A 72,089-nucleotide genomic window follows, 5' to 3' on the forward strand; every position below is an offset into this window, starting at 1 on the left:
TGGGTGCCCAGCAGAGAGATGCTTAAGCTAGGAAGCATATGAAGGACATAGGAATTAGATTTGTTCATGGGTGTATATATAAAAATGGGTGGGAGTTGACAGTAGAGTATAAAGATCAGCATGGATCTATAAAACTGAATTGCTTGAATCTATTGTATAGGCTTCATAACTTTACAAAACATATTTCAAAAAGATAAATACATATCTGAAAATTCTTCATTAAAACTAAGGTAACAATAAATTATTTCTAATCAATGAAGTTCTGATTATGTTAATAGTTATCTGATTGTGTTGATAATTACCTGATTAGTAAAAGGATTACAGGGAAGTTGAGGGAAAATGGTAAAAGTGGGTTCAGGTCTTAAAATCATTGCGTGGAAACATTTTCAAGGCAGATGCTCTTATGATCCTTAAAAACATATTTGTGCTGTTAACATTCCCTGACCTAATCTGCAAGGCAAGAGATTAAAGAAAAGCAGCCTAGCTGGATTAGTCTGGATAGCTCTTATTGGGCAAAGACAGACATGATGAACATAACGCAGGAGCTGGAATAGGCCAGTCGGCCCTTTGAGCCTATTCCAGGCTTCAAAAAGATTATGGCTAATCTTGCACCTCATCGTGCCACACCATCTCCATAAATAGATAGGTAGGAAAGTAAGTTGTGCACAAGGAAACTACACAGGAATATAGATAAGTGAGTGCGCAAAGATCTGACAAATAAAACATAATGGGTGAGAATGCAAAATTGTCCATTTTGGGCTGGAAGAAAGAGAACATTTTATCTAAAATAGTGAGAAATTGCAAAATTCTGAGATTCAAAGGGATCTGAATATTCTGAATATGTGTAGAGTCATAGAAAGTCATTGACTTATTACAGCGTAGAGAAAGGCCCTTTGGCCCATCATGTCCACGCTGGTCACCAAGTATCTATCTATCTATATATCTATCTGATCTCATTTTCCAGCACTTGGCCCGTAGCCTTGAATGCCATTGCATTTCAAGTGTTCATCTAAATACTTCTTAAATGTCTTGATGGTCTGACCTTTATTGGTCAGTGCATTGAGTATAGGAGATGGGAAGTCATGTTGCAGCTGTACAGGACATTGGTTAGGCCACTTTTGGAATACTACTTGCAATTCTGGTCTCCATGGAATGCTGCTTGCAAATCTGGTCTCCATGCTTTAGGAAAAATGTTGTGGAACTTGAAAGTGTTCAGAAAAGATTTACTAGGATGTTGCCAGGGTTGGAGGGTTTGAGCTAATTGGAGAGGCTGAATAAGCTGGGCTATTTTCCTTGGAGGCGAAGAGGTGACCTTATAGAGGTTTATAAAATCATGAGGGGCATGGATAGGGTGAACAGCCAGGGTCTTTTCCCTGGGATGGGGAAGTCCAAAACTACAGGGCATAGGTTTAAGGTGAGAGGAGAAAGATTTAAAAGGGACCTAAGGGGCAACGTTTTCACAGAGAGGGTAGTATATGTATGGAATGAGCTGCCAGAAGAAGTGGTGGAGGCTAGTACAATAACAAAATTTAAAAGGTATCTTGATGGGTGTATGAATAGGAAGGATTTAGAGGGATATGGGCCAAATACTAACAAATGGGACTAGATTAATTCAGGATATTTGGTTGGTAAGGGCGAGTTGGACTGAAGGATCTGTTTCTGTGCTGTACAGCCCAATGACTCTATGAATCTATTTAAGATCCTGAGGGCATTTTATACAATGGATGTAGAAAGGATGTTTCCACTTGTGAGAGAATCTTGAGCCAGTGGTTTCTACTTCAAAATAAGGGGTTGCTCATTTAAGACAGTGACAAAGATTTTTTTTTTCTTACAGATTGTTGTGAGTCTTTGGAACTCTCTTCCTGAAAAGGTGGCAGAAGCAGAATTTAGAACATCTTTAATCAGAGGGAGTTAGATTCTTGTTAAGCAAGGGAGTATAAAGTTTATCAGGGTAGATGGGAATGTGGAGTGATCAGATCAGACATAAATTTATTAAATGGCAGAGCAACTTTGAAGAGCTGAATGGCTTGGTTCTGCTCCTAATTGGTGTGTTTATGTCAACCTTGACCTTGTATATACTCAACACCTGGGTATCCACAACTCCCTGGAATTGCAACACCTTGGGCAAACACAACATTCCTCATTTCAGGAATGGATTCATTACAGCACAGAAGATGGCCATGGGATCCACTGAGTCCGTGCTGACTCTTTATAGGGCAACCCAATAAGAAGTTCTGGCAGCTGGCCATGGGATGGATGTTTGTAGTACCCTGCCATAACACTTAACATTCAAGGCTATGAGCTTAGTGTAGGAAAATGGGACTGGTGTAGGTAGTAGAATGTTTTTGTTCTTACTGACTTGATGGGCCAAATGGTCTCTTCTGTACTGTATGCTTCTATGATACCTGACAGTAATCCCCTCTTCTTTGGCTACATCTGCACTCAGGTGCCCTCTAAGGGGGAGCAGCGTTGTCCAGGGGCATTTAGAGACCTGTGGGCACCACAGGGGTTGGCGTGCATCATTATTCCAGAGAATGTTGTTTTGATTTGATCATTTTTTTTCAGTACTGTCGATTTCTGATGACAGTTTGATTTGTTTCTATTACACCTGATGAGTCTCTTATTTAAAAGAACAGAGCACCCAATTGGTCCTAGTCCCCTGTTCCATTCCCTGAGAGTACATTTCCCTCAAGAGCAGATGTCCTTTAGAAACCATTCATTGCCTCTGCTCCCACTGCCCCAGTAGGCAGTCAATTCCAAATCATTACCACTCTCTTTGTCTCTCCATTCCTCAGACCCTTAGCATGTAAAATCTATAGCTGTCTCTGGGTGTGACGCCGAGTTTTAGGCTGCCCAGCCAGAGTCCTTTAGGAATTACCTCGACTCTTTGAGATGTTGCCCTCTGTGCTGTCAATTCTCTCTGATTCCAATGATAGTGACGCCAGTCACATGGGCTGAGCTCTGCTCAGGAAGCCCCTGAGTTTACGTGGCGGCGTTCCCTGCTGCCTGGCAACAGGGAGCGATACATTGGAGAAGGATCGAGCCGAGGCGTAACAAAACACATAGAGACACTGGAGCAAGGAGCGAGCCTTACTGGAAGACTTAGTGAGCAGCCCTGAATGAGAAGAATGCATGATCTGGACGCGGTGGGCGAAAAGGCTGAGTTCAACCTTCTCTCCTCGGCCACGTTGACCTGCCTGACCGACTGTTCGGCCCCTCGATGCGGTTCCTGCTACACCTGCACCCTGCAGCTCAGGCTGGCCTCCACCAAGCAGTGGTTCCTGCGAGCTGGGGACATGACCAAGCAGCAGTTTTTAATCGGCCTGGTCCACAGGGTTGACAGCCTGGATCTCCTGCTGCAGCTCGACAGGCTTCTGCAGCCGACTCTCGGCAAAGACTTCACCCACTCCCGCTCGTCTGCTAACCCCAGCCTGCCTGAGGACTTCAGCACCCTGAGCTCAGACCGGTCCCTGAACAAGCTGGACCTGCACGGCTATGTGGCCAGCACCTGGGAATGGTTCACTGGCAGCAAGCATTGGACCAAAACAAACTACCTCCTGGGCTTGTTTCAGTTGTGCGATATCAAGCAGCTCCATAACATTGGGAATCTGATCCGAACACGTATAATCGCCAGGGGCACTCCTGAAATCCATGAGTGGAAAGGTATGAGAAGTATCCAGCTATGCATCCTGCCAAACACATTGAAATGTACCCTAGCACAATTTTCACATCACATCCTAAAGCCAGCCAAACGCAGGGCACCAGCTAAGTCATTGTCTCAGTGACAATACACTGTTTATTCTGAGAGCTGGAGCACCACACAATCCAAAATAGACTATATTAAAAACACAAAAATGCTGCAAAAAGCTCAGGAGATCTGGCTGGCATCTGTGGAGAGAGAAACAAAGATTAATGTTTCAAATCGATGATCTTCCAGGTCACAGATGCTCCTGATGTTTCATTCTTTCCTGAGTTGTGTATAACACTGGCAAGGCCAGCATTTGTCACACACCCCTAATTGCTCTGCAGAAGGTGGTGCTGAGCAATCTCCTTGAACTCTGTGCAGTAGATAGATGTACAGTGCTAGCAGAGAGAGTGTGGCAACCCTCCTGTGGCTCAGTAGTGTTCCTACCCCTGGACCAAGCAACCCAGGTTCAAATCCCACCTGCTCCAGAAGTATGTATTAACATCTCTGAACAGGTTGATTAGAAAACTAGAATAGAATCCCTACATACAGTGCAGAAGCAGGCCATTTGGTCCATTGAATCTTCACTGATCCTCTGATGAGCATCCCATCCCTGTAACCCTGCATTTCTCATGGCTAATCCCACCTAGTCTGCACAGTTTTGGATTGTGGGAGGAAACCTATGCAGAGAAGGAGCATGTGCAAATGCCACACAGATAGTCACCCAAGAGTGGAATTGAACCCGGGACCTTAGTGCTGTTAGGTAGCAGTAGTAGCCACAGTGCCACCCTAGGGTTAAAATAGGTTAAATTAATAAAAAAGAAATCGGGGAGCGAATCCAGGATCTTATGAGTATTTCCAGCATTTTCTGTTTTCATTTTTCAGATTTCCAGCATCTACAGTATGCAACTTAAAAGGACAGAATAGCCTGTGGTTTTGAAAGAAAATACATTTGCTCTGGCTTTTTATCAGGGGTCACCTGTAGAACTGGAAAGTCTGCAGATTTTGGGTTTCTTATAACCTTGGTTCCGTGCTTTTTGTTTCTGTACTTCCTCCTTATGCTGCTGACTGTGGTTATTAGGAGTTCCCATTTTATCCCTGTTTATCCCAGGGTCACATAAGAGAATCAGATTTGGTTCACACTTGTGGGACTGTTTGCAGTATCGCTATTATTGAGCAAGAAATTGGAACTACAAGAATGCTGGAGCAAAGTTCACCTGAAGTGGAACACAGAAGATTAAGGAGGAGAGGGAGATATTTGAATTCACAGGTTTTCAAAACAATGAAATATTTTGAGAAAATAATTAATGAATGATAGTTTCCATTGGTTGGCAAATTAATAGCAAAGGAGCCTAATGTTCAGGATTCTCAAAAATAATGAAATAATAAATTTGAAGATCAGAGGTTTATTAAAACATCAACTGCTTTACTACACATGCCTAGTGGAGCTAAAGCAATAACATAATTCAAAAGGACACTGGATAAATATTTGAGAGGGGCAAAAATATTTTTTACAAACTCAGGAAATACGAAGAGAAATGGGATTTGAGTAGAAGGTTCCAGCCAAAGATCATTGGACGCAATGATCTTCTATTGTGTCATTATTTCTATGCAAAATGAAATACAAAACAAACCTCCACATAAACCCATTAATGTGTTTTGTTTCATATGTTTACTTGTTAATTCCTGGTTGGATTTTTATTTGTGTATCAATGCATGTTTCTTTAAGAGGTCCAAACTTTCTTAGTACATTCTGTCATTCCAATATTAATTACATTTTGATACTGGAAATTTAAATACACATATCTACAGAGGTTTGGTGCAATGATTACATTCACAACAATAAAAGTATTAACGCCTTAAAACTAGCAAGTTAGTTGATAATTCAGGGATTTTTGTACATCCCAATATCATATTTTATTAATGTACCTTGACACATAATAGTAGACCTGTGATTATAATTTTATTCATTATATTTGGTGAATAGATTGTTTGTAAACATTCAGACTGGTTTGATTAGGTCAATTTGTTCAATATTTTTCTGTATTATGCTGAATACCACAAATGGCAAGATGTTCTACAGTTGTGACAAAGTGTTAAATTAATAAAGATACATTTATAGATGCTCAGTCCTTTACAAAAGCAAAATACTGCAATTGTTAGAACTCTGAAAAAAATAACAAAAATGCTTGAAAAATTCAGCAGTCAGTTAACTTCTGTGGAGAGAAACAGAGCAACATTTCAGGTAACAAGGTGTAGAGCTGGATGAACACAGCAGGCCAAGCAGCATCAGAGGAGCAGGAACGCTGACGTTTCGGGCCTAGACCCTTCTTCAGAAATGGGGGAGGGGAAGGGTGTTCTGAAATAAATAGGGAGAGAGGGGGAGGCGGATAGAAGATGGATAGAGGGGAAGATAGGTGGAGAGGAGACAGACAGGTCAAAGAGGCGGGGATGGAGCCAGTAAAGGTGAGTGTAGGTGGGGAGTTAGGGAGGGGATAGGTCAGTCCAGGGAGGACGGACAGGTCAAGGGGGCGGGATGAGGTTAGTAGGTAGGAGATGGGGGTGGGGGTGGGGCTTGAGGTGGGAGGAGGGGATAGGTGGGAGGAAGGACAGGTTAGGGAGGCGGGGACGAGCTGGGCTGGTTTTGGGATGCGGTAGGGAGAGGGGAGATTTTGAAGCTTGTGAAGTCCACATTGATACCATTGGGCTGCAGGATTCCCAAGCGGAATATGAGTTGCTGTTCCTGCAACCTTCAGGTGGCATCGTTGTGGCACTGCAGGAGGCCCAGGATGGACATGTTGTCTGAGGAATGGGAGGGGGAGTTGAAATGGTTCGCGACTGGGAGGTGCAGTTGTTTAGTGCGAACCGAGCGTAGGTGTTCTGCAAAGTGGTCCCCAAGCCTCTGCTTGGTTTCCCTGACGTAGAGGAGGGAAATCATCAAAATGGTTGGAACTTAAAACCATCTTCAGCATAATTCCTTTCAGAACCAATTCTTTTTACAATAATCAAGTGAAAGTATTGTACAGGAATTTGCATAATTATTGTATGATCAGTTACAGAACACCAAATGAATGGGCATGTGGTCTAGAGTGACTATTTTTGTATAATTAATAGAATTTTATTTGTAATGTTACTCATTAATTATAAATATGCAGATACAACTATATTGAAACACTGTCTCCTGAGTTAATATAACTTGTGTTATTCTTAACCCTCACCGAGTCTCAGTTGAGATTTCATTTATAGATAACCTTGAATGCTAACCTAGCAATTTTACTAAAAGGAGATATAGTCAGTTATGGTATAGGTTTTCAAATGTGGTTACACGGAACCTGAGAATTTATGCAATCATCACATTTCTGTCCTTTACCTGTCAGATTTTTGCATGCTACATCAGATACTTTATCCATAATAAAACATGTTTTGCAAGGATAGCACTGTTTTTCTTTGGCTAGCTGGCACTGTATTTTGGAAAATAAAAACAAAAGAACTGCGGATGCTGTAAATCAGGAACAAAAACAGAAGTTGCTGGAAAAGCTCAACAGGTCTGGCAGCATCTGTGAGCACCAGAGTTAATGTTTTGGTTCCAGTGACCCAATTTGTTGTATTTTAGAAATTAGGCTCTTTAGAGTATATTATATTACTGTCTTCCATGCTGACAAGTTTGAAAGTCAGTGCATTATTTTAGTACGTATTACAGTGTCAATGTAGTCTCCACAGGAGATAAACTTCTTTGGCAATGCCCATTTAACATCATTTAATGGATCATTAGATTAGATTTGCCCCTCAGAGTAGTTCAATCAAATCGATTCTTTGTGAACTTTATGAAATGCTTTCAAAATGGGGGAGAAATGGTATTCGTCATTTGAAATGCATTTGCCTTTGTTAATTATAAACAGAATATTTCTGAAAAAAGTCACATTTGTGGAAGCTTTTCATTTTGAACTCATCAGGACAATTTGAAAGAAATACTAATGTAAAAGGAAAATAACATTTGTACTGTGGCAGGTGGACTCTGATTGTTTGAGGTGTTGCCATAGAGAATACATCATTTAGATACTGACTGCCGATTAACTGGCAGATTGACTCTGATTTGTCAAGGTATTGGCCTGAGCAATGAACCAGAGAATATCAATGTAATGATTGGAACCAGGTGGATCTTGCTGACCGTGAGATCCTTGATTGGAAATTGTTAACCTGGGCCAATCAGGAAGCACTGGCTGACCAATATAAACTGGGGATTCAGCATCTCATCAGTTCAGGAACTGGCTGGTTACAGACAGTGTACTATGTACATGTAAAGACTTGGTTGACTGCAGTTATTTCAATTGCCTACCTACCTACCTACCTACCTACCTAGTTAAGTTGAACCAAGCATAGTGACTATGTTCTTTCTGTCTGCAAGGATCAGGGCCTGTGTATTAATGTAGATTCCAGTCTGTACAAGGGCACCCTACTACAAGCTAAACTGACAATGCCAAGCTTGCTGTCAGTGCAATTCTTCACACACTCAATGTTATTGAACAAATATTATCTAATTGCAGAATCACATGTAATGTTTTGAGTCTGTTTGGAGTTTTGCAAGTTTATCTTTCTATAGCATAATGAAAATGTGGTGAAGTCTCAATGTATATATAAATCTTTTACATTCCATTTTCAAATCTATTCATGAATACAATGATAAGTATGAATACTTCAAACACAGGTGAGAAGCAAAGTAGCAAAAGGGAATAAAGCATTTTATATATATATCCAACATCTTGGATGTGCTGTAAAATGGAATTCAGCAGTAAGATTAACACTGTTAGGGAAAATGGGAGAAGATTGCCATTTTGCCCAACATGATGAGATATTCTGATCCTCTCAGTGAGGTGATGATATGTGTTTTGGGGCTATAATTACTTGGCAATTAATTTCCAGGCATGTTTGAGATAATACTGTATCAGATATATTCTCTGTATGTTTTCAGATTTTTGTCTTTAGAAAACTACAAATAATTAAATTTAAATTTATAATCAGCTGCTGAAGGGAACGAGAAGATTAATCTAGACTTTGAGCAATTCATGCTTAAATTGCTGAAAAAAGATTGATTAGTGAAATAATCATTTTGAACATGTGCAACATTCTAAGGAATGACTAAATTTCAGAGGAACTGTGACCTCAATGCCTTATTAGTATGAAAAAAAATTGTAAAAATGTTGAACCCTTTCATCTATGTATATTTAATCATTCTTTCTTGAATTTAGAGCTACTTTCTATAGGTGACCATAATTTCCAGTAAACATAGTCTTCTTTTATATTGTTATAAACCAGCTGGACAAGTCAGGTCCTGGCTTGGTAGATAATAAGGTTTTTTTTTTAATCACTGTGAGGTGCATCATAAAATATTTTCACAAGTAGCCGTCAATGCACTTTAACAAAATTACAGAAAGATTTGTTACACAACAGAAAACATAATTCATATGGCAGTAAACTAGAACTATTGGAAGAATTACATTACAAATATCAGAAAGAAAGATTCATCCCTATTATCCCTATGCCCTTATAGGTGCTCAAACCTCACTGAAAAGATATCCTCATCTTCACTTTAAATCTTCTTATTCAGCTGGCCTGGCTGTAATCAATCTCTTTTCAACCAATTCCTGTGCATTCACTAGATGCTATTTTCCTCAGTCAATGTTTTTTCCAAGATCTTTAAAAAAACTCTAACTGCAGCTTACTAGTAATTTAACATTGGTTCCTTAAGCTCATGTCTTCATCAGCCTTGTAATATGTCTTCATGTCTAAACTGAATGGTTTTCTGCTTCTGGAAATTTGTTCTTACTGTCTTTTAAATATCTCAGGAGTTCTCCCCAGCCTGACTGCCTGGACATTGGTGTACTGTGTGCAGTTCTGGCCGCCCTGTTATAGGAAAGATATTATTGAGCTAGAGGGAGTTCAAAAAAGATTTACTAGAATGTTGACAGGAATGGAGGGTTTGACTTATAAGGAGAGGCTGGATAGGCAGGGTCTTTTTTCACTAGAATGTAGAACGTTGAGGGGTGACCTTATAGGGGTTTATAAAATCAGGAAGGGCTTAGATAAGGTGAATGCCAGGCATCTTTTCCCTAGGGTTGGGGATTTCAAGTCTAGGGGACATATTTTTAAGGTGAGAGAAGAAAGATTTTAGAAAAGACATGAGGGGCAACTGTTTTACACAGAGGGTGGTTCATATGTGGAATGAACTTCCAGAGGAAGTGATGGATGTGGGTAGTTTCAATGTGAAAAAGAAATTTAGATAAATACATGAATAAGAAATGTTTGGAGGGATATGGGCCAAGTGCAGGCAGGTGGGACTAGTTTAGTTTGGGATTTTGGTCAGCATGGACTGGTTGGACCAAAGGGTCTGTTTCTGTGTTGTATGATTCTTCTGCTGTTGTGGGTCTCTTTCCCCTTCATGAAGCTGCTCTGGCTCCTGCATCCCCACACCTCCTCTCTTTCCATCCTCATGGGTGAATTCCTTGTGCTCCCTCACCTGTTCCCATTCATGGACACATCTCCCAGTTCCCCCACCTCCTCTATCATGGCTGCACCAACCCCCCCAAGTCATAGCTGAATCCCCTGGTCCACCCCTCTCTCTCCCCATTCATCGCCACATCCCTGAACCCTCTCCTCACAGCTACAGGCCCTGACCACTCTCTCTCTGTTCCCCCTTAGTCATGGCCACTTCCCCAGATCCCTGTTCATGACTAAAAACCTTGTCCCCATCCCACCCACCTTATTCTTGGTCACAGTACCCAGACCCCACCACTGTATATGGCCCCACTCTTTAACTGTACATGCACGATTTACACACAGCACAGCTCGTATGTGCTAATGTCAGCATACTCTGCCTTGAAAGAAACTAAAATCTATTTATCCTCCATTTTAGAACCCACATTTTCAAATAATACCAATGTATTACAGACCTTCATAACCTATGCATTTTGTTAGTCTCAACTTTGTTTCAAGTTTTAAAAAACATTTTTCTTTGTCAGGGAGTAGTACAGAAGCAGTTCTAATCTCTGCGTGAACTGAGACTTTTGTATCCAAGTCTTGGTAGTATAAATTGAACACACGATTTTTTAACCTCGAGGCAAGAGTGCTAACACTGAGTTAGAAATATAATACTGGAAATTATTGGGAAGCTATTTCATGCATATACAAGCATGCAATAATACCACTTTACCAAATGCTTGTATCACTTCACTCTTTAATATTTGGTGTGAATTTCTGGCGACACTCATGCCAATATGACCTAAAGCCTGCTTTACAGCATAGTTGCTGACAGGCCTTCAGAAATAATAATGGTTTGATGCTGTATACTTCTGTCTTTCCCAAAGGTACCATTAATCTGAACACTCACTGTTCCTTTGGTATTTCTATGTATGTCACCTTGAAGAACTCAGGTAGCGTGGATGTGCAAACAACACTAGCTGCAAGTTCCTCTCCAGGTCACAGTTTTGTCATAACTATAAGAAATATATCATATGTCCTACACTGCTGCTGTGCCAAAACCCTGGACATCTCTCCCTAACAGCACTGTGCAAATACCTATGTCACAGTAAGTACAATAGTTCAAGAAGGCAGCTAACCACCTTCATAAGGGCAATTAAGGATGGGCAACAAATGCTGGCTTATCCAGTGAGACTCATACCTAGTGCACCAATCTACCATCCCCTAAAGATAGACGGAGTTAGTACTCAAATGCCCATCCATTTCCTTTTCTGAGTTCAATAAAGCAATTTTCTCATTTCATTCCTACAACGGGCATGTGACTTCTTTCTGAAGTCTGTATGGTTCAGACTGTATGGTTCCACTCAAGCTTTGTGTTCCTTAAGGGTGTTGTTGCTGTTGTACCCAGTACATTTTCCTTAGCAAAGTGTCCTTTGCTTAAAAAGTTCAAGATATGTTTATATTGTTCCATATAATCTTTTAGAAAATACTATTTAGAGCACATCTTTTCATAAAACCAATTAAGTCAGCTCAAATTAAATTCTGTGTGTAGCAGCACATTTTCAAACAAGCCTTACAAGGAGATAAGTTAAAACATGTTTAAAAACCTGTCTGCACATTTGCAACATTGTAGGCTTTGGATCATTTTAGCACAAGTATATTCAGATTTAAATGAGGTGAAGAAAGAGGGAGGTGATATAATGGGATATTGTACACATGACCTGGGTATAATTTCCCATTAGCTTCCGATATTATGTTCCCACAACACTTCAAAAGATGCTACATGTGCTTCAAATGTTTAAAACCCACAACAATGCCTTGAGCACCAAATCTACTTTGATACTGTAGTGTAGTACTGAAATGGTGCCACACTATCAGAGATAACTTTGTTCAGAAGAAATAATGAACATATTTTGCATCTTTTTGTTCTCAACAGGATGTAACAGGCTCCATGGCATTTTTGAAAAAGAGCAGGGCATTAGTATTTAAATATGTCCAATATTTATACCCCAACTACCACCACTAAATTAAAGAAACAATTTATCTAGTTCATTATCACATTGCTGTTCGTGTGATCTTTCTGGACACAAATTGGCAGCTGTGTTTCCTCTATTATAACAATGACTACTTCATGTTTCAGATGGAGAAAAAGACAAAAGTGTTACCTTGCTGCATGAATCGAATAGTACCTTTCAGACGGATGAACATCCTGAATTGGAGCCGCTGACTAAGATCTGGCCTGAATATTCAAATGTTTCATCTGAAATGCTTCCATTGAGCCTGCTTCAACCGGAAGACAATACTGGTAAGAACGGTTGGAGGCTGAAATCTGAAAAATACGGCGGATCCCAATGTGGACAATGTCACCTACATTGCTGTTAGTGAAGTTGGGTTTCAGAAGTCCACCAGTGGGTTTGCCTTGGTTAGGATAGAATTTTGCATCGAACAGCATTTAGAGTTTGAGAATAAGAGCTGTCTTTAAAGGAGAAAGTACTGGTTGTTCCTGGTAGAACAGCAGGAGCCTTTTCTGTGTCAGAAACCTAACTCCTGATTCATGTACTAAATGATTGCTCTTTAACAGAACAAAATAATGAGTACTCACCTGTGGGTTTCCTGACCAGTCAGGGAAGGCAGGTGGGATGACGTAGTCAATGCAGCAATGAAGGATCTCTATTGAAAAGGAATCTCAGCCAATCTCCCAGTGGGATTCCTGTTTGGAGGAAAACATCCAGCTGAAGGAGGAAACAGTGAGGTGTGGAAAGGCTGCTTCCCTGATCATAGGATTTAAGCAGTGAGGGCCTGGGGAGAAATTCTCTTCCTGGACAATGTGTCAGCCACATTGAGCATGTGTAGCTTTGGGTTGCTGAGGCCATGAGCAGTGGGAGACGCGTGGTGTTGAGGACCTTGATCTGGTTCTGGAAGGGTTCATCGACATCATGAAGTCTGGCAAGGTGAGTATCTCAGCTGGCGGTTCTCAGCCATTCACCTCCCGAGCTGCCATCTGAACTACATTCCTCTGACCAATACACTTCCTATCCAGCTTCCTCCTCAAATCTCAGCCCTATCATACAGCGCTTACATTTGCTGACAGTCTCATGTCCTATTACTACCACTACTCCCTCCTCAAAGGTTGACACTCTCTCAGCACTCAGTTCACTTATCAACTGCTTACCTTTTCACATTGCAGGAGAAGAGAGCCCATAACTCTGGGAAGAATGTTGGCAATTAATAATCAGCACTTAACGCTGAATTGATGTCAGCCGTCCATTAACGCAGTCATGATCTGCATATTGCTAACTTGGTATGGAATTTCAGCCATGTTCAGCACTAATCATAGAGTCATAGAGCTGTACAGCACAGAAACAGACCCTTTGGACAACTCGTCCCAATAAATAAATAAATCTCGTCCCATTTGCCAGCATTTGGCCCATATCCTTCTAAACTCTTCCCATTCATATATCCATCCAAATGCCTTTTAAATGTTGTAATCGTACCAGTCTCCACCACTTCCTCTGGCAGCTCATTCCATACACGCACCACCCTCTGTGTGAAAAAGTTGCCCCTTAGGTCCTTTTAAATCTTTTTCCTCTCACCTTAAATCTACACCGTTTAGTTTTGGACGCACCCACCCCAGGCGGAAGACCTTGTCCAGTTACCCTATCCTTGCCCGTCATGATTTTATAACCCTCGATAAGGTCACCCCTCAGCCTCCAATACTCCAGGGAAAATAGCACCAGCCTATTCAGCCTCTCCCCATAGCTCAAACCCTCTAACTGTGGCAACATCCTTGTAAATCTTTTCTGAACCCTTTCAAGTTTCACAACATTCTTCCTATAACAGGGAGACCAGAATTGCATGTAGTATTCCAAAAGTGGCCGAACCAATGTCCTATACAGCTGCAACATGACATCCCAATTCCTATACTCAATGCACTAACCAGTAAAGGCAAGCATACCAAATGCCTCCTTCACTATCCTACCTACCTGTGACTCTACTTTCAAGGAACTGCGAACCTGCAATCCATAGTCTCTTTCTTCAGCAACACTCCCCAGGACCTTACCATTAAGTGTATAAGACCTGCCCTGAATTGCCTTTCCAAAACTCACCCTCGGGTGACTATTTGGGTGGATTTCATGCATTCTCCCCGTGTCTGCATGGGTTTCCTCCGGGTGCTCTGGATTCCTGCCATAGTCCAAAGATGTGCAGGTTAGGTGGATTCGCCATACTTAAACTGCCATTAATGCCCAGGGATGGGTTAGCCATTGGAAATGCAGGGTTACAGGAACAGGGTCTAGGTGAGATACTCTTTGGAGGGTTGGTGTGGACTCGATAGGCTGAATGGCCTACTTCCACACTGTAGGGATTCTATGATCTCCCACAGGGACATTACTGGAGATGGAGCAGGGAGGAGACAGTGAGTATTTGCAGGTGTATTGTAGGTGGTGTGGCTAATGCCTCAAGTGTGTAACTCTCAAACTGAGAATGAACACGCTGCAGCGCTGCCCATGCCTCAGCAGGCGGAGCCCAGTACTCACCCACAGGGTCTCTAAAATTGTTCACTGTGATAGCCTGCAATAGGGTTAGCCCAGCTCAACAACAGGCAGAGCGTTTAGAAGAAGGGCAGTCTGCCAGAGATGCAGAGGGAGCCAATCCTAAAGGTGAGTGTGCTGAACAAGCCAGGGCCATACTGCAATGAAGCAGACAGGTCTGCAAGAACCAGATAGCAACTAGATCTGAATCAGAACTATGAGCCAATAATGATGTAGAGATATTCTGGTTCTCAAAGGAATGCTTACTTCATAAATGAACAATTAAGGTAATTTGTTTACCATTAATTGCGAGTGGATTTATTCCCCTTGTACCAATTACCTCCTGTTCAGTATTCTAACCAGAACATCAGGATGGAGATGTGCAACATTGTGTGGGGGCTGCCCTTAGATGATTAAAAATTCAGTTTTCAAGGGGCATTCATCTTTTACAGAGAGGTAAAACGTTGATTCCCAAAGCTTAAGTTCCCACTTTTCAGAAGTTGTGGTCCTTGCAGAGGGCAGGAGAGAATAACAGCTTTACATAATTCCCGTTGATGCGTATGGGAGTGAGTGCAGTGATCAGAACCCCTCCAGATAGTCTACAAAGAAAACACAAATAGTCAAAAATAAAAAAAAAAGTTTTGGAGAAACTCAGCAGGTCTGACAACATCTTCGGAGAGAATAAAACAGTTAATGTTTTGAGGCCTTTGGAACTGCTATCACCAGCAACCTTGACAAATTGAATGAAACACAGAACTGTCATATAAACTACAATTTGTGTCAAATATTGGGTTGTATAGAAGGTTCATCTAAAATGACTTCAGTGTTGTTTAATCTTACTTTTCAGACAGCTGCATCTTGGTGTGATCTTGCCAGCTACAGATGAGCCTGAGGAAACCTGCTGGGTTTCCCTCAGAAGGTGCTCTCAGCTGCTTTGAAGCCTGGATGGCTCCTGCACTGAGGTGCGACCTCCTCTCGCTGACGTTTTTGGGTCTCTGGCAGCAGGGAGGTAACGTGGCAGGGCATCTCAAGAGATGACACACCTAAGGTGTATGTCTATTGGATCTCCTCCTTGTCTGTGCAGAGTGACATCGTCCTCACTCCTTGAGGAGATGGGGCATTTGAAGGGCAGACAATGTCCCTTGGCCCTCTTTCACGCAGCCAGTGAATGAATACATCCCTGGGATTCAAGTGATAGTTTGAAGGTTCCTGCCTGTACCTGACAGGCACTGATTGTTCCACTGTACAGTATCAACAACCTGCTGGAGCCACAACATCAGACCGAACCTGGAGAGTCATGGTTTGCACATGATCTTTGACGCTTCTACCAGACCTTCCCCGGCTTGACTATGCATCTCTGTCTGCTCATTAATTTCTGAGTCCAGAGGCTCATCATCTATATTGTGCTCTACAAGGGGCTTATTCCCTGGCAGTCTCCAAGTGTCAGAGCCCTTGGCCAATTCTTCCTCCTCTAGATTTTGGTCAGTATCAGAGCTACTCTCAGCAGAATGTCATCCTGGACATACTCTAGATACTTTGTTCACTGAGGTGAATTCTCTGCACTGCTGAAGGGCAAGAAGCTCTTGATGTACATTCTCAGAGATTCATGACTGTTCCTTTTAAGAAGAGTGTTAGAAGAGGCTGGCAGAGATGGACCTGTCTTGACAGGGGAAAGCAGAGCCTGTATAGAAAAAAAACACAAAGCTTTGATCTGGTTTGTAGTGATTGGAACGAGGTGGATCTCGTTGATTTCAAAAGATCCTTGATTGGGGTTGTTACTCTAGGCCGATCAGGAAATCCTGGCTGACCAATACAAACAGGGGATTTAGAATCTCCTTAGTTCAGGGGGCTGACTCCGAGCTGGCTGGCCAAAGCCAGTGTATTGTGCACAAGTAAATAAAGGGTGACTTGGTGACAGGATACTGGCCTCTGTGCAGTTATTTCAGTGTTCAAGCTACCACCCTTCTCCAATGTGTTATTATTAGTGCTTGATGTGCAACTGGAAGTAGCAGATTGGAGCTTTCTCACTTGACGGCTAGAGATATCCAATCTCCACCTCAGCACAGGCACATTGCCCTTGCTGTCCTACAGCTCAACTGCCTGATCCTTGAAGGTATGTCAGGCATCTCTCTCCACCCCTGTCTCCGCAGAGCTAGCAGGACATGCCTTAAAACTAGTTTAAAGCCAAAAACGAGAAAGGAGCACTAAATAAAGGGCTGAAAGCACAGAGGAGTACTAAAGTCAGACAGTGATAATATCACTCTGATCTTGACCGAGATATGACAAAGTGATAACGGTAATATTTGGGACTTGGCTTACTTTCACATTGAACTCTTAAAGGGTTATCATTCCAAAGGCTCTGACACAAATATATTCATTCTGTTCTGGAATTGTTTGTTTAGATTTAACAGATGGCATTAATTACTGACTAGGGCTAAAAACTTTGAATACATTTGTGTTTGTACTGGAATGTAATAGAAGCTTATTGTAATGTGTAATATCAGACCTTACTGTTAATATAAGCTGGTTTTGCAGAAATGACTTCAAAGATATATTTCGGTTGCAGCTTCAAGTGTTAGTCTTTCCTTGAAGAGTGGGAAGACGAAGAAGAAGCGATCAGTGTCCTCGAGAACAGTTAATGAGTTACCTGTTGTGGTTGAACCTCCAATACCAATAATTATAACTTCACCTTTTGAGGCGACATCAGGAGTCACTCACCATAAGGACTTCATCCGCTGTCTTCCTATTCATTTGGCAAAATTTATTCTTGGTGAGGACTGAATTATTTTTCAGTTAAGAACCCAAATAGGTTATTTACTTCATAAAGCTTAGGAAGTGCGCATACTGTAAGAAAGCAAATAATTCAAAGAAGTTAATCTAAAACTGTGGAACTGCCACATTTTTAAGATGAACTCACCATAACATTGGCTTTCATTTATAAAAGACACACATTGGCACTGGGAAATGTGGTTTACACTTAACCAGTCTCTGATATATCCTTGAAAGCCACTCCATTTCTGGGAAAATTGGAACGGGGAACAAATAATGGCCCATCTCATTAAACAAAAATGAAAAAGCTGTTTAAGCTGCTGGATGGATCACTCTATATGTCTACAATGATCCTTAACAATATCAACAAATCACAGTCAGTTTGCTAACATTAAATCTTGACTGTAGACTTTTCAATAACCTAGCTTGCTGTTTCCAAGTATGTAAAAGATTAATTGCAATATATGTTGACATTTCCATTGAGGTTTCAAAATGTATGTTATGGACAAATATTTCACCATCTCTATCAGGTCGATTATATCTTTAGGACATAATGCTAACTGTAAAATCATGACTGTGCGAACAATAAATTACAGAATATTCCTGTTGCATGAATACAATTTTCCTCATGGAAAGCTGTACCCTTAACCGTAGCTCAAGCAAAACACAGCAAATTACCTTAAAACAAGAGAGTGAGATTCCCTGAAAACTCTTCAAAGTCTATAACACCTTTCAAACTCAGATTTTCCATAGACCTCTTATTAATTACTGGCATGTTGTAAAATTAGGAAGCCTATTTTGCCATCACACATTGGCCAAATTCAGACTTGTTTTGTGTAGTTGAGGTAAATAGAATGCCTGCTTGAAGGGGAATCTAGATTCTTTTAAAATTTTAATTCATGGGATGTGGGTGTCACTTGCTAGGCCAGCATTTATAGCCCATCTCACAGGGCAATTAAAAGTCAACCACATAGATGTCAATCTTTTCCTGACAATTGGAAATTGTTTCATGGTCATAATGTGACTCTTATTTCCAGATTATTATTGAATGCAAACTCCACCATCTGCCATGGTGGGATTTGAACCAAGCTCCCTAGATTAATAGTCTAGTGATAATACCACTAGGCCAATGCCACCCCATAAATATGTGAAGGTTGAAGGAATAGAAAGTTAAGTCTTTGAGGAGGTAATGAGCAAGTTAAACAAAGAAGAGCCAGTAGACATAATCTATTTGGATTTCCAGAAGGCCTTTGACAGGGTGCCGCATAGGAGGCTGCTAGATAGGGTAAGAGCTTGTGGTGTTGGAGATAAGGCAATGGATAGAGGATTGGCTGAGTGGCAGAAGGCGGAGAGTGGGGATAATGGGGTCTTTTTCAGGATGGCAGATGTTGACTAGTGGAGTTCTGCAGGGGTCCATGCTGGGCAATTCACTTTATACATTAACTATTCACATTATATGCTTACTATTCACGTTATACATTAATGATCTGGATGCAGGAACTGAGGGCCTTGTTGCTAAGTTTCCAGTTGACACAAAGATAGGTGGAGGGACAGGTAATTTTTGAGGAAGCATGGAGGCTGCAGAAATACTTGGACAAGTTAGGAGAGTTGGCAAAGAAGTGGGAGGTGGAACCCAATGTAGGAAAGTATAAGGTTGTGCACTTTGGTAGGAAGAGTAGAGGCATAGACTATTTTCTAAATGGAGAAAGGCTTCAGAAATCTGAAGCATGAAAGGACTTGGGAGTTCTATTTCAGGACTCTCTTAAGGTTTACTGCAGGTTCAGTTGGGATTAGAAAGGCAAGGGTGAGAATACAAGAGCAGAGATATATAGCTGAGGTTGTATGAAACTCTGGTCAGACTGTATTTGGAATATTCTGAGCACTTTTGGGCCCTCTATCTAAGGAAGGATGTGCTAACCTTCGAGGGGATCCAGAGGAAGTTTACAAGAATGACCCAGGGGATGAAGGGCTTATGACATGAGGAGCGGTTAAGGATTCTAGGTCTGTAATCAATGGAGCTTAGAAGGATGAGGGGGGATCTGATTGAAACTTACAAAATATTGAGAGGCCTGGATAGATGGACATGGAGAAGTAGGAGAGACTAGGACCTGAGGGCACAGCCTCAGAGTGAAGAGAACTGAGATGAGGAGGAATTTCTTCAGCCAGAGGGTGCTAATTTGAGGAACTCATTGCTGCAGTGGGCTGTGGAGGCCAAGTTATTCAGTGTGTTTAAGACAGAAATAGATAAGTTCTTGATTGGTAAAGGGATCAAGAGTTATGGGAAGAAAGCAGGAGAATGGGGTTGAGAAACGTATCAGCCATGATTGAATGGTGGACCAGATTCAATGGGCTGAATGACCTAATTCTATTCCTTTATCTTATGGTCTTACTGGGTGGAAGGAGGCTTGTCTAGTCCCTGGTAAAAACTACATTTTCTTAAAAAGAATATACTTCCTACTGGCCAATGTTTTAACAGCACTTGATACTCCTTTTGCTTTCAGGCTCCTACCACGTTTCTGATGATTTTTGGATATGATTTTGCAGTTAGCTATTATTTTGCTTGCTGTCTGAATTGAATACCATTGAGCTTTGACTGTCTTGTCAGAAAAATAAAGACAACTCAACATATGAGAGCAAGTAGTTTGAATATTGATGAGGCTGGATTGGAATATTATATCTCCAGAGCACTTTAATGCAACCATAGCTGCAGCAGTCAAATATCTGGTATTATTATTTACTTATTAATCATGGTGGAGGATAAATCTTCATCACAGGTGATCTTCAGAGTACTGACATACTGAGAATAAGTTGGTGACTGTTGCTGTGAGATGGATCCTCCCCACAGCTCATCCTGTTGTAAAATCAATCTTGCAGTTTACCTGCCACCATCCTCATTCTTGGTAGGGATTTATAGATCCCTCTTGGTTTAGTGCGGTGGAGGAAAACCACCCAGCAGACTAATAAGAAGAAGCTCATGTCTTAAACATGAAGTCATTTGTTACAAGGTAGCAACTAGCTCCAAATTACATTGAAATGATGGATATAGTTGTTGAGACTGTGAGGGAAACCTCAATGTTAGGTCTTACTCCTTCAAGATCCAAAGCCGTCCCCCTGCTTGAGTCCACTTGACTTTGTCATCTTTGGACAGTGCTTAATGCACTATTTGGCTTTAAGCATTTCTGACCCTTACATGATAACTGTGATGTACGTCAGTCTGAAGATAACTGCCATTTACAGATGTCAAATTAATTTTCATGAAAACTCATAATCAGTTTCTTACTATGGGAATTTTCCATGAATTTCAGGTTTACCAATCCAATTTCACAGTTTAAAATCTACAGAAAGTTTAGATCCACTTAATCTATGTAATCTTAATAACAGTACTTCCTTTACATATAAAAATGAGGATTTTTTTTTCCATTAGGCTTTCTGGATCACAGCTCTCTCCAAAACTGTACGCTTGTGTCACGCCACTGGGCCTACCTGGGAAGGGAGATTATGAGGGATAAACTAGCCATCCAATGCATTTTTGATGAAATCAAAAAATTGCAGGTATCATTAACTGTCCTTATGCATGTTCAGATTTGTTTACTATTAACATTTCTGGCAGTTGTCCCTTATCTGTGTTTCTTAGCAATTTGACTTGCGTTGTATATTTTGTAAGTAAGATGAGGGTCTACTTCATAATGAGATACTCTGTCTAAGAAGGATGAGATATTAATTGTGAAAAAATAATTGTTTTAATTATCATTTATAAGATATCTTGAGATCATTGACATATTTGAGGATCTCTCTGTGTTGCCTTCCCTGCAGGATCAAGTGGATATTTGGCAGAAAATGTCTGAAAAGCTGTAATTAAGTTTTGTATTTGATTATTTTATGCAATCAGTAACAAAGAACGGAGCTCAGCATTACTTGGGTAGACTACCTCCGAATCTGGTGGAAGAAATTTTCATCCAATTTTAATTTGGTTCTGATAAAAGGTTTAAAAAGATTTGAGAAAAAACGTTTTGAGTGTTTTGAATTTGAAAATGTGACAGCTAGAATACTCAGACTGATACTGCAATTGTCAAATTAATGTAATTGTGTAAAATTTTATTGAAAGCAAGTCGACAGATTAAAAACCAGGGTAATGTTTAATAAGCGTACAATTTAATCTGGTGTGCAAGCTGTGGAGACTTGGGAAACTAAAATCCTCCCTGTGGAAGTTACAAAATTTACATACAGAGAAAATTTTAGGTTTGCATGTTCTCTGCATCTGCTGGAGTGCATCTCCTTTGCAATGCACTGTGGAGATTTAGGGCAAGTCTGGAGCTTTTGTAGAGCCCAGCCATTTTATTTCCACAAAGGTTCATATTCTTTGCAGAATTACTGCCACATGAATATTGGCAATACATAATAGAATATAAACATTACACTTTAAAATCAGATATTATTGTTTAAATGAAAAATTCTTTGGTTTATTTTAGTCTGAGGGGTAAGCAATGATTATAGTATTTATGCCAAGTTATTGAAGATCATTTCATTTCAGGCCTTATTTACAAAATACATTCGCCCTGATAGAGAGCATGTAAAAATGACAAATCAGGAACAACTGAGTTGAAGCCCATCTCAAATCCATAGTGGGAAATCCTGAAACTCACAATGGGAGACCCTGACCCCGACCATGGAGGACCTTGAAACCCACCATGAGACATGCTGAAGCCTTAAATAGGAGAACTTGAAACTCATCATGAGTGCCCTGAACCCCACCATGGGAGGGCAGATGTGACAGGTATGCCTTCAATGGGGAGGATGTAAAGGTGAATGCCAGTTCTCGCATCAGGTCAATTTTGATTTGGGTTGCACCTCTTCAGAAAAGCATTGATTTAGCATCGAAGACGTGTGTAGAACATATGTTGACACCGAGGAGAACTTCCAAAGATAGTAGGAACTGCAGATGCTGGAGAATCTGAGACAACAAGGTGTAGAGCTGGATGAACACAGCAGGCCAAGCAGCATCAGAGGAGCAGGAAAGCTGATGTTTCGGGTCTAGACCCTTCTTCAGAAATGGGGGAGGGGAAGGGGATTCTGAAATAAATAGGGAGAAAGGGGGAGGCGGATAGAAGATAGATAAAGGAGAAGATAGGTGGAGAGGAGACAGACAGGTGAAGGAGGTGGGATTGGAGCCAGTAAAGGTGAGTGTAGGTGGGCAGTTAGGAAGGGGATAGGTCAGTCCAGGGAGGACAGACAGGTCAAGGGGGCGGGATGAGGTTAGTAGGTCGGAGATGGGGGTGGGGCTTGAGGTGGGAGGAGGGGATAGGTGGGAGGAAGGACAGGTTAGGGAGGCGGGGATGAGTTGGGCTGGTTTTGGGATGCGGTAGGGAGAGAGGAGATTTTGAAGCTTGTGAAGTCCACATTGATACCATTGGGCTGCAGGGTTCCCAAGCGAAATATAAGATGCTGTTCCTGCAACCTTCGGGTGGCATCGTTGTGGCGCTGCAGGAGGCCCAGGATGGACATGTCGTCCAAGGAGTGGGAGGGGGAGTTGAAATGGTTCGCGACTTGGAGGTGCAGTTGTTTGTTGCGAACCGACCGCATCCCAAAACCAGCTCAGAGAATACCCGCCTCCCTAATCTGTCCTCCCACCTATCCAATCCTCCCACCTCAAGCCCCACCCCCATCTCCTACCTACTAGCCTCATCCCGCCTCCTTGACCTGTCCGTCCTCCATGGACCGACCTATCCCCTCCCTAACTCCCCACCTACACTCACCTTTACTGGCTCCAACCCCGTCTCCTTGACCTGTCTGTCTCCTCTCCACCTATCTTCTCCTTTATCCATCTTCTATCCGCCTCCCCCTCTCTCCCCATGTATTTCAGAATCCCCTTCCCCTCCCCCATTTCTAAAGAAGGGTCTAGACCCAAAACGTCAGCCTTCCTGCTCCTCTGATGCTGCTTGGCCTGCTGTGTTCATTCAGCTCTATACCTTGTTATCTCAGAACTTCCAAAGAACTTTTTTGATTCAAACACAGGATATGGGCGTCGCTGGTTGGGCCTGCATTTATTGCGCTTCCCTAGATGCCTTTGAGTTGGTGGTGGTGAGCTTCCTTCTTGAGTCGCTGCAGTCCAAGTGTTGCAGGTAGTAGACCCACAATGTCATTTGGGAGGGAATTCCAAGAATTCGACTCAACAGCACTGAAGGAACAGCAATAAATTTCCAAGTCAGCACAGTGAGTGGCTTGGTGGGGAAGTTGCAGGTGGTGGTGTTCCCATGTATCTGCTCCCCTTGTGCTTCTAGATAGTAACGTTAACTGATATATATTGAAATATGTGCACTCAGTTCTTTAGGAGCTGCGTTTATTCATCGTACCAGTTGCACCTTGCTTTAAATAGCAGCTGTTTTGCTATTTCTATGAATCTATAAGCTACCTCCATCTGTAGTACAAAATTGAATTCAGGACAATTTCATTTGTTCTTGTTTTTTCCTGGGGTGTGGATATCATTGGCAAGGTCAGAATTTGTTGCCCATTCCTAATTGCCCCTTGAACCAAGTGACTGCTCCAGAGGACAGTTAAGGGTTAACCACCTCACTGTGGTAGAAGACATATAGAAACCATACCCAATCAGGAGGGCAGTTTTCCTTTCCAAAAAGGATATTAGTGAACTGCTTGGGTTTTTACAACAATGGTTTCATGGTTATCGTTAATGAGATTTGTTTACAATTCCAGATTTACTAACTGAAATTGAATTATCACAGTGGGATTTAGCTCAGGCCTGTGGCTTATTAGTCAAGTGATCTTACCACTATGCCAACATCTCCCCTGAGATCAGTTGCACTTGTTCACCCAACAAGCCAATTCATTATTAAATGCATCTCTTCATAAGTGGAGTTGCCAAAAATAAAGTAAAATATGGGTTCTAGAATTGTTCATTCATCTGTTTGAATGGACTTGAATCTAACTGTGTTAGGATAGTTGTCCTCTCCATGTTGAGTGTAAGTGTAGAGTGTAAGTTAAGCTTTGATACTTTTGATGTGCACAAAACTGCACCCAAATTATTCATTTCAATCAGATTGTAGGATGGTGAGTGATATGAGAAAGTAAAAATTCACTTTAGTGTACATATAAAGGCATATGTAATAGGACCAGGAGTAAGCCATATGGCCCATCAGACCTGCTTTGCCATTCAGTTGGAGCTTGTGTGAACATTATCGTCAACTCCACTTTCCTGCTTTATTCGCATCATCCTTTGATTCATTTATTTTCCAAAAATTTATCTCAGTCTTGGGTATAATCAAAGAAGAAACTTGGATAGACAGTTCAAAAGATTGACAAAACTTTGAGTGAAGAATCATCTAGCGTCATCTCATTCTTAAATGACTGTCCCCTTATTCTGAGATGATGACCCCTAGTTCTCAGCTCTTCAAATGGGGGAAAACAGCCTTTCAGCATCTACCCTGCTAAATTACTAAGAATTACATACGTTTCAATGAGAACACCTCTCAATCTTCTAAACTCTGGAGAATATATGCCCAAGCCAACATAATAATCTCTGATTGAAATGACTGATTTGTGTGCTGTAGGTCTGAAGTTTTGGTAGCTCAGAAGGTTTGCTCTGAACTGGCTCTACCAAACTTGATCTGGGAATATTTAAGGCTAACACTATGTTCAAGAAGAGGAAATCTATTCCATTTATTTGAATGGACATTCTCCAGGTTAAAAAGTTGCTATTTTCTAGTTATGTGTTGGGGCCTATTTTCAAGCCAAAACTGCAACCAATTCTAGCCCCATTTATCCACATCAACTCACAAGACTTGTGTCTTGTTAAAAAGCTACTTCCAAAAACACAAAAATCGCAATGGGATGGCAAATGTTTTTTTAGCAAAATTAGAGTACTGGAAGAAGAACATTGATGGGTGAAGTGGCCTATTCTATTCCTTTTTACTCACATTTTACTGATTCTGTTATAGCAAAGGAACCCCATTGTAACAGCTAAATCACGTCTTTGCCAGTTTCTTTTTATCTAGTTGGTGAAAATTAGGGATATTGATCTGGAGCTTTTCCTGAGGTTACCAGACACATCCAGTAGCTAATTATATAGTTACATTTATGATTGTAAAAGGATCAAGTAAGAAACTTAAACATTCTTTGGACAAATTGGGAATGGCCTGAAAACATTTTTTTTTGAGGTAACTTTCAAACTCGGTTCTGATTGGCAGTAAGGTGTATTTTTTGATACAATTATCTTTACCGTAAAAAATGAAAGAAAATAGGTGACACGATAAAGCTGGAAACAGTGGAAAATATAAAGAAAGAAATGAAAAAAAAATCACACAAAGGAAAACATAAAGGTATAGGACGAGATAAAAAAGGCAGAATGCACAAAGAAAAGGCAAAGGAAACATCCTTAGAAGCATGCGTCAGACAACTAGAAAATAAAGAAGTACACATTTCTAAGAATTTCTTCAAGAAGAAGACTGACTCAAAAGTAGTACAGGTATTTATGAGAACTTGTCTCTTAGAATGTTATCTATCCAATTATATGTAAATAAGTTGGCTGTATTTTCCACTCAATGGACTTATTTCCATAGTTAACGTCATCAACTGGTTGATTGGTTCTTGCAAATTGCGCTCATCCTTTTGAACTGTTCAATTTTACAAATGATTTGTATATGAGCTTCTCGACTGTTTTAGTCTTACTGATGATTCTACACAGATTTGTCCAGTTGATCTGCTTCAGTAGACAATGATCACTACCCAATATACAGACAATGGTCACTCTCTAGTATACAGACAATGATTACCCTCCAGTATACAGACAATGATTACCCTCCAGTATACAGACAATGGTCACTCTCCAGTATACTGACAATGATCACTCTCCAATATACAGACAATGGTCACTCTCCAGTACACAGACAATGATCACTCTCCAATATACAGACAATGGTCACTCTCCAGTATACAGAAAATGATCACTCTCCGATATACAGACAATGGTCACTCTCCAGTATACAGACAATGATCACTCTCCAGTATACAGACAATCATCACTACCCAATATACAGACAATGGTCACTCTCCAGTTTACAGGCAATGATCACTCTCCAGTATACAGACAATGATCACTACCCAATATACAGACAATAATCACTACCCAATATACAGACAATGATCACTCTCCAGTATACAGACAATGATCGCTCTCTAGTATACAGATATTGGTCACTCTTATAGTCACTCCAATATAGTGTACAGTTCTGGTCACCACACTGCCAGAAGGATGTGGATGCTTTGGAGAAGGTACAGAAAAGGTTTACCAGGAAATTACCTAATATGGGGGATTTTAGCTATGAAGAAAGGTTGGATAGACTGGGTTTGTTTTCACTGGAACGCAGGAGGTTGAGGCTCAACCTGATAGAAGTTTATAAGATTGTGAATGGCAAGGATAGAGTAGAAAGTATGAGGCTTTTTCCCGGAGGGAGGAGTCAATTACTAGGGGACACAGGTTCAAAGTGTGAGGGGAAAGTTTACAAGAGATGTGCGAGGCAGGTTTTTCACACTAAGGATGTGAGTGCCTGGAATGTGTTGCCAGAGGAGGTGGTGAAAGCAGACACAGTAGCAGCATTCAAGAAGCACTTGGATGAATACATGAAAAGGAAAGGAATAGAAAGATGTGGATCCTGTAAGTGAAGACAATTTTAGTGTGGAAGGGCAAAATGTGTCGGCAAAGGCTTGGAGGGCCGAAGGACCTGTTTCCTGGGCGGTATTGTTCTTCTTTGTTCTTTGTACTCTCCAATATACTCTCCAGTATACAGATAATGATCACTTTCCAGTGTACAGATAATGATCACTCTCCAATATACAGACAATGATCATTCTCCAATATATAGATAATGATTATTCTCCAGTATACAGGTAATGATCACTCTCCAGTATACAGACACTGATTACTCTCCAATATACAGACAACGATCACTCTTCAACATACAGACAATGATCACTCTTCACCATGGAGACAATAATCGGTCTCCACTATATAGATGAACATCACTCTCCAATATACAGACAATTATCATTCTTCATTCTTCTCCTATAGCGATATGTATTTCTCACATTGATACATAACTGCCAAAACTCTCTTTCTATGTTGCCGTATCTGGCCTCAGCTGAGGTTAGAGTTTTGGATTAGAATGCATGTGGTTTTCCATCTCATACCAGGGATATTGCCAGTCCTTCTGAAGAAACATAGTCTCACAGAGAGACAGGTCTCTTTCTGTTGTAGTATGACAGACTTGCCTCATTGCATGCTGCTTCTTTAAATTTGCTAAAACTTCTCTCATCTCTGACCACTGACAGCTGTATCTATCTTACTGAGATAGCGTGATGTTTTCAGGAGTTGGGGTGACTCCACCAGGTGTGTTCAGTATTCCAAAGAATGACACTCTATCACCATCACATTGCATTTGTCTGCATTTAGCATGATCTCAACTCTCCTGGTTCCCTTAATACCTTCCTGTGGATGGTGTTTTCATCAGTTTTCATCTACACCATAGACCTGAATATCACTATTTTCCTTGGAGTGGATAAAGTTGAGGGGGAACCTGACTGAGGTCTGAAAAATGATGACTATTAAAATTATTATTCAAATTATTAAAATGATGAGGGGCATAGATAGGGTCATAGGAAGAATCTTTTTTCCTAAGTACAGGGATCAGTAATGAGGGGGTAAAGATTAATGCAAGGGCCAGCAGGTTTAGAGGGGTTTTAATGTGAATTTTCTTTGCCCACGGTGGTGGTTATTTGGAACTCCCTGCCAGAAAGGACAGTAGAGGCAGGAACCATGAAGATGTTTAAGAAATGTCACAACATACAAGACAATGAACCAAATCTTTAGAAACAGAATTAAAGTATTGAGCTGAAGGGCCTCTTTCCATGCTGTAATACTCTGAGTCTACCATGGTTATACTGACTGCTGTTTTTCATCCTTGGTATGTATTGTACTCTTTCTCCTGGAACTTATCTTGGCTCACTTTAAAGCCAATATTTAAATTTTTACAAGCCAAAGGGCATGTTAAATATTGTCAGTGATGATGGTTCCTCATCAAATTTCATGTCCTGAATCTGTTTCTAGCAGCATATTTGCTGAGAATTTCACTACTGTTCAATTCCAGGAATGCAGGGCCATCAGTTTCAGAGATGTAGAATATGCAGTTAATGGTTTGTCCTTTCTATATCCTTCTGGATCATTCTGAACTGTTCAATCCCAGTTCCACCATAAGCCACCAGCGTAATTTTGCTCTGTTTCGGAACACCTATCTTTGGGTACCCATTTTCTTCCTCATTTTCAGGAAAGGTCTGATTAAAATCTGAGTGGGATGTTGTTGCTGTATGGTCTGTGATAAGAAGCTTCAGCTTCAGATTTATGGATGTTGGTTAATTTTGTCCCCTTTGTCTGATTGGGATGGCTGTGTGTACCTTTTCTTTCTCTGGTATCTGTTAAGTCCAGACATTTCATGGAGTTATGTACATCCCATGTATATTATATCATCAGATGCATCATTATCACTTACCAGCTTATGCACCTTTAGATTTCTTCACTTTCCGATTTGCACTGTTGTTCTGCCTCTGGTGATCTTTTTTTCCCCGCTATTTCCATTTTTGTTCAGCACATTCTTCCCCAGTCATTGGACTTCTCAAAGCTCTGTAGCTTTGCTTTATGTGTGGGACATGTCCTTCTGTCCACAAACTCACGTGGTTATCCAAAGCTCTCACACAGCTTCCTTATCCTGTTGCACCTTCCCTCATTGCTGTTTGGCTGCAACAACTGTTCTTCCTTTCACTTGACTTGACTGAAGACCTGCTGTTTAGGCAGTCAGCAAGTTCATTCATCTGCTTATGGCTTTGTGTGTTCTGATAGTGTCAACTCCCTGTGATATTGTTAGCCTGTCCTGTCCTGCCAGTGCTCTGTTGACATCAGAATGTGTGGAGACCCAAATGAGCTGATGGACCAGCCTTTCATCCATTTGAATTGACACATGTTGGCTTATTTTCACAAACCTGTTGAGAAATTGTCAGTAGGCTCACCTAATTCCAAGTTTTGAAGTTCATATCAGTGGATCTGGTGATTTAAGTTAGACTGGAGATGGGTGCTGAACTTCTCAAAGCTCTTGTCTGAGTTTTTGCTTTCATTCTCATTGATCTCCCAGCTATTAAACAATCTAAATGCTTTTCTCCTGCCAACAGTAGGATGTAGCTGACCCCTTTTCCTTCACTCATGCCTCTTCAAAAACTGCTGAATATAAATTTGCACTTTTGTTTAAACTTCTCAAATGCCTCTAGAGATCATTGACCTCTCAATTTGTCATGAGTTGGACTGTGCAGATATTGCTGTGGCAGTGATTTACTCAGTTATTTTCTCACTCCCTGGCACTAAGTTGGCTTGATCTCTCTCCATCGAATTAGCATCTATTTTGCTTATAATGCTTGGGATTTATTTGAAGAAACCTGCAGCCACTATGTTAGGTCTCGTGACTTCCAGAAGTTCAAAATGCTCACAATTTTAGATTCAAATGTCATATCGAATGTGTCTCAGACCACATCATGTGCTAGGAGCAACATACATCAGTGCTTGGAATGCTGACTGTTATGCAATAGTGAGTAGTGTGGCACTCTGGCGCTTTAAGTATATATAGACATGAATGTTTAATTCCTAAATTATGTTGGAATTAGATAACAATATATCAGTCAAATTACTGAATCTGTATTGCAGGTTGAGCAGAGATGGAAGTCATGATAGAATACATCTGAATTATGGGGAAGGGGCTGAATAGAGCAAAAACTGACAAGTCCAGCGTCTTGTTTGAGATTGTCATGTATGACTACCATCTTTAATTGCATAAACCTCCCTTGTGTCCTTTTGTTACAGTGAAAATGCCATTAGTCAATTGGAATTAATGACTGTACGTTGGAAACTGCAAACTCTGATACAATTAACACCCAGATTAGAAGCAAAAGTGTAATTTCAAATCCAGCACTGGGACATATAAAACTGCTAAAGGGAAAATCCAACCAAAATATCATTCAAAGACAAAATACTATTACTAGAGGCACCAAATTCTTCTTCTCCGATATTTAACCTTTATATTTAAAGCAGATAAATTAATCTAGGAGAAATAGCTAGCTGGAAAAGAATGCAGACTTTTGAGAGTAAGGCTTTGTGGACTCAGTAACTTTCTAAATTCAGCAGCCACTGCTGTTTTCACTCTCACTAGATATTGTTTTGTATGAAACTATGACAAGTAACTGCAAGTAATTTGTTTTTGTAACCGTAACTGTTTGTACTTTCTTAATACATTTAACACAGTTTATGATATTTTGAGATTGGAGAAGAAATTCAGGAAGTAGGTAATCACTACCTTTGTAAAGGTAAGCTTTCAGTGGAATAAATAAAGATAAATAAAAGAAAAATAACTGGCCTTGATTGAAAAAAATTAAATAAATTACTGAGTTAGTAAAAATACAATTTTTTGAAATTACACTGAGCATTGTTGTTAAAAAAGTAATGACTTTTTTTGGAAGAATAGTAATATAGGACAGTTTGGAATCATTCCATTATACCTACTATGCAGCATATGCGTAGGTAACAATGGAGTTATTTTCCATTACAAAACTGACATTCAAGAAAGCATTTGATGATTATTTAAATAGAAATGATGTGCATAGATATGGGAGAGGGCCAGAGAATGGCAGTAAGTCTCAAAGCTCATTCAGAGAGCTAGTGCAGACAAGATGGGCCAAATGGCCCCCTTTTGCACTGTAACAATTTGTGAAACATTCCCTTGTTGTTATTTGAATTCTATGTGGTTTTGATATCAATTCTGTCACCTCTTGTATTTTTGATTTCCTTATATCGCTAAGTAAAGCCAATTTGAATTTATTTAAATCATAGTAATCCCTTTCAAATGATCTCTATTGAATAGGTTAAATTCTTATTTCAAAATCAGTGAATTGCCGATCTGAAAATGATTTCTAAGATGAGCCATCATTAAGCAGGCTGTGCAAAATGATGATAGTCTTCAAAAATTAAAGCTAGGGTCATTAATTGATATGCTACAACTAGTTACGTATTGTTATAGATTTTAATGGAAATCTATAGTTGGTATATATAAGATACAAATTAGGCCGATGATGCAATGGCACAATGAGTTGAGATGTGGGCAGTGCTCACCTCAATTGCAAGCTTCTTCTCTTGGCTGAGCTGACAGGAGAAGATACTGATTAATGACGGTGTGGGTTCTCATACAGTGAGAGGAAAGACCATGATCTGAATGCCCTGAGCTTGTCCCATCAACCCTCCCAGTGTTTGGCTACAAAATGCCAATGATGATAATATGGCTACAGCTCATTTTTCCTTTCTGATGAAGGGCTAAAGAAAAAACTAAAATAAAATTAGGTAGAGATAAAACAAAAGAAAGAATAATGTGTAAGGTAAAAGTGGAAAATACTTATGTACACAGTAAGACCACTATTATCTGAATATATAAAACATAAATAAATGGCTCAGGGACAGATCCCTCTTAATAAATTTTTAAAATCTAAGGCAATGTCCTGTCAGGTGCTGGCTATTTCCAGAATTGTCTGTTAATACGGCATGTTTTGTTTTAGTAAGGAATAACTTAAGAAATTAATAAATTGTAAAACAATTGCTGTTTTCTTCATTGTATGTTTGTTTTTAACAGGCTACAGCTCCTCACAATATTAACACAGTATATGCAAAGATCTGTCAAATTCCAATACCAAGAGTAGATGAGAAGGGATTCACCTTACCAACAGAAAATTTGAACAAAAAGGTATAGACTTTTGCATAAAACTATGGGGATCATGAAATGTATTTACCTAAACAATAGACTGTGACAAGTGGGTATTCTTGTTGTGCAGTGGTTGTGTCCCTACCTTTGAGCAAAAAGGCCTGGGTTTAAGTCCCATGGATTCAAGTAATGTGTCATTTCTGTTTCTGAACAGGCTGATTAAAAATATCTGTATTGTAAGGAATTAAATTTATGTGTACCTTGTGGAGTGCTTTGAGCATTAATTAAGGTGGGTAGCAAGAATTAAGCGAGGGAAAAAGTTGTTTAATAACATTTCTCTTCAATAAAATAAATAAAAATGGTGGGATAAGAGAAGGCAGAGCAAATAAATTTCTTTTGAAGGTCATTTGTAATTTGCTTGAAAAACACACAATGGATTTTATTCAGAAAATGATGCTAGCATGAATCCTTAGCTAATCTTTAAATACATTTATGTTTTACTAATAGATAGGCTAATATATAAGTGGGATGTTAAAGTTGTTACATCAAGCAGATATTCAGTAACACCATATCCAAAATGTACTACTGCCTCCTGCAGCTATCCTTTATAACCAAAATTGTGGGGTGTTTGTCGATAGATCACTCACTTGAAAGCACCTTCTGTACAAACATTATTGTTAAAGAACATTTCCTAATCTATCTACTACAGTTGTTAATTCACAGAAATATTCTGTCAGATTGTAGCAATATCAGGTAACATTTGTTTGAAATTATTTGCTCGGTAGATGCACTCATTTCTCACTGCTATTTGTATGAAACATGTGTAGGTGAATGATTCACTGTGCCATTAGTCACTTAGAGTCATAGAGTAATACAATGTAGAAACAGACTGTTCGCTCCAACTAATCCACACTGACCATGTTCCCAAACAAACTTTGCTGAAGGGACTTTTCTTTTGCAACCCCAATTTATCCAAACATTGTCAATTTGAATGCAGTGAAAGAATACTTTTAATCTCTTGAAACTGCTCATTAGCCATGTAACAAACCCAAATTTTGAAATGGCAAAAAAAGAACAAAATTATAGTTGAGTTTATTTTAAAATTAGGGCATAGTCTTATTTGCCTTTTCATCATCCATATTTCATTTCGAGACTCCAAGTAATACTACCAGATTTTAAATTGAAACTGAAACACTGGCGGGCTTATTACAGTGCTGTTCCCATAATATCTGTCATTCCAAACAATGTAGTTAGTTCACCATCTAGCGGTAAGTTTTGCAATAGCTTACTGCTGGATTCAGAGAGTGATATAGAGAGTGATTCTTTTAGTATTTGTTCCCACCCTCTATTGAGTCAACGGCCTTAAAAGTACTACAGAGAAACAGGGAGAACAACTAAAGAAAATAAAAATAAAAAAAGCCAAGCTGAAGCGGTGGGCTAAAGGGAGTGAATCAACCTTTTGGTGTCAGACTGACGAGGTGCCAGTACTCCATGCAAGCCTAAAGGCCTTGCGTAGCTGCCTGGAGGCAGCAGCAGTTGAAGCCATGGATTACGCTGTGGAATGCCTCCAGCCATCACCTGCCAACCTCTTCAACCTCAAACTCAGACAGGAACGACCAGGCTGCAGACACCATTTTGCAAGATTACATTTAGAAAGTCTTGGAGATGTCCTCTATCTCTGTCACTTTATCCATCATGGCCTCTTGCCCTTGCTTCCAAACGATATGGTCTCCTATTGAGAATGCACTGGTCATCCTTAAGTGAACAATGAGCTACTCTCTGGCCATTAACGGACTGAACCCGAGCAAAATAACTATTTCCCACACAGTGAGCTGGGAACAACTGTCCATGTTGGCTGTAAGTGAGCAAATTAATAGCAGGTAATATTTAGTCCTGATAAATGTAAAGTCCTGAACAAGGAGTTTAAATAAAGGCATTGTAATTACTCCATAAATGTTGAAATATGAAGTTGAAAGAAATTAGATCCCATGCTCACACACTCCTTATGGAGCAGCTCAATCCAAATAGACCTTAGGTCCAAGCCACACTTTGTGTATTATGTTCAGTACTGCAGGCTGCTCAGTGAAAAGGACTCAGCCAGTTCCTACTTTTGGAGAACTGAGTGATCATGAAAAACACAAATGAGGCTGTTCTGTTTTCCAAACAGGTGATAGGTGACTTATACCAATGTGAGATATACAGCACAGCAGTAGTCTAGAGAAGGTGAAATTTGCTTTTGTATACAGCACACAGCAATTTCATTTTGGCACTTCATACAACATACAAATTGCATTTGTACTGATATGCCGGCTGTAAGCATTAGAGATTGCACACTATTACATGAGTCATTCTGGCTCACCCCAATACCGTTTCCAACAGTGGCTAGATAAAGAAGTCAGCACCCAACACCCTTAACTGATGCATGAGTGTGCGGTTGGGAGGTGGTTTGCAAGGAGGGTGGGCAGATCTCCTCTCTGGTCTTGCCCCTCCCTATCTCTGTAATCCTCCGCCAGCCGCACAACTCAGCAAGATGTTTGCACTCCCCTCATTCTGGCCTTTTATGCATTTGCTCCATCATTGATGATTTGATGAAGGTTGGTGGCTGTGCCTTCAGTTATCTTAATCCCAAACTCTGGAATTCCCTCTCTATCCCTCTCCACATCTCTTCCCATACTTTCATCCTTTAAAATATTCTTCAAACTTACCTGTTTGACTGACCTTTTGGTCATTTTTGGCCTTATGTCTTCATTTGTGTCTTGGTGTCGTATTTTGTTTTATGATATTCCTGTGAAGGATTTTGAGATTTATCATCATGTTGGAGGTGCTATATAAATGCACCTGATTTTTTTTGTTATTGGTATTGTTTCATTGTTTGCTTGATAATGCTTCACTGGGGCATCTACACTACAGGTGCCACATAAATACAAGTTGTTGCTGTCATTAATCAATAACTGTTTCCAGTGGAATATTACTCCTTATACTATGTAAGCTGATAATTATCAAAGACGATCAATGTGATGCATCAGTATGACACTTCTCATCAATGTTAGATGTTTCAAGTTTACAACATCTTCTATTTAGAGAAACTGAGTGTAACTGGATACTTTGATATATTGGTAACTGTGCTGATGTGTTTAATTTTAGATTGGATTAGCAGCATCGTACATTGGCATCCATACTGACATGGTGCAAATAGAGGAGAGAAATGTCTACTGTGGTCCTTACAATATAATAGTCATCAAACAATTGTATGTAATTGAGCAAGATCTACATTTATCATCAATGCTTTTTATTGTTTATTATTATTTTACTAACTTTACATAGTTGCAATTAAAAATTAAGTTCACATTTAAATACAGTGGCATTGAAAATGCTGGAAGCATTTGGTTGTTTGTTCTGGGGGAAAGATGGTTTCAATTGGTGCTGTGTGTTACCAGGATGTAGAAACGTAGAAGACAGGAGCAGGAGTAGGCCATTCTACCCCTTGAGCCTGCTCTGCCATTCAATATGATCATGGCTCAACATAAACCTCAACACCCTAATCCTGCCCTCCCCCCATATCCTTGATCCCTTGAACGATATCTACCTCCTTCTTGAAAACATGATATTTTGGCCTCAACCACTTTCTATGGTAGTGAATAATGCAGATTCACCACCCTCTGGGTGAAGACATTTCTCCTTATCTCAGTTCTAAAGGTTTATCGCTTTAAGCTGTGACCCATGGTTTTGGACTCCCCCACCATCAGGAACAATCAGCGTCTAGCCTCTCTAGTCCTGATAGGTTTCTATGAAATCCCCCCCTCATTCTTCTAAACTCCAGTGAATACAAACCAAACCAACTCAATCACTCCTCATATGTCAGCCCCACCGTCCCAGGAATCAATTTGGTAAACCTTCATTGCACTCCCTCTATAGCAAGAGCATCCTTTCTCGGATAAGGAGACCAAAACTGCACATGATATTCCAGGTGTGGCCTCACCAATGCCCTGTATAATTGCAGTAAGACATTCTTGTCCCTCCACTTGAATCCTCCAATTATGAAGGCCAATGTACAGTTTGCTGCCTTTACTGCCTGCTGCACCTGCATGCCTCCTTTCAGCAGTTGGTGCACAAGGATACCCAGGTCTCATTGAACATTCCCCTCTCTCAATTTACAGTGATTCAAATAATAATCTGTCTTCCTATTTTTACCAAAGTGGATGACCTCCACATTATACTGCATCTGCTGTGCATTTTCCCACTCACTCAGCCTTTCCACATTACGCTGCGACATCTCTGCATCCTCCTCACTGCTCACCTTCTCACCTAGCTTTATATCATCTGCCAATTTTGAGATGTTACATTTAGCTCCCATCTAAATTATTAACATATATTGTGAGTAGCTGGTGTCCTTGTATCAATTCCTGCTGTATCCCACAACTCATAGCTTGTCATTCAGCAGAAGATTCATTCATATTTTTTGTTTCTGCTAACCAATTTTCCCTGACAGACATCCTGTTGCTGGGTTTGAATGTTGGAGGCAATCCTCACATCAGCCAGCAACAGGAACTGTGACACCATCTTCCTGCCCTGGTCCCATTGATTGGACAGTAGTCAGCCTCCCCCATTCTCCCCAAGAGCTGCTGGGACAGTGACAGGCCTGGCAACTCTGCAGTGCCACCAATAGGAGGCACCCATTGCTGAAGATGTCACTGCATGAAGAGGCGTTTCAAAAAGGAGCACAGGGGTTGGGGATGCCAGGGCTAGACAGGTAGGCCCTGACGACGGGGGTAGAGGTTGGGAAGGAGATTTGCAGTGTCCTGGCAGTGCCATCGATATAGGAGTGGCTGTTACTGTTGGGAGTGTACACAAAGGAGATCAGCTCAAACCCCACCCCGCCCCACCCTTCACTCTCCCTTGGAGGGTTCCAGTTTCACTGGATTTCTGGATAGTCTCATCACTCCATGGCAGATGTTGGAAGTAGCCCTTAATTGGCCACTTTGGTGGCTCAATCAGGCAGGCTCTCTGCTAACTTTCCTACTGTTGGCAAAATGGCACGACAGTGGGACTTAACCACCCCCTGTGGTGGCTTTCCCCTGCCACTGTGCCACCCTTCCTGCTTTCTCTTCCTTCCCCAAAGAGCCCCGGAAATTCCCTCCTTGTTGTTCAATCTTTTCGATCACAGTGTGTTTTCTCTGTCTTGCTTAATTTAATTTTAATTATTTTCTTCCTGTTTTATTTGAGTTCCTCTTTCTTATGCCTCACTGTGCGAAAGATGCAGGTTTGCCACCAACAGTTACTGGAGCTCAGTGGTGTTGCTGCAGTCAGTTTGCCCATGTTTTAATCTCATGTTAATTTGTGAAGTTTGGATCCTCTGTAAAGATCATACAGGCCAGGAAGGGGACTTAAAAGAAAAAGGGGCCAATTTAACTAAGCCCGATTGAAAAATGGCTTACATGAGATGGCAAGCACTCGTGGGCTGAAGAAAATAAGAGAAAATGATGACAAATACAGAAATAAAGGACAGAGTGACAGCCAATGTTTAACAATGTGCTGTCTTTCATTGCTCAGTATGGACACTGCCAGGGTCATTCACTATGGCGGGGGACAAATGATAGCTATGGCCTCTGGCGACAGAAGAATAAGATTCTTGGATATCAACCGTTCCAAAGATGTACCCCATTCATTGACTGGACATGCTGGAGTCATCAAGGCAGTGATTCTCTGTGAGGAGCGAGATTTTCTACTCAGTGGAAGCTATGACCTTAGTATCAGGTGGGAGTTAAAATGTTTCCTTGTTTTTTTGTTGAAACAATTTGCTCAAAATGTGCTTATGTTTCTAAAAAAAATCCACCTTTTGTTTTACAAATCGGTCACTTTTAGAAAGTGGAATCTGAAGACTGCAACATGTGTGACCATCTACCGGGGGCACATAGGATTTATTACCAGTCTCAGCCTGCACGAGAATATGTTTGTATCAGGATCAACAGACTGTCAGGCTAAAGGTTAGACAAATTGTGAGCCTAATTTTAAGCGAATAAGGTAAGGTAAAGTCATCATAGTCCTAAAGGACCATAGGGCTGGTCTCTCATCAGAGAGAGAGAGAGCTGGTGGTGGTTTAACCTGAGGGTCGCCACTCCTCAGGTGAAGGGAGAAGCTGAGAAGGAGGGACCTTCACAGTAACCTCAGCCAGTGTGGGAATTGAACCCATGCTATTGGTATCACTCTGCATTACAACCCAGCTGTCCAGCCAACTGACCTGACCTAACCTAAGCAACCCAAAATTGTCAGTCCCTGCACCACCCAGGAATCAAACCCTGGTCTTAAGAATGGGAATCTTATATGATACCACTAGATAAGGAGAGTTTCAAGGAGAGGATCAGGTGGAATCTCAGTTTTCCACTCAAACCCCCAATCACACTCTGCTTACACACTTCTAATAGAGTCACAGAGGTATACAGCATGGAAACAGGCCCTTCAACCCAACTCATTCATGCCAGCCAGGATTCCTACACTGAACTAGTAAAAGTGGACTGGATACTAAACCAGCATTGTAAACAATCCTATCAGACTCCCAATGGTCACTGTGGGGTAAATTATTCCCTACAGGTTTACCTCGAAAATATCAATTCACTGCTTCCCTAAATTCTAATGAAGAACCGCATCTAATGCCTTTAGTTGTCTGATGTTCTCTGGATTAATTTCTAGAAGGAGTCCATGAAGACAGATTGATTAGAACTGGCCTATACTGTGTGCAGTTTAGAGGAATGAGAGGTGACCTCATTGAAGCTGGGGAGCTCACACACCACAAGGTCACAGTCTTAGGCCAAGATTTAGGATTGAGCAGGGGAAAACCTTCTTCACTAAGAGGTAGAATCTTTGGAATTTTTTTGCCACTTGCTGTGGACGTTGGATAGCAATCCCTGACTGGGGAAGGCCAGTCACTTTTCAGTGGGAATCAGTGTGATCCACATGGAAGGAAAGGGGAGGTGTGACAGGCAGTGTCAGGGAGGCTTTTCTGCCAGAAACGATAGGGAAGACCTCAATAGGGAGGGGAAGAACAGAGTGACAAAGGTGTCAAAGTTGGATATGGGAAGTGATCAGTGAAGGGGGAGCCTTCAGAGAATGGGAATCATACACCTAGTATTCTTGGAGGCATGAATTCCATCAACAAACATATTGAACTTGACCTGATATACAAACCACTGAAAAACAGAACTGCAAGTAATACCCACCATCCCAGCAAACTGAGGCATTTCAATAACAAGGGGGACAGAACACCAACACTTCACGGGAGGCGCACTGATGATGTTACCCAGCAAGGTGACAAAATGTCTGCAATCAAACACACCGGATCGGTGAGCAAGTCTACACCACCATAAGGCGTTACATCTCTGATACCAATTGCTACGCTGAGGTCCAGCCCCTGTGTCTGTCGTGATGCTCAATGACCTGAGGTGAACTTGGTGGCTGCCTTTCAGGAGAACTCAGATGTTCTTGTCTACAGTGGAGCAACCTCAGGCTGACACAAAATTACCCTTGCCTTAGAGTGCACCAGAGATGGATGTGAGAGAATTTCAGCTTGCTCTCTTCTGTTCAGGGATTGTGATGGTTTGACTGCCTATGAGTCAGCTCCTCGATCCCTTTTTCCCTTGATAGGTCTTTGCTTCCAATATAGCCCAGAAACAAGCTGGCCTGGGGAGCTGCCATCCTACTCCATTCCAACGGCCTTGGAGCTTGCAACCTCAGTTGGTCATCCTGGGACACCATGAATTATACCTCATGCATCAGGCCCTTACAAGATGTTTCCATATTTAACTTCATTGATAATATGATGTATACTGGTTGCTTCCAATTACTGTTAGTGCCAGGAGGAAGGAGGAATGGTTTACATTTCAATAGCATTAATAGATACGCTCAGATTCTGTAGCTTCATGTAAACCTCTAATATTATTTCAAGGAAATATAGAGAGTAGTTGCAGGAGTAGGCCTTTTCATGTCCATTTTGTCACTCAATAAGATCATGACTGATCATCCAAGTCAGTACCCAGTTCTTGCTTTTTCCCCATATCCATTGATCCTTAGCCCTAAGAACTATATCTAACTCCCTCTTAACAATATTCAATGTTTCAGCTTCAATAGATTTTTGTATCAGAGAATTTGACAGGCTCACCATTCTCTGGGTGAAGAAATATTTCCTCAACTCAGTGCGATATGACCTATCCCTTATCCTTAGACTGTAACCCCTGGTTCTGAACAGCCTGGTCAGCAGGAACATCCTTCCTGCATATACCCTGTCTAATTCTATTAGAATTTTATAGGTTTCTGTGAGATACCCCTCATTCTTCTAAACACCAGTGATTATTATCCTCCTCCAGTTTCCATAGCTCTGAGGCTAGTTATATGTTTATTTATCATGTTATCTTGACTTAACCAGCATTGGACATATAACTTACAAATGTAGCAAAAATATTCCATTTTGTAATCTTCAAACTGACTGCATCACATCTTGTGTTGCTCATTGACTCACTGAAAAACGGGTGATTATTTTTGTATCACTGAGATTATGTGGATTAACTTGCTTGGCAGCATCAGTGGTGCATAGCAAATTTAATGCCAGCAGGAATTCCATTAAATCTTTCCTCTTGCTGCTCATTCATCACAGATCATGAAATGGAGCTTTAACAGATGATGCTGGATTTCTGAATTTTGATAGAGTTGGCTACTATTCATGAATAAATAACCTGACAAAAATTAAAGTTTACCTTTGAAAGAATGAATTATGTTTTTCCCATTGCATATAATAATAATCTAATTCAAAATATATTTTCATATTAATATTTACTTTTCTCTACATGCCTGTACTTAGTTAATCAAGTGCATAATCTTTCATATTGAATTGTCTTATGTAGTGCATAATCGTTTTAATATCAGTCACTTGCATATGTTTTTATTAGCTATATTATCAATGATACACAAATAAAACATTTGAGAATGCTACACACTGTCTATGGAAGTCCCAATCAATCTGAAATCCTGTTCATTACAGAGCATTTTCAAATGGATGTCTTGCTTCTACTGGAGCTGGTAGATATTTGCACCTTGTACTTCATGATGTCTTTTTTTTGCTTTGATGTCAGTGTGGGACCTTCAGAAAGAAAACTGTTTTCAGACCTTCAAGCATGACAAATCAGTTCTGTCAGTGGCTATTAATGCAATACACGTGGTGAGCGGCTGTGAGAAAGGAATGATCCATGTCTGGAACATTGAACCTCCTTCATTAGTCAAGGTATTCAGAGAAGAATAATGTGAAGCTACTAAATATACCTTCATTGTTATCTCCAGTTCCCTTTCTGCTTCAATGTCCTATGCTTCATAGTGAGAAAGGGGGATCCTAGTGGGAGATGAGAATAGAAGGATTAATGCACAGGCTCTGCCTGGTGCTGGGAAAGTATTGGAATGTGGGATCAACTTATACTTATCCTGATCTGCATTAAGCAAAGATTAACTATGAAACATGGCGCATCCCTAGCTACTTAACTATCCATTATGACTACAGATATATTTCAAACAAATTGTTTGAGATATTATTACACACTTCTGGAACAGGCAGGTCTTGAACCCAAGCTTCCTTGCTCAGAGATAGGGACACTACCACTGTAACAGAAGACCCCCAATTCCTTAAGGTGTATATACTCCATAACTTCACCCAGAACACGTACACAACGAGTTGTCTGCTTAGAAAAACATTCCTGTGAAACAATGACCTTATCCTGGTCAATGCACAATGTGTAGTGCCACCTAACTATACAAAACGCTGCAAGATCCTCAAAGTATGTATCAACAAGTAACTGGCAATTTAAGCAGTGGCTTTGGTCAGCAAAGGGATGGTCACTGAGGTAAAGTCAAATTGTGGGTATCTAGCTACAGAACCTGCCAAGAGTACCTCAGTAACCTACATGGGGTAAGCAAATGGCATCAAGCAGGCAGTCCCATAGAGCTCGTGGCTCTGAGCTGGCACATATTCCCACCAAACTGCAGATCCAGTTGTGATGCCAATCATCATTCAAGGTGGGCTGGTGGGAGAGGTTGCAGCCCAGGTGGCACTCAGCCACTTCATTTGTATAGAATTGATGGTAAATTATTAAAATCATACCTTTTAATAGGCTGATTCTACTCCTGCAATTGGCTTTAACAGCTGGCAGAACAGAGTAAACTGTGGACTTCCTTGTCAAAAGGCCATTCAAATGCCATCGTTGTATCACAGGACCCATTCCGTAGAGGCCAGCAAGGCTCCTGCTTCATTCAGGCAGGACTTAGCCACCCATTCAGGGAAACGCCCAAACAAAATGGTTCAAGCAGCCAGTATGTTTACCGTGTCCATTTAGTAGCAGTTCCTCAGTTTATTTTAAGAGAGTTAAAATTTCCCTTGTGTTATTGAAGAGTCAATCTGCTATGGGAGAATAAGATGAAAAGTAATCAATACGAACACTTCTGCTGAAGACGTAGGTGGAACCAAAAACAGGAGGTATCCTTGATTTGACCAGTGGTAAACCCAGTGGTCATATTCCCAGTGGCATGGTTGGAACATAAGAATGATGACCAAGCCCTAAAGGCTGCTGGCTCAATCAGAGGGCTCGACAGCACCGCCGCTAGTCAGAGTCATTCCGAGGGCTGCAAGTGGCATTAACGCTAAACTCTTAATCCAGGGACCCAGGTAATGTTCTGGGGACGCAGGTTCAAATCTTGCCATGGCGGATGGTGGAAAGACAAATTCTGGAATTAAAAATCTACTGATGACTATAAAATCATTGTTGATTGTCAGAAAAACCCATCTGGTTCACTAATGTCCTTCAGGGAAGGAAACTGCCATCCTCATCTGGTCTGGCCTACATGTGACTCCAGACCCACAGCAATGTGGTTCACTCTCAACTGCCCTCTGAAATGGCCTAGCAAGCCATTCAATTTTACCAATCACTAAAAAGTCTCAAAGAAATGAAACCTGATGGATCACCTGGCATCGACCAAGGCACCAGAAAAGACAATGGCAGAAACAGCCCTGTTAACCCTGCAAAGTCCTCCTCACTAACATCTGGGTTGGTGTCAAAATTGGGAGAGCTGTCTCACAGACTAAGCAATCTACAGCCTGACATAGTCATGCTCACGGAATCATACCTTATAGACAATGTCTCAGATGCCACCATCACCATCCCTGGATATATCCTCCCAGTGGAGGTGGCGGTGCTGTCGTATGCAGCCAGGAGGCAGTCCTCAATTTTGACTCCGGGCCCATGAAATCTTATGGCTCCAGGTTAAACACAGGCAAGGAAACCTCCTGCTGATTATCATGCACCATCCTCCCTCAGCTGATGAATCGGTACTCCTCCATGTTGAACAACACTTGGGGGAGGCACTGAGGATGGCAAGGCCACAAAATGTATTGTGGGTGGGGGATTTCAATGTCCACCATCAAGACTGGCTCGGCAGCAGTACTACAGTTCGAGCTGGACGGGTCCTAAAGGACATAGCTGCTAGACTGGGTCTGTGGCAGGTGGTGAGGTAACCAACAAGAGGGAAAGATATACTTGACCTCATCCTTATCAATCTGCCAGGTGTATGACAGTATCAGTAAGAGTGACCAACATATAGTCCTTGTGGAGACGAAGTCCCACCTTCACATTGAGAATAACCTCCATTGTGTCGTGTGGCACTATCATTGTGCTAAGTGGGACAGACTTTGAACAGATCTAGCAACTCAAAACTGGGCATCCATGAGGCGCTGTGGGCCATCAACAGCAGCAGAATTGTACTCCAGCACAGTATGTAACCTTGTGGCCCAGCATATCCCCCACTCAATCTTTACCACCAAACCAGGGGATCAACTTTGTTTCAATGGAGTGTGCAGGAGGGCATGCCAGGAGCAGTACCAGGCATACCTGAACATGAGGTGTCAACCTGATGGAGCCACCAAACAGGATTACTTGCACACCAAACAGCAAAAGCAGTAAGTGATAGACAGAGCTAAGCGATCCCACAACCAACGGATCAGATCGAAGCTCTGCAGTCCTGCCACATCCGGTCGTGAATGGTGGTGGACAATTAAACAACTCACTGGAGCAGGAGGCTCCACAAATATCCCCATTCACAATGATGGAAGAGCCCAGCACATCAGTGCAAAAGATAAGGCTGAAGCTTTCGCAGCAATCTTCAACCAGAAGTGCCAAGTGGACGATCCATCTTGGCCTTCTCCAGTGGTCCCCAGCATTACAGATATCTGTCTTTAGCCAATTCGATTCACCCCACATGATATCAAGAAACGGTTGGAGGCACTGGATACTGCAAAGGCTACAGGCCCTGACAATATTCCAGCAATAGCACTGAAGACTTGTGCTCCAGAACTTGCTGCTCCCCTAGCCAAACTATTCCAGTATGGTTACAACACTGGCATCTACCCAACAATGTGGAAAATTACCCAGGTATGTCCTGTACACAAAAAGCAGGACAAATCCAACCCAGCTAATTACTGCCCCATCAGTCTCCTCTCGATCATCAGTAAAGTGATGGAAGGTGTCATCAACAGTGCTATCAAGCAGCAGCTGCTCAGAAATAACCTGCTCAGTGATGCCCAGTTTGTGTTCCGCCAGGGCCACTCAGCTCCTGACTTCATTACAGCCTTGGTTCAAACATGGACAAAAGAGCTGAATTACAAAGGTGGGGTGAGAGTGACAGCCCTTGACATGAAGGCCTCATTCGACTGAGTGTGGCATCAAGGAGCCCTAGCAAAACTGGAATCAATGGGAATAAGGGGGCAGTCTCTCCAGTGGCTAGAGTTATACCTGACACATAGAAAGATGGTCATGGTTGTTGGAGGTCAGTTGTCTTAGCTCCAGGAAATCTCTGCAGGAGTTTCTCAGGGTGGTGTCCTTGGCCCAACCATTTTCAGCTGCTTCATCAATGAACTTCCCTCCATCAGAAGCGGGGATGTTTGCCAATGATTGTACAATGTTCAGTACCATTCATGACTCCTTAGATACTGAAGCAGTCCATGACCAAATGCAACAAGTTCTGAACAATATCCAGGCTTGGGTTGACAAGTGGCAAGTGACATTCACGCCACACAAATGCCAGACAATGACCATCACCAATAAGAGACAATCTAACCACTGCCCCTTGACATTCAATGGTGTTACCATCACTGAATTCCCCCACTAGCAACATCTTGGGATTTATCATTGACCAGAAACTCAACTGCTCTCACCACATAAACATAGTGGCTACAAGAGCAGGTCAGAGGCTAGGAATGCTGTGGTGAGAAACTCACCTCCTGATTCCTCAAAGCCTGTCCACCATCTATGAGGCACAAGTCAGGAGTGTGATGGAATACTCCCCACTTGCCTGGGTGAATGTAGCCCCAACAACATTCAAGAAGCTTCGCACCATCCAGGACAAAGCAGCCCGCTTGATTGGCACTACTTCCACAAACATTCATTCTCTCCACCACCGACACTCAGTAGCAGCAGTGTGTACTATCTACAAGATGCACTGCAGAAATTCACCAAAGATCCTCAGACAGCACCTTCCAAACCCACAACCATTTCTATCTAGAAGGACAAGGGCAACAGATATATGGGGACACCACCACCTTCAGGTTCCCCTCAAGCCACCCAGCATCATGACTTGGAAATATATCGCTGTTCCTTTACTGTCGCTGGGTCAAAAATCCTGGAATTTCCTCCCTAGTGGCACAGCAGGTGGACTGTAGCAGTTCAAAGAAGGCAGCTCATCACCACCTTCTCAAGGACAACTAGAGACGGGCAATAAATGCTGGCTAGCAAGCGATGCCCACATTCCACAAATTGAATTTAAAAAAAATAGATTTCAAACAACCACTCCCACAGTGCACTAACATGGACAAAAAGGCCTGTTGGTCGAGGAGGCAAGAGGCCTTTAATTGGCTACTCAAGTGACTCAATCGGACTCCTGTAGGGTGGCGTCTCTACGTGGGTGGGACATACTGCCAGCCTTTGGCCATTAGCAAAATGACATAGTGGCACCCCACTCCCCCATGACCAACTTTTCCAGCCCTTCCACTTTCTGGCCTGTTGCCAAAGGGCTGATAAAATTTTGCCCATGAACTCTGCTTTTGTCTTCACAGATTCTGCCTGACCCGCTGAGTATTTTGCAGCATTTTCTGTTTTCCTCACAGATGGCAATCTTGTGCATTCTTTAAGTATGAAACTAGAACATCTTCCTTAATTGTTATTCTCAAATAAAAAGAAATTCAGAAGGACAAAAAGGTTCATCCAGAATGAGACAGATGATAGGTAGAGCAGGGAACTAGACATTCTGCTTTATTCACTGTGCTATGTGTAACCCTGACTGTTTAAATTCATTCTGTCCTATTTTGCAAGGTTGGCCTGGTTACACAACTTTCTTTGAATTAAAATGGATTTTCGTTTTGGATTATTCAGGTTCTGACTGGTCATATAAATTCAATCACATGTTTGTCTTTTGACCAATGGCATTTGATCAGTGGAAGCAAGGATAAATGTGTTAAGGTGTGGAGTATGATGGGGAAATTTAGTGACTGTTTATTGACTTTCAAGCATCCACAGTAAGTAACTCAACTGGAAATAAGACATAAATATTGTCTATTTACCCCAAGCACTAACATCATAAATATCCCATGTCAACAAGGGGTAAATGACCCTGATGTGTAGCAAACCAGATTTAATTTCTATTTCTGAATCCTCATGTTTCAATACAAGATAACATATTCTTCCCATTTTGTATTAAAGCATGAGATACTAAGAGGTTTTTTTTTAAATGAAAGCCTTAAAAAAAAACACATCAGAATCAGAGAAAGCCTTGATTGTAATTTGAACAAGCCATTTGTATGTCCATTGTGATGACACTGGTTATACCTTCACTAACACATTCAATTGTCTACAAATTTACAAACGGGATGGTTCTGCATAAGAAAATTTGAATATTCCTATTGCACGAGTGTGAGTCCTACTCAGAACTGCAGTTTTTTAAGTGAACTTCTGTATGTAGCAATGTGAATATAAACATAGAATCCCTATAGCGTGGAAGCAGGCAATTTGGCCCATTGAGTTCACACCAACCCTCTGAAGAAGCAGTCTACCCAGATCCTCCCTCTACCCTATCCCTGTAATCCTGCATTCCACATGGCTAATCCACCTAGCCTATACATCCGTGGACACTATGGGCAATTTAGCAATGGCCAATCTACCTAACCTGCACATCTTTGGACTGTGGGAGGAAACCCAGGCAAATAATGGGGAGAATGCGCAAACTCCACACACACACACACGTCTGAGGGTAAAATCAAACATGGGTCCCTGGTGCTGTGAGACAGCAGTGCTAACCACTGAGCCACCGTGCTGCCCCAATGATAATACTTATAGTTTTATTTGAAAACCCCGCTCCAAGGAAATAAGAGGGTGATACAAGTTCCTGCAACAGATTTATTCTGAATTCCAGTGGTCAGATTGAAAAGGTTCTTTTCAACTTGCTATTTGTGGCAATTGTTCATTGTTCAATGACAATACTCCAAGGTTCCATTCTTTGTCTGTAATTGATAAGTCAACCTCAGCCAGGGCAGCAGAGGAATAGTTTCAGTGAGGCAGAGGTACCAGCCGTGGGGAAAATATCCATCAATACTCTCTGTTTAATTTATTTTAGGAAAAGATCATTTCAGTGAGCTGTGAGGAAATTCCATGGACCCCTTCCAATCAAAATTAGACGGATGGGGTGATAATAGACTGGGTTGGATTTGTCTAGCTTTTTTGTGGACAGGGCAGACCTAAGTAATTTTAGATAATGCCAAGCAGAGGTTGATGTTGTAACTGTCCTGGAAAAGCTTGGCTAAGACTGCAGTTATTTCTATAGCACAAATTAGAAACAGGCCAAGATTGAAAGGAAGAAGAATGTGAGAGAGTTGGAAGCAAGAGCCTTTGCAGTATCCAATTGTTTCTTGATACCAAGTAAAGTGAATTGAATTAGTCGAAAATTGGGATCTGTGCTGCTGACCTCAGGAGGAGGCTGAGACATTCCACTTGTAGCTGAATATGAATCATAGAATCCCTACTGTGTGGAGGCAGGCTATTCGGCCTGTCGAGTTCACACTGACCCTCTGAAGAGCATACCACCCAAACCCACCCCCTATCCTATACCTATAACCCTGCATTTCCCATGGCTAATCCACCTAGCCTGCACATCGCTGGATGCTAATGGCAATTTCGCAATGGCTCATCTATCTAACCTGCACATTTTTAGACTGTGGGAGGAAACTGGAGCACCTGGAAGAAACCCACACAGACACAAGGAGAATGTGCAAACACCACACAGTTAGATGCCCAAGGGTGGAATCAAACCCAGGTCCCTGGCAGTAGTGCTAACCAGTGAGCCGCCCATTTGAATACTTCTTCATTGTTTGTTGCACTGAAGTACTAGGCTACCTTATCGTTGAGAATCGGGGTATTTGCCGAACTTTCTCCTCCAGTGAGTTACTAAATTGCCCACCACCATCTACACTGGATGTGGCAGGACTGCAAGGTTAGAACTGATCCACTGGTTTTGGAATCACAGCTCTATCTGTCTGTCACATGTTGCTTCCAAATCTCTCTCATTCTTCCTTTCATTATTGGCCTATTTCCAACTTAGTCTCCATGCAGTAAGATGACATCCAAAATGCTGCTGGATAGGAAATCTTTTGCCCATGGCAAAATATGAGCTTCCTAATCATTCCCACTTTCCCAGCAGCATAGTCTCCATAACACAGCTAATCTCTTCATCTTCTCCTGAACAGTTTTTCCCCTCAATTCCCTTCAATAAAGTCTGATTTGCTGGCTTCCTCCTCATTTTCTGGTTTCACAAGAAAATCTCATTCGTTCTGTTTCACTCCCAATCTCTCAACAGGTCTGTCTTTACCCATTACATCATGGGTTCCCACCTTCGTACTATGACCTTGCCCCCAGCCTCTTTTGGGGAGAAGCCTCATTTGCTTTCTCTCAATACCAGCTCAACAGGATTTCAAGCTGTTTCTCTGTCTCACATGCGTCTCCTTCATACAACATGCTCTCTATCCCTGTAGTTCCCCTAATATTCCTCTATTTCTCCCCTGTTCAGCACCAGGGGTTTCCTCACCATTGTAAATTAATTCAATTAAATATCACAGAAAAATCACATTGCTTGAGTAAACTCCAAGAGATGAAGGAAGTGAAACTTTAGAAGTTCCAACATTTGCTTCACATACAGGAAATTTAACCTTGTCTTGATTTTACTTGAAGCTAGTTTTATTTAGTATGTTCTTTGTTTCACTAGTTGACCAATCAAGATCTAAAGAAAAGCAAAACCAACAAATCAGATGGGAAAGGCAATTTAAAGAATTCTAATTAAGTGTATTTTTTACTGTAATAACAGTAAGCCGTTTGAAGACTAGAAGGTATTATGGTGTTATGATCTTGATATTTACAAGGCTGTGTGTTTGGAGTCCTGAGGGATTGAATTCTGTATAGAACCCAACAGCAATTATTTTACGCCCTCCATTTACTAACTACCTATTTCAAGTAGTCAGAAAACACATTGGAGGAGCAGCATTGGAGGTAGAGAGAGACTGTGACCAGTGCAGGGAGGCAGGGCATCTCATGGGAGTTGGGGTGGGGTGGGGGGGTGCAGTGGGGAATGACTAAAAGGTTTAGTGGGAGGTAGAGTAGAATTGGAGTTCTGGTTATAAGGGTTAAACAGAATAAGGATTGAATGAAAGGGAAGCGGTCAAGGGGCAGGTACGTCCAGGTTAGCTTGTTGGGATAGCAAGGCATTCCTACTCCTCCTGGCCCACAAGGACTGCTGTAGAGTTAGCTACCCACTTAGCTGAAGGAGATGATACTTCACTCCTGCTTTTATCTGCTCAGTTTCTCAAGGTGTATGAACACAGTCATGTGGGAGAAACATTGTTAAGGTGAAGGCCTAGAGTTTCCTTAGAAGGTTCTGATGATGGGTCCACCTTATGTAGGGTAACTGCTGACGAACCCCTCATTCTGCCCCCTTTAGAACCAGAAACTAGTGGGGCTGGGGCAGTTGGATTCTGGTTTCACATTTGTAGCATTGTAATTTGTCACCTATGCCACTAGACTTTGAGATTAAAGTTATTACATTTGTTTTAATATACTCTAGACTTTGACACTACAAAATGTCAGTTGGAGACGTTAGAATCCAATTTGTGGCAATGTTGTTCTCTAGGGAAGTGCTGTGTCTGCAGTTTGTTTACCTCCGTGTGATCAGCGGATGCGGAGACGGAAAGATCCGTATTTTTGACATATTGAACAGTACCTGTCTGAGAGTGATGAGAGCAACTGGCCAAGGAGATCCTGTGCTTTCCCTACATATTTCTGGAAATAGGTACACGTGTAGCAAATTGTTCAAATCTAAATGTGTTACATTGCACTTTGCTAGCTTCAATATACATTTTGGCTCTCAAACAATTAGAAATAGCCCTCTTACAGCACCTTGAAAGAAAGATGATTATTTACATAGCACTTTTCAAGACTACAGGATGTCCCCAAAGCACATTACAGCCAATCAAATACTTTGCAAGTGTAATTACTCTTGTAACATGGGAAATATGGCATGGTATCTGCACAGATTAAGCTCCTACAAATAGCAATGTAATAATGACAACGTAATTTGGGTTTGTTTGCAATGCTGGTTAAAGGACAAGTCTTATTCAGGATCTCTTCTACATCGTCCCATGAGGTCTTTCCCATTCACTTGAGAGGATAGATGGGGGCTTGGTTCAACATCTCATCCAAAAGGCAGCACCCCCTCAGTACTGCACAGGATTGTCAAGCCTGATCATTGTGTCATGTCCTGGAGGGGGACCAGTATGCACAGGCTTCTGAAATTAAAGTCCAAAGTGCAACTGGTTGAGCCACAGCTGATATCTGAAGCTGACCTTGTAGATCAAAAGACAAAGCCCCGCACTCTGTTTTTGCTAAAATCAAGTTTAAACACCTGCATATCTAATAGATGTAGAATAGTTTATTAGAATATTGGATGGAAAGTGAGAAGGAAATTTGACATCTGTTTCCAATCTCCCTTCTGCAAATCTCATGCCAAATGCCATCACCCTAAAGAACAAAGTCAGTCAAACTTGAGCTATTTGATCTTAGTAACCTGTCTTCATTAAAGGCATTAATTGTTTTACTGTAATTCTATTGTGATTTTTAAAATTCACTTTTACCTCCATAGCTTTGCCATTACTTTGGCATTAATTTTTCAAACAGTTGGAATATCCCAACATGTAATTAGTTTAGCAACACTGTAAGCAGCAATATCCTTTAAAAACAGTGACTGATTTTGGGCTAAAATAAATCAAAATATCTGTATATTACACAGAACATAGGAGCAGGAGGAGGCCATTTGGCCCTTCCAACCTGCTCCACCATTCTTCACAATGATGGCTGATCGTCCAACTCAATAGCCTAATCCTGCTTTCTCCCCATAACCTTTGATCTCATTGACCCCAAGTGCTATATCTAGTCGCCTCTTGAATACCTTCAAAGTTTTGGCATCAACTACTTCCTGTGGTAATGAATTCCATAGGCTCACCATTCTTTGGGTGAAGAAATGTCTCCTCATCTTCATTTTAAGTTGTCTACCCTGAATCCTTATACTGTGACTTTTCCATATACAGTTCCCAAATTTAATTCCTCCTACCACATTGCTAAAGAATTTGAAAAATAACCATCAGCAATATTTAAAACCAGTATAAAGTATCACAGTTTTCTGGTGAACAGGCAATTTGATACTAATGTAATATGATTGATTTTTTATCTCCATCATTTGAGTGTTGCATTCTCCAATAACAACCAATAACCTTTAAAATGAGATATGCATTTGCCAGTGATTGAAGGACGCGAGTTCATGTTTAAGACTTTTAATGTAACAATCTAAAATCAACATTATTAAACATGACTTGTAAAGCAACTAACGTATTAAACTATTCACCAAGTAACACAACCAAAAATTGCATAATGTGTTTATGTGTTATGCTACACTTCGGCTGAAATGCAACAGTGTGGAAAGAAATCCAAAACTCCTCTTGGCTTTCCAACAAGATCCCTTCTCCCTGTCACACAAAATTAAGTCTTCTGGGTTTCGTTAAATATACATTCATTCCACCTCCTACTACTGAATAGACTCCCAGCAGCAAGGCACCCTCTGGCAACTCTTTGGTATTTAAATCTATAGAGGTCTTTTCTCTTCACATAGGGAATCCATTCTTATCAGCATTCTGCTTGGAGGTTAACATAAAAATTGTCTTGTCCTCTCCTTAGTGCTGCATCAGCTGTTATCAGGCCCCTCTCCAAATCTCTCTGTAAGTCAGAGCTTTATAGTCTGTACCCAGCAAGATGAGATGTTCCTCTTTGTGTCACAGTGAAAACCATCACCTCAGTTTCCACAGCCTTTCATTTGGGACTGTATCAGGGCAGTGTTTGGTATGTTCATCATCCTCCATTTCAGGACATTGTAGATAAAGGACGCTAGAGATAGGAACCGTGTCAGAGCAGGTTAAAATGCTCCAAAAAGTGAGCAACAGTACAATCCACCAAAAATGACTCCTGCGTTTAACACCCAAATAGCACCCAAATTTTTAGACTTCTGCGCAAGTATATCCATAAATTTTACTCTTTTAATAAAGGTACACATTATAGTTATTGACTAAGGTGCTTATGAAGCCATTCACCATTGCTCTGTCTTGTCCAATTGTGCTTTATTTCATCCAGTGCTGTCACTTGGACATTTGTGTTTAAGAGGTGAATGTCAGTCTTTAGAGCTCAAGGCAAGTGGAGGGTATCCCATCATACTACTGACTTGTACATTGTAGGTGGTGGACTTTGAGGACTCAGGAAGTGTTACTTACTGCAGAATTCCAAGCTGATGACCTGCTGTTGCAGCCACTGCATTTATATGACTGTTCAAGTTAAAAGTCTGGTCAACGGTAATCCCCAAATGTTGATAGTGGAGGATTCAGCCATTGTTGAATATCAAGCAGAGATATCTAGATTTTCCCTTGATGGAAATGGTCATGGCAAGATATTGTATAGCATGAATGGCACATGCCCAAGCCTAAATGTTACCTGGGTTTTGCTGCATGTGGATATGAACCGCTTCAGCGATCAAGGAATTGTGAAGATGCCAGATAATGATCAGTCTGTTAACTGAGCCTTCAGCAGTCTGTGAATTATGCATGGATATTTTCCTAGCCATCCTAGCCAAATTGTGGAGATTTTATAGATAAAATGTATTACTTTGTCTCTTTAAGATGATCACAGATTATTTTGTTGTGTTATCTAGGATGGTGATAAACACAGTGTCCAATGTGGTGAAATTTCAGTTTGAAGATATTGTATGGGATTACACAGCACCAGCAGCACTCCTTGAAGTGATAGCACCACAGGACAAATTTAAAATGGCACCACTGAGGAAACAGCCGTACAGTTATGTCCGTGCTCAGCGGATGAGAAGAATTGGTTCAACCAATGAAAAGATCTACCATAGACAGGAGAAGTTTTCAAAAGATGGTCTGTTCCACCATGCACGGTTCTTGTCAGCCAGATGCATGAAAGCAGCACAGAGTAAGTAATTGCAAAAGATTCTAAGATAGTTGTTTCCATAACACTAAATATATTTCTTTATAACATATCTTCAGCAGTGGTATTTGTGGTGGTGGCTCAGGTGCTTTTTGTTTACTTGGATTTCAGTTACATGAACGTCTAACTTTTTTTTCAAAAGCCACAAAGTCACTTTGATCAGCCTCCAGTGAATTTGTTCTCTGTCTACCCTCCATGGTAAACAAAAAGAAAAACTAAAACTTATGATCTGTCAAATCAAGTTTTGTTCTGGAATCTGACTTGACCAGTGATGCCATTAGTTGGAAACACAACAGATTAGATTGCTTTGACTTCCAGTGCACCAGAAGCAGAACATAGACAAGCTGTAGAAACAGTTTGAATGTTGTGTATAATTTGACGTTAAAGACATTCTGTGTCAATACTATCTTCTTTTCTGTTACTCTTTGGTAGGGATTCAATCAGACTCCATGAAAGCTCTCAACTTGAGGGAATCCCAATTTCGACATCACAGTGCACCGCACATTAGCCTGCAGTCAGGATTCCTTTTGAAGCCACTCTCAGCGTACGTGAGCAGTTCAGAAATGCTCACACAAGAACGTTTAAGACAGGATGCAGAATCCAGAATTTTGTATAGTGAGTTCTCATAGAAGAGGCTTCATTCTGTTGATACTTTTCTGCTTGTTCTGAAAATTATACATAAATTATTGTGCATTTTGATTCAAATACATTTTAACTGCATGTATTAAAAAAAAATGTTGTGTCGGTTGCCGTGACAACCTGCTCCCCATCTCTCATCTTGAATAGGGGGCTGTCACTCATTCTCGGATTCATCCTTATTTGAAATGTATCATTCGAGATTCTAAAAGGTGGGAAAGGGTTTACTTCATTTTATTATTGTAGACCTTGCACATTGTTTTACAAAGATCTGAGAAAAAGGAGTACTTGTGGCTTTATTGGGAATACAGGATTTATAGATTGAGGTTGGGAAAGCTAGGATGGAAGAAGTGAATTTGTATGTTTCATAGTTGATCTTTTTTTGTATTCACTCGTGGATATGGACATTGCTGGCTGGCCAGCATTTACTACCCGTTCCCAGTTATCCTTGAGAAAGCAGTGATGAACTGCCTTCTTGAACTGCTGCAGTCCACATGCTATAGGTTGACTCACAATACCCTTAAAGATGGAATTCCAGGATTTTGACCTAGCGGCAATGAATGAATGATGATATATTTCCATGTCAGGTTGCTCAGTGGCTTGGAATGGATCTTGCAGATGGTGGTGTTTCTGCTGCTATTGTCTTTCTAGATGGAAGTGTTCATGGGTTTGAAAGGTGCTTTCTGGGGAGCTTGGGTGAATTTTTGGAGTGCATTTTGTAGATAGTGCACACTGCTGAGACTGAGTGTCAGTGATGGAGGGAGTGGATGCTTGTGGATGTAGTGCCAATCAAGCAGGCTACTTTGACCTGGATGGTGTCAAGATTATTAAGTGTTGTAGGATCTACACTCATCTAGGCAAGTGGGGAGTATTCCATCATACTTGACTTGTTCCTTGGAGATGGTGGACAAGCTTTGGGCAGTCAGGAGGTGAGTCAGTTGCTGCAGTATTCCTAGCCTCTGACCGACTTTTGTAGCTGTTGCGTTTATATGGCGAGTCCAGTTAAGCTTCTGGTCATTAGTAACCCCAAGGATGTTGCTAGTGGAAGATTCAGTGATGGTAACATAATTGAATGTCAAGGGGCAGTGGTTAGATTGTCTCTTATTGAAGTTGTCACTGCTTGGTATGTGTGTGGCGCGAATGTTACTTGCCATTTGTCAGCCCATGCCGGGATATTGTCCAGATCTTATTGCATTTCAAAATGGACTGCTTCAGTATCTGAGGAGCCACGAATGGTGTTGAACATTGTGCAATCATTGGTGAACATCCCCACTTCTGACCTTACGATTAAGGGGAGGTCATCAATGAAACAGCTGAAGTTGGTTCAGCCTGTAACACTACCCTGAGGAACACTGCAGAGATGTCCTGAAGCTGAGGTGACTGACTTCCAACAACCACCATCATTTTCTTATGTGCAAAGTATGACTCCAATCATTGGACTGTTTGCTGCTGATACTCAGTTTTGCTAGGGTTCCTTGATGCCACACTTGGTCAAATATGGTCTTGATGTCAAGGGCTGTCACTCTCACCTCACATCTGGATTAGTAAGAATGAGGTCAAATATAGTTTTCCCACTTGTTGGTTCCCTCACCACTTGCCACAGACCCAGTCTAGCAGCTATGTCTTTGAGGATCGAACAACTCAATCAGCAGCTGAGCCACTTTTGCTGGTAGATATTGAAATCCACCACCCACATTTTGTTCCCTTGCCACCCTCAGTGCTTCCTCCCAGTGTGCTTCAACACGGAGGAGTACTGATTCATCAGCTGAGGGAGGACAGTACTTGATAATCAGCAGGAGTTACCTATGTTTGACCTGAAGTCATAAGACATCATGGTGCCCAGACTCAACATTGAGGACTCCAGGGCAACTCCCTCCTGACTGTATATCACTCTGCCCCCACCTCTGCTGGACATATCTAGGGTCAGTGATGGTGGTGTCTGGAACATTATGTGTAAGGTATGATTCTTTGAGTATTACTATGTCAGGTTGTTGCTTTACCAGTCTGTGAGACAGCTCTCCCAATTTTGGCACTCGCCTGAAGACGTTAGAAAGGAGGACTTTGCAGGATCGACAGGGTTGTTTTTGCATTTGTCCTTTCTGCTGCCTAGGATTATGCCAAGTGGGTTGTCTAGTTTCATTTCTTTGTTGAGACATTGTTGCAATTGATACAAGTGAGTTGCTTGCTGGGCCATTTCAGAGGGCAAGTAAGAGTCAACCAAATTGCTGTGGGTCTAGAGTCATATCAAGGCCAATCCAGTTGAAGATTTCCTTCCCTGAAGAACGTTAGTGAACCAATTGGGTTTTTCTGACAATCGACAATGGATTCATGGTCATCAGTAGATTCTGAAGTTTCCAGATTTTTTTTGGAATTCAAATTCCACCATTTGCTGTGCCAGGATTTGAACCTGAGAACATAGGCCGAGTTTCTGGATTAAAAGTCTAGTGATAATACTACTTGGGCTATTGCCTTCCCTTTTAACATTTTTAAGCATTTAACATTTTGATCAGCTTGCTGCTGACTTTGTTCATTAGGATGGAGTGTGTATCCTCTCAGGGCCAGACACTACAGTGTGAATGACAGGTTTTTTTTCAACAGGATAACAACCTTGTGCGAGACTTAAGTAATGTGGGTGGAGGAGGGGTGTTATTGGATGCAAGGCATGTTGGAGATTAGCTGACATTCAATTGTATACTTTGATTTCAGTTAAACTGGTGTTTTGAGGGGCTGAATGGGCGTATGAAGTTAGATACAGAGTCCTAGTATGATCTTTCATACCTGATAAGAAGTGCTCTTGATCAGAACAACTCGAGGATAATTTCTGAACTTCCCTGCCAGGTTTGCTTGTTCTGGCCATTAGGCTCTCTGTTGGTCTGTTTAGCTGTCACTGAAGTAGCGAGCAGAACTTTAAACCTCTCAATTTATTGTATGACTGAGTGATTCTCCCTTTAGCCATTGCAGGGCTAGAGGATGCAAGTTAACCTCTTTCTGTTTGCCAGTTAATTGAATTAGAACAAATTTCATTCTTGGATTTCTGTTACCTAGTTTTTCCTTTGTGGTTGTGGCTTTGGTTTTGTGTAGGGATACAGATTGCTATATTCCCTAGACCCATTCTGATGGCGCTATACCTGTTTTTAACAGAAGCAGGCTACAATATCAGAATAAAACAGTTTTACGAGCACACAACAGCTCTTTCTTGGTTTGAGCTTTGCCAAGGTCATATCTTTGAATGAAGTCCTCGATGCCTTGGATGTGTCCTGATCAGTGTTAGGTCAGGATTATTGAGGGCCAGGTTGAAGCAAATTGATCTTTTATTTCACTACTAAGGGATATCAATTCTAAATAAAATGATGGAGCCCTCAGCCACATGAACTTTTTTTTTTATAAAAGACGGGGTGCTTGTATGAGGGGAAGCAAGTGAGTTATTGTTATAGAATGGTAAAATTTAGAGTGGGGACAAATAGGAAGTGTTTTGGCTTCTTTAGTGCCTACACTGAGTGAAGGAACAACTGGAACATGTGGCTAGAGAGTGTATGCTGACAGTTTAGAATTCACACATTGACTCAGATTTTTGGCAGCTTAATGCTATTAACCTGAAGCCGCATATGTTACATAAACACGTACAAAGTTAGGTTCCCAGTCAGCTGAACGTGCCACAGTGGCAATATAATGACTAGAATTGCCTTTAAACTTCTAATTAAAGGAAGATACAGTGATGTGTTTGTTCCTGGTCACTGACCAGGACTTGTCAGACACTCCCACTCAGGCAAATACCCAGGACATCCAGACCCTAGAATTTAAAGATATCACCTTGGCAAAGATCAAACCTAGAAAAAGTATGGATGGATAAAACTACTTGATTTCAATGTTATAACTTGCTTCTGTGAGCTATCAGCTTAGTTGTACCTTTGAAGATGGATCCTGCCAGCTGATTATATTTCTGTTTGAAGGTTACAAGTAGGATTGAGAAGTTGTCCTATCAGTATTTCAGTCTGATCCCAACATGCATTTCAAGTTTTAGTCATTCTAGTGCTGGCAGTGTTGGTATTGATCTTTTAGAGCTTGATTCCAGATATTTTCTAATCAATCTGTTCAGAGATGATATTATACATTTCTTGAGTGAGATTCGAACCCAGCCTTCTGGTTCAAAAATAGGGTCACAACACAGTGCCACGAGAGCCCCAAGAGTTGTGATTCCATTCTTTTGACATGTTTTTGTTTCAGCTGTTCTAGAAAAGTTTTAAGTTAGTAGACAATTAAAATTCCTTGTCTAGGTTGATTCTCTTAATATCACCTCAAAAGAAATCCCCTGTGAGCCTTAGTAATGAACATCATCATTGTAAGTGAACCTGATCCTGTTAGCACTACAAATCCAATTCCAGCAGGCAATCAGTGACCAAGAACTGAAAGAACACTGATTTTCCCTTTCCCTTTAACTGGGAATTTAAAGACAACTGCAGCACTTAGACTGCTGTTCAGACTTAGTCAGCATACACTGGGGAACGACTGTGCTTGAGTTTGTGTAATATTAAAAGAACTGAGACAACTTCAGCTCAACAGCATGAAGCAAGACCTTGACAACATCCAGGTTTGGGCTTATAAGTAACATTCTTGCCTCGGAAGTGCCAAGGACTGACAATCTCCAACTCCCATGGCTGCTCTGGGGCCTGCTGCAGGCTGAGCAGTGGCCACTGCTCCTGATGCCAGGACTGGGACTGATGAACTCCTGGACCTCTGACTGGCTGGCATCTAACTGAGGTGGGACATCCTACCTTAGAAGGGCAAAAGCCCTGACCATAGGCAATTAATTACCCAGGGTTCATCAAAATCCAGGGCTGCTATAACTTTGTGGAGGTTGGGAGGGACTTGTATCACGCTGGAAATCCCAGCCAGAGAGATCACTGGGTTTGGATTACTGCTCATCCAAGTGTAACAGGATTGTGCTATTTTCAGTTACCCTAATTTCTCTCTAATCAGAAAAAGGCACTAATGTACCACACACAATCATCTAACTTACTTTTGATCTTTTTACAGGTGAAAGGTCCGAGTCATTGTCTGCAGTTTCTAGATTTTTGTCAGCGAGTGAGCAGGACTCATTAAAGCACATTAGAAGACATAGGCTCTACAAACCCAAAACTGCAGAGCAGATTTATTTGACTGTCAATGCTATCCACAATTACCTCAAATTTGACGAAACGTCAATAAACACTCTTTACAACAATTCACTTTCAGAAGATTGGGGTCGACTTCTTTGTCCTTTTGAAGACACAGTGAAAAAGGGAAGTGATAGAGCAAAGAAGAAGGCTACTGTCAAAATCAGCGATGTTGTTGATGCTGTTGGACTAACTGATGACTGCATTGATGCCAAAACACTTACGGCACCTTTTGAGTTGAAAATGCAAAAACTTAAAGGGAAAGACAAATTAAGTGGTTTGGACACGAAATGTTTTGTAACAAAACCAATGATAAAACGATCAAAATCAGCAGTAAGCTTTGTGGATGCTGTCAAATTTAGAGGCGCAAAGTGTCGACCCCAATCTGCACTTGAAGAAATCAATAAGAGCATGATCTCTCAGACAACAGATTCCAAAGCTGGATCTCAAGCCAAAGTCTTCGCACTTACAGATTCTGCAACTGCCACTACAGATCCCAGATTCAAGGTGCAGTATATAGTTGACTTAAATCCATATCGAAACAACAGTGGCTTCAGTCTTTGGACAATGAAACAACAAAAGGAATATGCAGAAAAAATTGCGATGGATCATAATGCTCAACAGCAAAGAAAAGAACAAGAAACACCCACAGCTAGACAAAAGGCTTCATTAAAGAAAGCTGAAAGGTCTTAAGTTGGTCTTAATTTGCATAAATTAATTGGTGAAATCTCATGTTAAAAGTGGTTCATATGTAGTAATATATTGAGTAATGGTAATAAATATTTTGCCTGCTGTACAAGTAATTACACACGTTTGTATGTGTCAACACTACGTTTTAAGGTACAATCTGAATAAGATGTATTAGTTATCATATCAAAGGGGTTAGTTCAGCAGAACAAGTTATGCTGCATTGGCGATACTGAAGGATTGATTATACCAGGTTACAGTTTTGTTTAGCTCAATTGGTTAGGCTGTGATGTAGTACCATATCAGTGATATGGGTTCAATCCCTATATCAGCTGTATAATGCATGGATTCCGACTTCCTCATTTTGATCCAGCTCGTTTAATGTGGAGTGGTATCCCTCAAGCTATGTAATCAATTGTATCTCATGTGAGGAAGTTCAATTCATTTAGCTTTGCTACTGAGACCAATATGTAGATATGAATGGACAGAAGTAGAAGGTTATGCATATTGAAATGCTAATGAAATAAACACAATGAAGGAATCCTATATAGGAAAAGCAATTGAGGGCATACCGGGATTTGAACTGCTGTTGATCTCTGGCTTTTTCCAAGTTAGGAACATGCCAAATCTGCAGCTATTCAGAGACATCATATATTGAAAAAAAACACATTGGATGCAATCTTGCTAGCCCATGTGGAATTTTAGATGGGTGGATGGGGAAACTTAATTAACTGAGCGGCAACATAAATGAGATTTTCAACAGCAAGTTAAAGTTTGGTATTAAGTTCTCGGAACCTTTCAGGGGTTGGGCATGTCGGGTTTCCCAAAAAACTTGCATTTATTAGCATGCCATGGTCACTCATTAGCAGAAATCCATTGGGATTACATCTATGGGAGCAATCTTGTTAGGCAAAAATAAGAAACAAGTATGTTCACAAACGCAACTACTGTACATAGTGTGTACCCCGTAGGATAGACTTCTTCCTCTAAGCTCCAGTGAGTTTAAATTTCTTCACTACCATGGCTGCTCTTTCATTACCAAGATGATAGTTTGCACCAATGCGTGCATTGTAAAGAGTGAAGCCTGACCTGGTCAACCAGCTCTTCAGAAGTCTCAATCATGTTCAGTTATGCTTATAGTTCTTAAATACTTTCAGTGTAAAGGGTGAGCCCTGACTGGGCCAATGAGCCTGCCCTAGTGCAGCACTCACACTGGCTGACACCTGCAGATCTTACAGTGTCAGACAAGCAGGACTTAACTCAAAGATGAGCTGAATACAAAAAGGAGGTGAACTCGAAAGGTTTAGACAAAGGCAATTAGGTAGAACGGGATAGTATGGGATGGAACTGAAAAGACATGGTTGTTGGATGCACTTTTCTTAGAATGCTCCTTGTATAGGATGTCCTTTAAAATGCTGTCAGAAGTCACACGACTTCAGGTTATAGTCCAACAGGTTCATTTGAAATTACAAGCTTACGGAGCACTGCTCCTTTGTCATGTGAAGTCTTCGAAGTGCTCTGAAAGCTCGTGATTTTAAATAAACCTGTTGGACTATAACCTGGCATTGTGTGACTTCTGACCTTGTCCACACCTGTACAACACTGGCAACTCCACAACTTTAGAATACTGAATTAATACAGCCCCAAAATAAATAAAATTAAATAAACAGCTTCTACTATCATTTCAACAGCTAAGGCATATTAACAACCCCTCTTATTTACTTGGCTTCAAAATTATTCTTAACCATTTTTTCACACCAAGAATATGATAAACTTTTTGGCACTAGGGTAGGCACCTGGAACACTGACATGTGAAGCATTGCTAAAAAGGACGATCTTCATAATTTCTCGGTTACCCAATTGCGGGAACTTGTACATGCACTCTTCTGAATTTGATGTCTTTAGTATTTTATTTATTTTCAATACTTCCTTGAAAGTTGCATGTTTCATGATAGTACTCAATTCCAACAGGTCATAACTGGCATTGGGTCTAGTTGAGTGCACATGCAGTTTAACAATCCAATTAAGCTTCTTAACTGGTCTGTTTGTTACTTCAGAACAAAGCATTTTTTTTCCAAGGATGTGGCCCAATTTATCAGGATGTGATTAACACTTTCCAAGTAAGAGTGTTCATTCAAAGTCACTCCTGACTTATTCTGTTTCATGTCTAACCCTATACGTTTAAAAAGTCCATGAAGCCCAAGTTCCACTTTTAAATTCCCTTATTTTATCCAACACACATGCTCAAATTCCATAGAACCTCCTGTTGTCTGTTGCCCTTGCCAATCAATGCTAGTGAACACAATGATTGCAGCTTGTACTTTTACTGCAATCTACTTCTTTATTTATCGCTCAGTCAGTTTATCTCTATAGCATAAAACTGCATCAGGTTACAAATAAAGCTGCCTCAGACTCACTATTGAGACGTGTTGGTGAGCAATAGCTTCATCAGAATAGAACATAGAACAGTACAGCACAGTACAAACTAAGTTTTGGCCACTCAGCTGGATCTGTCCTACTTCTCTGAACTCTAAACTCAGGGTTCTGCTTCTGTGATAGTTGTCCCTAAGTTACACTGCCAATGTCTTCAAAACACTTATTTTTATACATTTTCTCTTAAAAGTTCCAGGAAATTTGATTCGCACCCAGGACCCTTGTGACTCTAAGATTCATATAGACAAGGTACATTTGCTTCATTGTCCTCCTTTCTGTCTTTAATAGCCTTGATAACCATGATGATCAAGCAGCTTTAAGCAAGCCCTTATCACCAGATTCCTGTTTAACTAGCAGTGTCTGGTTCTGCCTTGCAACATAGGTTATTGTTCCTGTGAAGTTGGCCATTTTATTCCCATCATCCTTGTAGAGACCTAGCTGTTAACCATTCTGTTACAGTCTAAGAATTAAGATGCAGCCAATTAACTACATTTGCTAGAAAAAAAAAATTAATGGCATGCATCAAAGAGATCCCTGCCTGTTTCTCTTTGTGACACCAGTAGGCATTACAGGATCTGCTTTAAGCTGAATGCAATCTACTTTCAGCAAGACGGACCTAATCAGAAATACTAAATTCTCGATGCACCATTTATTTATTTAACTTCCATAGATTCCCATTTCTATCACCTGCTTCATTAGGTGGTTTCAAACATACTTCCCTTTTTCACCCTAAAGAAGTGCAACTTTTATATCAATTGACTAACTTGGAGTAATGTTGCTAAAATAGCTAAGAAGATATTCAAGATCACTTCCCGACAGGAAGGAAACCCACTTTAAAATCTTGATCACCAAGGTTCTCTTCAAAATCCTGCGCCAGTAGTATGGTTTAACTTTACATGACCTTTCTGTGCATATCATTTATATAAATATTTCAATATTTGTATTTGCCAGTGACTTTCCATGGTCTGCCTACGGTGGTATCATTCTTCCATTCACTGGTCCTTACAAGTAGAAATATTATTTTGGTGCAAACATTCAGTTCTTCCTCTCAAGTAAAAAGCTTTGACTTGTGTTTGTGTCACTTTGACCATTTTCAGCCACTCCTTTGCCTGCCATAATCTGGCCCTCCTAATTGTCCGATCTATAGGAATGTGAAGTGTATGGTACTCGTTACTTTCTATAATTTGGTCACATTTTGTAAATATATAATCATGCCAATTAACCTTGAGGAATGCACCCTAACTGTTTGGATGCCATACTGTAAAAATTCAGTTTTTCACCATTACCTATATGAACATTTCCACTGTTGTTGACTTTCCCTTTTGTAATATACCATATCCCTGGACCAAAATTTATTTTTAACATCCTTATATGATGCAAGGCTTACTGAATTTTTCTTTGATACCTTAAGACTTAATGAATGCCTTTTTCTCCTGCATTCAGAACATTTATTGACCAGACTCCAGGCATTCCTAGGCTTTATCTTTGTTAAAGATCCCCAATTCCTATTGTCTAATACAATGCCCAGACATACCTCTATCTTCAGAGATAATAAGAACTGCAGATGCTAGAGTCAGAAATAACACAATGTGGGGCTGGAGGAACACAGCAGGCCAGGCAGCATCAGAGAAGCAGGAAAGTTGACGTTTCGGGTCGGGACCTTTCTTCAGAAATGGGGAGGGGGAAGGGAGCACAGAAATATATAGAGAGAACAGGGGCGTACTGGGGAAGGTAGGTGGGATGGTAATAGGTGAGTGCAGGCAGGGAGTGATCAGTGAGGTGGGAGGGGCAGATAGGTGGGAGAGAAGGTGGACAGGTTGTGTCAGGTCAAGGTGGTGGGGATGAGAGGGAGGGTTGGTCATGGGATGACATGTGATACTGGAGGAGGCCCAGGATGCACAATGATGCCACCCACAAACCGGAGGAGCAGCACCTCAGATTCCACCTCGGGAGCCTACAGCCCAATGGCCTAAATATGGATTTTACCAGTTTCAAAATCTCCCCACCTTTGGCCTCATCCCATGACCAACCCTCCCTCTCATTCCCGCCTCCTCGATCTGACACAACTGTCCATCTTCTCTCCCACCTATCCGCCCCTCCCACCTCACTGATCAATACACACCACTCCCTACTTGCACTCACCTATCACCATTCCACCTACCTTCCCCAGCACCCCCCCTCTATTTATTTCTGAGTTCCCTTCCCCCTCCCCATTTCTGAAGAAGGATCCCGACCCGAAATGTCAACTTTCCTGCTCCTCTGATGCTGCATGACCTGCTGTGTTCCTCCAGCTCCACGCAGTGGTATCTCTATCCTCACTCCTCTTACTTATGATTCCCCTTTCCTGTTTCACTTTTTAAGCCCATATCTAAGCAACCTAGCATTGCTGCTAGAATTGAATCATCCATTCTTTGTGTTATTTCTGAATGTCCCATTAAGCTATGAAGGCCACTGAGAATGACTGTTTACCCAAGAATTTTTAAAGTCTTTGACAACTGTTCCCAAAGTATATTTCTTTCTGAAAAGGTAACTCCAATTAGTACAAGGAACCTATTCATGTTCAACACCTTAGCACAGTCCAGCAATTGAAAAGTAAGCACTCAATTAGAATCTCTAAGTAGAATTCTTGCAAACTTGCATTGTCTTCTATAAAATATTCATTCTGTTTTCTAAGTTTATCAAAACCTGAGCAAACCTCATATATACTTAACAGGTTAACTTTCTTCTAAACTTTGTACATAAATGTAAATAGAATGTCCAAATCATCCTCAGCAATGTTCCCAGCCGCTCTGACAGATTCAGTACAGACAATGCATGACACTATTCCCAGCATTGACGAGGGACCTGAGGAGCAACTTGTTCATGCAGAGGGTGGTGTGTGTATGGAACAAGCTGCCAGAGGAGCTGGTGAAGGTGGGTACAATTACAGCATTTAAAAGGCATCTGAATGTGTACATGAAAAGGAAGGGTATAGAGGAGCATGGGCATGGGCCAAATGCTGGCAAATGGGACATCTGGTCAGCATGGACAAGTTAGACCAAAGGGTCTGTTTCTGTGCTGTATAACTCTGACTTCTAGTTTTGGAAGTCACTGCAAGGCATGGACTTCAAAGATTCGCACAGAAGAACAATTTAGAGGGAACATAGTTCCTCAGTGTCCAGTTGTTGAGCCTCCAGCTTTGAAAATACCTTTCACCTGATCTTACTTCTGGTAGAAAGTGACAGTACCATAGCCATACCTTGCTTTTCTCTTGACGAAGATGTAAGCTGTACTTCATTCTTTCATTGGCATAATGTTCAGCTTCACTAAAGCCATACAATTCATTAAGACACTGGTCCCAATAAGGGAGCTCAATCCACTGGCACAGTTCACTCTTTCCAAAATACTGATGCTAACGTCCCATGAATTGGAACTCATTTCTCCCACATCAATTTTTCAGCCATGTATTTATCCCTCTAGTCTTAAACGCAAGGCCAATTTACACATGGCTCAAGCAGTAATCTGGAGACTTCTCATTGTGGTTCTGCCATTTAATTTTGCTCATAATCCTTTAGCAGAATCTCTTTCATAGTTCTACCAAGCTGTTGGTGTCTATGTGGACCATAAGACTTGGATCTTTTTCCTCATACTCCAAGTCCCGCTCCAGCCCGGAACAGTTGTCCTTAACCTTGGCACTAGGTAGACAACAACCATCAGGACAAACAAGAGGCTGAAGAACACAGCAGGCCAGGCAACATCTGAAAGAAAGGAGCAGTCAACGTTTGAGGTAGGAAAAAGGGTTATCCCTGATACATTGACTGCTCCTTTCCTGCAGACGCTGCCTGACCTGATGTTCTTCCAGCCTCCTGTTTGTCTACCTTGGATTCCAGAATCTGCAGTTATTTTGTCTCTAACAACCTTTGGGACTCTGTCTTTGCTGTTTGAGAAGTTGGCGTCCCAACTTTCTCTTTCGCACTGTTTCAGAAGCTGCTGTCCCTGCTCTCTCTCGATCTGTTTCGCACACTGTTGTTCATGTTCTCTCTCATGCTGTTTCAGAAGCTATTGTCCCTTTTCTCTCCCAGTATTTATGACACTGCTGCACCCGCTCTCTCACGCTGTTTCAGAGGCTGCTGGCGCTGCTCTCCTGCCTTTTATGAAATTCATTATATTCATTACCTTGAGGCCATTTCTCTGCCTGTTGAACACAATGAAACTGGGTCTGTATGAACGAGTTGGACCGTGCTGCCTGACTTTGACTCTATCCAACAATATACAAGGCTGTGATAACAAGGTGTACAGCTGGATGAACACAGCAGGCCAAGCAGCATCAGAGGAGCAAGAAGGCTGACGTTTCGGGCCTAGACCCTTCTTCAGAAACTTGGGTCTAGGTCCGAAACGTCAGCCTTCCTGCTTCTCTGATGCTGCTGGGCCTGCTGTGTTCATCCAGCTCTACACCTTGTTATCTCGGATTCTCCAGCATCGGCAGTTCCTACTAGCTCTGAAACAATGAACACAGTAGGCCAAGCAGCATCATAGGAGCAGAATGGCTGACGTTTCGGGCCTAGACCCACAAGGCTCACTGAATGTCTAGTGCCACACTGAGCCACATCCCCATCTCCGAGCCATGAGCCTGTTAAAGTCTCACCATAAAGAGAGATTCCCAATGTGATGAACAGAACACAGTGACTGGGTTCAGACACCTTCAGTGAAGTGTGACTCAACGCCAACAACATTAGATATTATCCTGAAACGAGCTGCAGGAGTCGCTCGCTCGCGCACTCACCACCTACCACGCCTGCGCACTGGCCTCTGTCCGCTCAGGCGCAGCGCAGCCACCTAAACCCGGGGGGGAGGGGCGGGACCTGAATGGTAAACAAGGGTCACGTGGTCCGGAAGTTGTTGTCAATGGCGGAGGAGAGAGAAGGATGATGCGGCAGGTGCGGGGGGAGAGAAAGAAACACGCAGACAGACAGAGGGAGGGATTGATAGAGAGAAAGGGGAAGGAGAAAGGGATTGATAGAAAGAAACATACGGACAGACATTGATAGAAAGACAGAGCGGGGGGAAGGATAGATAGACGGGAGGGGAGAGAGCGAGGGGGTGAGAGTGGAGTGCTGTGCTGTGGGGATGGGGAAAGGAGACGAGGATAAACTGACAGGGTGGAGAGAGGGTAGGAAGTTGGGGGGAAGAGAGATAAAGCGAGAAGGATAATGGTAGAGGAGGAAGATAGAGTGACAGGGTGGAGAGGAGAGGGATGTGGATAGAGGGTGGAAAGGGATGTGAGAGGGGGTCCTGGGGGTACAGAGACTGCCTATCTCACCTCCCTAGGGCCCTGACCCCTGTCGCCTCCCTGGGTCTGGAACCCTGACCACCCCCCCCCCCCACCTCTAAAGGGCACTGACGAATGACACCCTTAACTCCCACCCTCTTGCTTCACTCACTCACTCACTTCTGTCTATCTATCTTTGCCCTCCTGCAGGAATCCAGTGACGAGGCGGAAGATGTTTCACTTTTTGATGCTGATGATGAAGGACAGAGAAAATCCAAAAGGAAGAGGATCCGGTAATACTGATGGGGTGGGATTCTGCAGTCCACATTTGGGTCAGTGGATTTGCAACAACCTTAGTGTCTGCTTCTTGGATATCATTATCATTGTCATTGACCTGTCTTCACCATGAGAGATAGGAACAGGAGCAGGCTGTTCAGCCCGTCAGCCCGTTCCATCATTCATAACAGATCCAACATTCCTCATGTCTGTTTTCCTGCCCTTTCCCCATAATCTCTGATTCCCTTACTGATCAAGATTGTTCTGAAAGCAGCCTGGTTAAGTGAAAAAGTTCACAATATAAAACTTTTTGTGTTTGATACCACAGCAAGAAACTTTAATGTTTGCCCTGCTCAGTGCCAGAAAATGCACCTACTTCCTCCTTTATTGTATTATCAGAGCAAAGAGCAATTTGCCAAGTCAATATCTGATTTAAATATGTATATTTTATATTCATCAAATATATTAGAAACATAATTTTCCAGGGAACATAACAGAAACTAATACTGATTTTTAATAATTGGCCCTGTGTGGGGCACAGTTTTGCTTAGGGGAGTAAAAGTCATGCATATTTTTGCTGAAGCTGTAAATTTTCTCATTGTTCATTCTGGACTGTTTTATTGCGTTATTATTCATTGTCAATGTATAGTTAATTTATCAAACTTTGTGTATAGCCTCTTCATCGGAATATGTTAGTTTCGACTTCTAAATGTCAAGCTTTCCAAAATATCTTTTTTTGTATGTATCATAAGGTAACAAGTGGGGTGTTCGCTAATTGTGCAATGTTTAGCCTGTCTATTAAATGCTGCTTCTGTTCTTTGACATATAAGTTGCGCTGTGTTGTAGGTTCATCAGGTTTTAGGTATGCCTGCTGCTGCTCCTGATCTGTCCTCCTGTACTGTTCATTCAACCAAGGGTTGATTCTCCCAGCTTGATGGTAATGGTAGAGTGTGGGATATGTTGGGCCATGACGTTGCAGGTTGTAGTTAAGTATAACTGAGGCTGTTAATAGCCCCTAGTGTTCTATGGATGCCTAGTTGCTACAGCTATTCCTAAATCTATTCCATTCAGTACAGTGGTAGTGCCACATGACCTAAGTTTAACATGGGACTTCTGTCTCCACAAGGACAGTCAGGTAGTCACTTTCACCAATATTATTATGGGCAGATGCATCTGTAGCATGTAGATAGGTGAGGATAAGGTCAATTGTTGGTTCCCTTGCAACCTGTCACAGTCTAGCAGCCATGCCCTTTAAAACTCAGCCGGCTTGGTCATTAGTGGCACTTCTGAGTAACTCTTCATTATGAACATTGAAGTCCCTTGCTCATGGTAGGCTCTGCACCCATGCCACCTCATGCTCTGTCCATGGAGGAGTACTGATTCATCAGTCAGTAGAAATGAGCAGGAGGGTGTTCCCTTGCCCATGTTTGACTTAATGCTGTGAGATTTCTTGGGATCTGGAGTCAATGTTAAGGATTCCCAGACAAGTCCATCCTGACTTTATACCATTGTGTCACCACCTCTGTTGGGTCTGTCTTGCCAATGGCCTGGGCCATATTCGGGGTAGTGATGCCCATGACAGTGTAAGGTATGATTCCATGAAAATAGCTGTCAGGCTGTTGCTTGACTAACCTGTGAGGCAGTTCTTCTGGTTTTGGCTCTGGACCCCAGGTGTTGTTAAAGAGGACCTTGCAGGGTTGACAGGGCTGTGTATGCCTTTGCCATATCCAATGCCTATGTTGAATTTAGATGCTTCCTTAATAGCTCTCCTATAGTGGTTTGATACAACTGAGTGTCCATTTCAGAGGGCTATGGTATGGAGCCACAAGAAGGCCATACCAAGTAAGGACAGATTGTCTTTTCACACAGATATTAGTGAGCTAGAAGAGTTTTAATGACAAACATTAAAAGCTTCATGGTCATGATCACTGGATCTGGCCTTTAGTTTAAGATTTATTAATTGAATTTAAATTCCAACCATGTCCTCAGAGCTTCAACCTTGGCCTCTGAACTGCTAGTCAGTGACATTGCTGCCATCCCATTGCACCGCCGCCCCCCACCCACAAGCCCCATACCTGAACATGTTTTGTTACTTTTGTCTTTGGTTACCTTCCAATGTACTTTGTCAACAAAACCTTAATTGTTTCTGCTTAAACTTGTCCTTGGCTCTCATTAGTTTGGCTTGTGTGATCAGACATTGGCAATTTTGCATGTGCAAAGTCATGAAATTTTGACTCAGCTTCAAAATGTAGTTGCTAAATAAATATTTAAATAAAGTTTATTGTCATGCTTTTGAATTCTTAGAAGTTTCCTATCACAAACTGCTTGTTGCGGATAACTCTAAGCTTGTAGTTCTATCTATTCGGAATGAGGCGAGTTCAGTTGTTGCTTTTTGGCAGCGCTGGATCATGGAATCACCCCAATGTCTGATTTCAGAATGGGAAGGCTGCAGAAATTTCTGAGGTTACCTTTGGTCAATCATTAATTTAAAGACGACTGTTGAGACTTTGCATTGCTCACTGTTGTGAGAGAACACAATCTAATGCCAGAACAAAATAGAGTGAGCTTCTTTGGAGGAAGGAATCTGCTTTTCCTTTGCTGTGGAATTGGGTCAAGATTTTTATCCTCCAAACTTTGCTGCAAAATTCTTCAGCCTTTGTTATTTATATTGAACTTTATGTGAAAGTGCGTGCAAAGTGGTTATTATTGTATTCTTAAACAATCAAAGTAGTGAAAATCTTCCTTGCATAATATCACTTTAAATGCAATGAACTTTCTCAAGTTGAACAATATTATAAATATTCTGCTTTACTTATAGTAGACTGGAGAAATTTCTCAGCAAACTTGCTCTGTCAAAAAGTGAAACTATGTTTGTTTGACTTGCAATACATAAGGCTTCAACACAATGTGAAAGAAGACTTTTCACTCAGAGCAGTGGATGTTTTCTAGAGATTAAGGGCTGCTGTTTAAGGTCCAAATGTGCAAAGATTGGAGTTGTTTGATAGGTGGCAGGAAACCAAAATGAAAGTGCAATGTGTCTGTTCGTGCAGTGGTTGAGGTTTTAAACAAAAATGCATTAACATATTATTGTTGGGTTAACCAGCTAGATTCAGCAAGTATAGTGATGACCCATATGAGCTGATTTTTAGCTCTAGCATTTAAAGGGATCTCAAAATGATAGATTTGATGGATTTTGGATTGGGGAGCTTATGGTTCTCTTTATAGTTGTATTTCTGCTGCACGTTCATGGAGTGGACACCTTTGTAGTGGGCGAAAGCTCTGGCTGACCTGCAAGTGCCTTAATATGTGCAGTTGATGATGCCCTGATAGAGGGAAGGCTGTCTGTAACTCTGAATCTGAGTGTCTGCTCACCCTGGCTGGCATCACCAGTGACAAAGTTGACATAACTACCTCTCCTCTCAAACAAGCCACCAATAACTTGTCTAATGCGTGATTAGCTGTTGACTCAGTGATATTCAGTAAGTGTCTTCGGTAGAACCCCTGGAATGAACCTGAGGTAAAGGAGTTGAGGGCAGTGGTGACTTTAACACTTAATTTAAGATGATGCAGATCTGTTCTGGTATGCTGCAAATGTTTGCCACCACTGGAGATAAGGGCTTGAAGCTTCTGAGATCCTGGTATTTCAATGTGTCAAAGAAGCTTATCCTCCTCCTGTTGGGATCTGCACCTCTCTGCTCATTCCCAATCCCTCCAGTGAGGAGTAAATACTTTCTGCTGGTGCTGTTCTTCT

At 41.3% G+C, this 72,089-nt stretch overlaps 2 protein-coding genes across 2 annotated transcripts in view; both read left to right on the forward strand.

The window, feature by feature from the left end:
• Positions 1 to 3,128: 3,128 nt before the first annotated feature.
• Positions 3,129 to 60,432, forward strand: fbxw10 (F-box and WD repeat domain containing 10). The gene is made up of 14 exons (XM_048611124.1): positions 3,129 to 3,663; positions 12,300 to 12,464; positions 17,255 to 17,458; positions 20,882 to 21,009; positions 32,178 to 32,288; positions 35,391 to 35,494; positions 37,797 to 38,000; positions 38,109 to 38,230; positions 41,366 to 41,514; positions 46,697 to 46,839; positions 50,493 to 50,651; positions 53,610 to 53,890; positions 54,338 to 54,520; positions 59,576 to 60,432. Exons 1-14 carry the CDS (start codon positions 3,129 to 3,131, stop codon positions 60,385 to 60,387), a joined length of 3,300 nt encoding a protein of 1,099 aa, XP_048467081.1. The 3' UTR covers positions 60,388 to 60,432.
• A 7,219-nt stretch (positions 60,433 to 67,651) lies between these two features.
• tvp23b (trans-golgi network vesicle protein 23 homolog B (S. cerevisiae)) overlaps positions 67,652 to 72,089 on the forward strand; it is an 18,852-nt gene continuing 14,414 nt past the window's right edge. Inside the window, exons 1-2 of the mRNA XM_020519845.2 lie at positions 67,652 to 67,730; positions 68,273 to 68,355. Coding sequence (XP_020375434.1) covers positions 67,719 to 67,730; positions 68,273 to 68,355 — 95 coding nt within the window. The 5' untranslated portion in view covers positions 67,652 to 67,718. The remainder of the gene's footprint in view (positions 67,731 to 68,272; positions 68,356 to 72,089) is intronic.

This window comes from Rhincodon typus, chromosome 23 (assembly GCF_021869965.1).
Source record: "Rhincodon typus isolate 14 chromosome 23, sRhiTyp1.1, whole genome shotgun sequence".
Lineage (NCBI taxonomy): Eukaryota > Metazoa > Chordata > Chondrichthyes > Orectolobiformes > Rhincodontidae > Rhincodon > Rhincodon typus.

Bases quoted from the DNA above. Each gene is read 5' to 3' on its own strand.
- fbxw10 (XM_048611124.1), top strand. From the start codon at position 3,129: ATGCATGATCTGGACGCGGTGGGCGAAAAGGCTGAGTTCAACCTTCTC. The intron at 32,289-35,390 runs GTATAGACTTTT...GTTTAATTTTAG, and splicing joins CAGAAAATTTGAACAAAAAG to ATTGGATTAGCAGCATCGTA. The intron at 53,891-54,337 runs GTAAGTAATTGC...ACTCTTTGGTAG, and splicing joins ATGCATGAAAGCAGCACAGA to GGATTCAATCAGACTCCATG.